We start from the raw sequence: 62,925 nt of genomic DNA on the forward strand, positions 1-62,925 counted from the left end.
TAGGAATAGACTGCAAATGTGCAACCGGTACAGATTGGTTTGGTTTACCCATCCGCTGGCAAACGTAACAGGATTTACTGTACGCCACAACATCCTGTTTCAGAACAGGCCAGAAAAGGTTACGCAAGATACGGTCATACATCTTGTTGACGCCAAGATGGCGGGCCATAATACCATCGTGAGCTAACCCCAGTATCTCTTGTCAAAATGTAACTGGAACGACAATTTGAGATACACTAGACCAATCGTCTTGCCTAGAAGTGGAGCGAGAACGCCATTTCCTCATCAGAACACCATCTCTGTCAAAGTAACCCAAACATACTTCATCAAACTCCTCCTCTGGATGCATCTCAGCAAAAAGAGGGGAGAGGGAAACATCTTTACTCTGTTCAGCAATAATCTGCTTCCTATACATCAAAGTGTCAACTGTATGAACCTTCTCTTCTGTCAGAGGTCCTACAAATTCACTCACAAGGAGAGGTCAACTCAGGAGGTTTACCGAAATCAGGACCACACAAAAATGTCTCAGACAGATCGAACATGGTGGAATCGCTGACATCATCCCCAACACTAGACTGTGTCTCGGCTATCTTCTTAGACATAGCACATGTAACCGCACATGCTGGGAACACTAGGCTGCTTTTCCGATAACCCATCAGGTTCCTCCACTCTGGGTTCCCTACAAACAACAGGATTTGGCACAACCATCCCGCCACTCAAATCGTTGCCCAAATGAATGAGACCCCATTTACCGGTAGGCTAGGCCTCACTCCTATGACAACAGAACCAGAAACCAGATCAGACTCAAGTTCCACATTAAACAAAGGAACTTCCATGCACCCCATCTCCACGCCTTGAACTAACACACTGTAACCAGTTGCTGAAATGTCAGACAAAGGCAAAACACCCTCCAAAATGAAGGACTGGGATGCCCCAGTGTCTCGCAATATCTTCACAGGCTGCTTAACAGCGTCACCACTCTGCAGCGCAACCTGGTTTGAGTGCATTTCGTATTATTCAGTACGGAAATTTGAGACACTCCATTTAGTATGATATGTTATGTTTCGTATGGTATGTATTAATTTGTGGATGTCCATCATCCATTTTGTATAATATGTTAAGAATTACAATTCGTACGAAATACCATGAATTTGCAAACATACAATATGATATGTTAGAATTTCCAATTTGTTGTAGCTAACGTTAGCTAGGTGGCTAATGCTAACGTTAGCTAGGCTAGGGGTTAGGGTTAAGTTTAGGAGCTAGGTTAAAGGGTTAAGGTTAGGGGAAGGGTTAGCTAAAAGGGTTATGGTTAAAGTCAGGGGAAGGGTAAGCTAACATGCTAAGTAGTTGCAAAGTAGCTAAAAAGTACTTTGTAGTAGAAAAGTTGCTAATTAGCTAAAATGCTAAAGTTGTCCATGATGAGATTCGAACACACAACCTAAATGTTCGCGTTATACGTCTACCACCCTACTTTTGTTTTGCCTTATGTAACCTTCTGTCTTAAATAACTATACCAAACGTAACATATCATACTAATTTGAGTGTCCAGAATTTACATGTACTATGTTATGTCTACTCTATGAGACCAGGCTGTGCAGAGACGGAAACCCTTTGAAACAAAGAGTTCATACACATCTGATCCAAAATCTTGTTTAGGAGATAAACTAATCCCAACCAGAGACTTAACGGGCTGGAGTGCTCCCACAAGAAGAAATGGCTTTCTCTCTCTATCTCTCTCATTTTTCTGTTTCAACTTAAAACGCTGAGAGACAATGTGTCCTTTCTCATGGCAGTAATGACGAACTGGGGGATACGAAGAACCAGTTTTCTGCCTATCCTTGTCTTTGGGCACTGGGGAAAAATACTGAAACCTTTTGGTAGGAGGTGACTTCTCTGGATTGCTTTTTGTATAGGGATAACTACCGGGTGCTTTATTTGTGAAGGTAGTGTCGTGGAAATTCTTACACAGTGACACTCGAAGTCAGTCTTAAATGAATCATTGTTTATTGTCAGCGTGCTGGAGAGGTTCCAACAAACTTAATGCACCATAGTCAACATCTGTCAGAAGCTCTGCTGGGGCAGTCCCTGCAGTTGTTTTATATACGGCTATACACAGACAAGTTATATTTGCATGATTTAGCGTAATTAATTCATAATTTCCGTTTTGTTTAATTAATGTGACCGACCAATACTGGTTCATAGCATGTGACAGACCAATACCTCACAAGTCTTCTTTTCTCTAAGCTGAGACCTTGAAACTTGTTCTCAAAACAAAGGTCTGGGCGTACTGCCAAATTGCAGATACTGATAAGTGAGGATTCGTCCGATCAGTCACTTGCATGAACACAGAAATTGGTTATTAGAACAGCACATGAATAGAACATAGAAATGTATAGAATAGAAAAGCACCAACATTACAATTTCCATCACAGTAGTTTTGTGTGTCAACACTAACTCATCTGCAAGGACTGCAGCTTTCTCGAGAGTGAGATCCTTGTGCTCATAAATGTAAGTAGCATCCCTTTCATGAAGGCAATTCTTGAACTGCTCGAGTAGTATGAGTGTCTTTAAATTTAAATCCTCAAGGTCATCTTGAGAACCACACCACCGATCAAAAAGACATCCTTGTTCCCTTGCAAATTCAACATGGCCTTGTGATTCTGTCATTTGTAATTTACGGAGCTGATGTCTGTATGCCTCTGGGACCAACTCGTAAGCTTGAAGGACAGCAGCTTTAACAGTGTCATAATCTGACCTCTGGTCAAGAGATAAAGCGGCGTACACTTTATGAGCTTTTCCCACAAGAACACTTTAGATGAGCTGTGGCCAGATATCTCGCAGCCATTTTAGGGATATAGTAATCCGCTCAAACAAGGTGAAATATACGTCCACCTCCTTTTCGTTGAAAGTCGGTACAAGCCAGCTGTTCCGACCAACTCTATTGAGGGTACAGGATGGCCTGACTTGATTCAAAGTGCTTCCAGCTCTATCTCTTTTAATCGAATGGCCTGTTTACGTTATTGTTCTCATTCTCTGGCTGCACATACAGTACTTCTTGTTCTATCTGTTTTAACCGAATGGCCTGCTCGAACTCTCATTTCTGTTGGTCCTATCTCTCCCCACGTTCTCTTTTCCTTTCCTTGTGCTTGAGTTCTAATTTCTGTTGCTCCCATTTTGCCTTTAGTTCTACCTCTCACAGTTGCACGTCTACAGGGTGTACTCTACCACCCGCAGCACCCTTTTCATCATCCTCCCTCTCCGGGAGGATTTCTTCCTCCACCAAAGCAGTATCAATTAACTCTTTGACTACTGCTTTTGAATCGGCATGTGCCACTTTGACCTCATAATGCTTTGCAATGATGAGCAGATTCGCCTTTGTACACTTATCCTGTATCTCCCAAGTAGGGTTCACCACAAATGCACCCAAATCAAAGTCCATGTTTTTTATTGGCCCTTTGAGTGTTTATGCAACTTTCCACTGATTTCAGCAATCTTATAACCCCTCTGAGTGGTTGTCAGTGACATAAACTCTACCACAGAAGTGTCTTTTGAACACATATCTGGGCAAAGTAGAGTTTAAGAGCAGGTGGTTAGAGCGACTACCATCCTTATGGGAAAGAATATCCTGGACGATATTGGTCCACACACACCAACTCAGTTGTGAAGAGGGCGCGACAGCACCTCGTCCCTCTCAGGAGGCTGAAAAGCATCACTGCTTGGTACGGCAACTGCAAGGGACCCGACTGCAAGGCGCTACAGAGGGTGGTGAATATGGCACAGTACATCACTGGGGCCGAGCTCCCTTCCATCCAGGACCTCTATACCAGGCGGTGTCAGAGGAAGGCCCAAATAATTGTCAAAGACTCCAGCCACCCAAGCCATAGACTGTTCTCTCTGCTACTGCATGGCATGCGGTACCAGTGCACCAAGTCTGGAACCAACAAGACCCTGAACAGCTTCTACCCCGAAGCCATAAGACTGCTAAACAAGGCTGCTAAATAGCTAATCAAACGGCTACCTGCACTGACCCTTTTTTGAACTAACTCTCTTGCACTGACTCTATGCACATACACTGGACTCTACCCACACATTCACACATACTTACACTGACATCCCAACACATACACCCACACATACATAATATGCGCACACATGCATACTGATGCCACACACTCACACACACACTTTCACATATGCTGCTGCTACAGCTCCACATACGCTGCTGCTACAGTTCAGTCTATTATCTATCCTGTTGCCTAGTCACTTTACCCCTTCCTAAACACTGTACAAAACATTACTTCCTAATAGTGAGTTGCACACCCTTTTGGCCTCAGAAAAGCCTCAATTTGTCTACAAGGTGCCGAAAGCGTGATGCTGGCTCATGTTGACTCTAATGCTTCCCACAGTTGTGTCAAGTTCGCTAGATGTCCTTTGGGTGGTGGACCATTCTTGATATACACTGGAAACTGTTGAGCATAAAAAACCAAGCATTGTTGCAGTTCTTAACACACTCAAAACGGTGCGCCTGGCATCTACTACCATACCCCGTTCAAAAGGCACTTAAATATGTTTTCTTGCCCATTCACCTTCTGAATGGCACACATACACAATCCATGTCTCAATTGTCGCAAGGCTTGAAAATCTTTATTTAACCTGTCTCCTCCCCTTCATCTACACTGATTGAAGTGGATTTAACAGGTGACATCAATAAGGGATCATAGCTTTCACCTGGTCCGTCTATGTCATGGAAAGAGCAGGTGTTCCTAAGGTTTTGTACACTCAGTGTATGTACATAGCTTCCTCAATTACCTTGTAGCCCTGCACATTGACTCGGTCCTGGTACTCCCTGTATAGACCCATGTTCTTTTTTAGTAGTTATTGTTATTTGTTATTTACTGTGTATTTATTCCTTGTGTCACTATTTCTATTTTTATTTTATCTTTATCTTTAACTCTGCATTGCTGGAAAATGACCCGTAAGTAAGCATCTCTCTGTTAGTCTACACCTGTTGTTTACGAAGCGTGTGACAAATACAATTTCATTTATTCTATAGGTGCTGATGTGGGACCCCTGAGAGATGCAGTGTATTTCTCCTGAGGATGAGACTGTCTCTAACAAGATGCTAGGAGAGTGAAGAGGGGAGGGGGCACTGGGCCCTGGTCGAAGGGGTGAATTTGGCCCTGGAGTGTGCCTGTGGAGGTGTGAGTGGAGGGGGGCGAGGGCTGACCTGACACCCCAACACCTCCCCAAATGAGGCCAGAGGTGTGAGGCGTGGTCAGGAGGGCCAGAGGCAAGGACACACTGTGGTTACACACATACACCAGGTTTTGGGTCATATCGATTTCAATTCAGACAATTCAGGAGATTTAAAATGGACAGTTATTTTCAGTGTGGACTTTTCAAAACATGAATTTAATTTGATTTAATGTGGACTTTTTAAATAATTTCTTGAATTTCAATGGAATTTCAATTCATGCCCTGAATTGAATGAATTCAAATAGAATTGACCTGGGCTGGAGGCATGGCGCATCAGGACCACGCATGGTGGTCCTCTGTAGCTCAATTGGTAGAGCACGGCGCTTGTAACGCCAGGGTAGTGGGTTCGATCCCCGGGACCACCCATACGTAAAAATGTATGCGCACATGACTGTAAGTCGCTTTGGATAAAAGCGTCTACTAAATGGCATATTATTTATTATTATCAAACGTCACTGATGTGCTCAAATATGCCGAGCTAGAGAAAGACACTTGGATATTTTCTGTCTACAATAATTTGGGTTCCACATTATATTATGTTGCCTAAAACGTGTCTAATTACACTGTAGTTACATGTACATGTAAAGTAATTACTTACAAGTTGCCTATGTAACTAACTACCATATTAGACCACTCCATAAAAGCAGACCAGTGTTGTTGGTGAGCATACTTCCCACATTACTCTCACTATACCTGAAGCAATAGAGCTCAAACTACCATGCCAAGCCCACCCATATACCAATACATCCCTTAACTAATTCTAGCCAAGGCTACAGGCCTACAAGGCCAACTTCACAGCAATCTGATTTTTATTTAGCCTGCCCGCCCCAAAGTCCCCAAAAGGGACCGAGAGGATTATGTAAGTATCCTAAGCTTTGTTTAGCTCAAAATGTTATCACCACCACCACACTTATTTTTTAGTTTGCCTAGATAAGGATCATATTGACCTTGTGAAAGAAACATATGTACATAAGGCAAAAGAGCAGTTGGTCGCCAATTACTGGCATTCCACACCATGGGGGAGAGAGAGGCTTTTGGGGAGGAGAAGGGAGGGGGCTCTCTGTGCCTCTACTATCTATCAGCAAATGTGAAAACAGTGGGACACACACACGCACACACACACACACACACACACACACACATAGATGAGCAAAATAAACAAGCTGTGCCATTCCTTGTTGTTGTAAGGCTCTATTTTAGAAATCAGACATTTGGATCTCTGGACAGCTTTTGTCTAAAAGCTAGTACTATTTGTAGAAGTCAGGCGACTTGGCCATAGCCTGTTCTGGTGATGACCTTCCAGCCTTCTAGAACACATTCTAATCTTCTTAGAATGGAAAGATCCAATAAATTATCCAGAATACTTCAGGATGACTGTTGGTTTTGTTTAACAGTGCTCTAGTACAAGTCAGTTGGCCATAGTCTGTCTTTTCTGGTCACAACCTTCTAATCATCCTCTAAGAATTTTCTTAGAATAGAATAGAAATATCCAATAAATTATACAGAATACTTTACGGTGTCTGTTGGATGAGTTTGTCTACAATTTGTTAAAGACAGCTATAGTCTCACTGTTCTGGTCAAGACCTTAGTCATCCTCTGAGAATCTTCATAGAATAGAAAGATCCAATAAATTATCCAGAATACTTTTGTGAGTCTTTTTCTTTGCTCTTGTATTCATCTGCTGACTGTTTGTTAGTGAGAAAAGACAATTTTTTCCCTTGTATTGGATATTACTAAATCAAGTCCAAATCATATCTTGTCACAATCTATTTGTAAACTATGGGCAAATGTGTTACCATGACAAGCATGCAATTATTATTTTCTGAAATGTCTACTGAAGTTTAATTTAGTTTCTCCCCTAGATTTAATTTAGTTTCTCCCCTATCTGGGGTCATTGGGATGTCCCTACCCCCCATTGAAGTTTAAATGTAAAATGGTTAAGGTTAGGTAATAGTTATGGTTAAGATTAGGGTAAGGTTAGGGTTAGGGTTTAGGGTAAGGAGGTCCCAAGGATTCCGGATAGCACTAACCCTACATTTACTCTACAGTTATTCAGAGATGTCAAAATTAGGTGTAAAAAACAAGTGTTTGTTCATGTTTATAGCCTAGATTTAGGACAGAATTAGCCTTTCATTTCGCAAGCATTGCCTGTAGGCCCATCATGTCACTGTTTTCTGCGTTTTTAACGTGAATTCGTATGTAATAATTATAATGTAATTTACGCAATCAATCCAACTATGTTTGTGCATGCTGCAAGTTAAATAGATAGGGCCCTCCTGATATTTATCGACTGATTACGCTGATAGCGCGTTTGAGTGTTCTGCGTAATGTATAACTCTGCATGTCCCTATCCATTTGTGCCGTTTGCGCCAGTTTGCCGTCTCGACGGGACGTCATATGGAGCTGCTGGGCTCGAGGTTTGCTTTTCCAAAGGAAGCCGCAGCAGCAGAGTCCATCACGCCGCAATTAGGACCATTAGAACGCAGTGGTGATGATTCTCACACCTGGCTAGGCTATGACGCGTGCGCTCAGGACAACACCATGGGGTTTGAATAGGGCTAGTGATCACTTTTACATTTACAGGGAAAATGTTTGGTAACGACAGAAAGGCCTTTATATACTATAGGCTCTGTCATACCAGACTCCATGTCACATTTGATAACTGCATGGTGTTGTTGACGTCCTTCAAGACAAGTCTTTTAAAATTATATAAACTGTAGATAATCCTGATAACAGATTAGTTGTAGGCTAAACACTGTTGACCATGATGGAATTATCTCCTTGGGATAGGACCCTGTCTAACCTTCTAGAAATATCCAAGTGCTTCACAATATATGATTTAGGCTACAGGGATTTAGCTAATATAGACTAAATTCAGTTTCAGATTAAAAGTAATAATACCAAAACCAAGACTACATAAGGATGCGTTATATGACTGCATTGGGAATTCAGACATTTCTCCCGCTCTGTCCATTGGTGTTAGATTTCTCTCTGCTAGGCGGGCCTATCCTTCTTTACCAAATTCGATGCTTGCTCAAACTCTGTTCTTCGTTAATTGGTAAATAATAGGATGACTCCCCCTTATTTGTCCCCCGCTGTCTTTCTCACAGATGGTGTCTCTCTTTTCTCCTCTGTGTTTTTCCAATAACCCTGCGGTACCAGATTTCTCACCCTCTCGCTGCGGTCCGCTGTTTGGACAACTGGAGAACTCTTCACAACAAATTGTCCCGACCCCCCAATCATTTGCCAGACAGGCTCGCACCCACTGAGGTATATCTCGCCCTCCTACCCCTGGTCATTTGGCAGGTCAACTCCTCCCACACCCCCTCCAGATCTAGAAGTCTTTATAAACCGCGGGCGTTGTGACCAGTTGGACACACACTCCTTCTATACTCCTCTGTGTAGCCGTTCCACGGGACAGAAGCGCACCAATAGTAGCTCGCCGCCGATTTAAGCCATAGCATAGCAGATATCGCTGCGTTTACCGCAAAGGGAATATCGTTATTCAGTCTAGTATTCAAGGGATACCAGCTACAGAAATGAGTACCGCATGTCTGATCGTCAAACAGACGCCCTTCGTTGTTGCTCCGCTCGGGGTAGGGATGGACACTCGTCCGCAGACAAATGACAGGTAAGCGCTCCGAAGAAGATCACAGAATATTCCAGGAATTATATATAGCGCTTTAGATGCTGATATAATGTAACAATAAATTATTTATATAATAAGCCTATATTGACTCGTAAAATGTGCTTTATTATGGCACCACCCAATTACCTTTTCAGTAATTTTCCAAAAGGAAAGTATTATTTTTGCATTGAATACTATTATTTTTAAGTGTAGACAATAATATTATCTAACTTAAGCTTGTACAGTAGGGTGAATTCATACCAGCATTCGCATTTAATTCTTCAGAGCACGTTTCCTTCCACATCCCTTAGAATGTTAATGATCTCTGTTTGATTGACACTATAACCATCCTGCACGGCCTTTCTCTCTGCAGTTATGCTTCACAATGGAGACCCTGGCTCGCAACAAAGAAGGATATGCAAAGGGAATGCCAGAGAAGCAGACAGTCATGTGTAAGTTTATATTAGCCCCAATAATAAGCTATTGTCTTTTCTGTTGTGTTGTAGTTCTTTATATTAGGTTCGTTCAATATGGGGACACTTAGGCCACCTCAAACATAGGTCACCAGTTTTATATACAGGAAAATATGAAAGTTGATAAAAGCAGTGAAAGTCTTGCATTTAATCTCACATAGAATGTAAGATAGTGCCTGTGTATTTGTGTATAATTTTGATTGAAGCAAGAGAGGAGCTGCAGAACAGCATTTAAGGCGGTGTCCAGGGCCAGGCAGGAGACAGTCAGACAGTCCTGTAGAGGGATAGAGGGAGGGAGAGAGGGAGGGAGGGCAGTATTACCATTAGCAGCATTGTGACAGAGCAGAAGGTGTGAGTGCCTATCTGTTTTCCTGTTACTGAGCCAATCAACTGAGGCTCAGAGGGTGAGAAGGCCTGTCTGTTGCACCCTGACAGACTGACTCGCAGCAGCATATGGACCTTTACTGTTTCATACTGACTGTTTCATACTGACTGTTTTGCAGCCCAAATGGCACCCTAATTCCCTATTTAGTGCATTTCCTTTGGGGTCCATAGGGCTCTGGTCAAAAGTAGTGCACTATATCGGAAATAGGGTGCCATTTGGCACGCACTCTGGCTCTATCCTGAGCTGAGCTGGCCCCACACCACACCTCACACCGACACCGAAGGCGACAACCAGAGAGTAATGCCCTCCAGATATCCTACTAGCTTGGCACTTTCCTGCTGTTCGCCTGAAAAACACTAAACTGGACACCTCAGGGAGGGTTGTCATGTTCGAGATAGAGGGAGAGAGGCTGAGAGAGTTTCCCACAGGTACTTCACACACAGCAAACACCTCTTGTGACTTCCCTGGTTTGGCACCCAACTCCAGCTGGCAGTACCTCATGTGTGGTGTGGTTGGCGTTGACGCTGGCGTTGGATTTGCTCGGACAGGTGGTCAGGTCAAGATAGGTGTTTGTGTATTTGTGTTTCTCTCTGGCAGTATGGTGAACTAATGCAGGACAGGAGGAGGTCCAGGTGGTGATTATGATAGCAGGGCATTTGGTATTTGTGTGTTGACAGGACAATGTGGTAGATTAACGCCTAATTCTCTCTCTCTCTCTCTGTGTATTAACAGCCTTACTCCAGACCTACAGATTCCACCCCCGCAGCTCCAGGTCTCTTCCCATTCAATGAGAAATCCCAGTCTTTCCAGCACCCTGTCAGGTCAGTACCAAGTCCCAATAGGCTACACTCCTCCTACTCCAAAACAGTTTTAATCTGTCGATACAGATAATATATCTGTATTACTTAGGGCCAAATTATAATTTGAGATATATATACGTTATTAATATCTCATTCTCATCACAGCATGATTTACTTGAAAGTCAAGAATTGCATTTGAGGATTTCAAGTTAGGATTTGGCCTTTTAGTGAGTGTCTGTTTTCAGTCTGAAGCTATTCCAAGGGGTTGGTGTGTTAACATGGCTTTATTTCTTCTACCACACACTTCTGTCTTAGTGTGTGTGTTTTAATTCTCAGTCTATTAGGAAAGGTATCCGTTTTGTTAACGTTTCGTTTTTCTTCCCACCACCACAGACTATTTTGGCCCAAGTCCAAGTCGTTTGACTACCTGTACAGCGACGGAGAGGCTCTGCTGAGGAACTTCCCTGTCCAGGCCACCATCAGCTTCTACGAGGAGTCAGACAGCGAGGATGACGAGGAGGACGAGGAGTGGGAAGAAGAAAAGGACAGTGAGGAAAAGGAGTACCTCAAGCTTCAGTCCCACTACACCAGCTACAACTGAAGTCTAGAGGAGTTCCAATTGGAACAGATGGAACATTAGATGGGGTGTTCCGGAACATCTCTTTTTGGTGCAACAGAAAATTATGTCTGCTGCCTTCCGCTCAGAGTCAACAGATGGGCTGTGCCACTGGTGAGACACCTGGAAGAACCAATAGAACTGGAACTGTCCTCAGAATCAGAATCCATTCTTATTCTATGAATGGAATAACCACTGTCAGTCAGAGTCATAGACTTGTCCTACAGGAGCACAGAACGATCTAACAAACCCTTTATGTCACATATTCAGTAGTACACAGCATGCCGAGCACAGAGAAGTGATTGTAATGTCTTATGTATTCTAGATTGTTTATCTTACCTCCATGAAAGCCAAGAAGCATAAGTTAAATGTGAATTGTGGAGCCTGTTTCAACTGGTATCTTGTATTGCTACTATGTTGGCATAGGCTCTGTCAAGCTAAGACTTAAATGTATTTCTGTAGCAATACATACTAATGGAAAGTTGTACAGTAACAGTAATGTATACAATCTTGCTCTAGTACCATCTATGAGTCTTCCTTGGGGGGCAGTGGAATGTCTGTTGGGGATTGTATAACTGCATACATTAAATCCCACATTGGGATCATTTATCACAGGGTCTGAACCTTGTTTGTGTATAAAAAATAATCTATATGCGTTTTATTTACATATCTAACTTATGATGTACAATTGTATATAGATACATACAGTATATGTTTATATATTTCCTATTTTGCAACTTTTTTGTATATTGTCGGTCGAAACACTGTCTAAACAACAGCTGTTAAAATAAAAACCTATTCTGGGAAAACCTGATTATTTTGTCTTGTTCTTTTCCTATTGATAACATGATCAGAGACTTGGAGAAAAACAATGTTTATGCTCCAAATTGCACCCTAATCCCTTTATAGTGTACTACTTTTGACCAGGGCTCACAGGGCTCTGGTCAAAAGTAGTCCACTATGGAATAGGGTACCATTTGGGGCGCACACTTGTTGTTGTGAGGGGAATCAGATTCCACTCTCTGTTTTCACCCTGCTATCTCTCCTCTCCTCCTTTGATCTGTCTATATCTGCTAGTTCTCTGCGGCTGGGAAGAGTGGAGGTTCACTACAGTCTTAGAAAAAAGGGTTCCAAAAGGGTTCTTCGGCTGCCCCCATAGGAGAACCCTTTTTGGTTCCAGATAGAACCCTTTGTAAAACCCTTTCCACAGAGGATTCCACATGGAACCCAAAATAGTTCTACCTGGAACCAAAAATGAGTCTACCTGGAACCAAAAAGGGTTCTCCTATGGGGACAGCTGAATAACACTTTTGGAACCCTTTTTTCTAAGTGTAGTGCACTATATAGGGAATAGGGTGTAATTTGGGACACATACTCCTCAGTGTCTCAGGCAGAGGTTGAACTGATGGAAGAGCGAGGGCTTCCAGGGCTGTGGTCAGAGATTAGGATCTCTGGGGCCACAGTTCACCGGACACCTCTGCTGTTGTCAGTTTTACGACTTAAGGCCTGACCTGTCACATGGCACTCCCTAGCCTCGTCGAAAACAACGTTTCCCTAACGTCACCCCAAAGGGGTGGAAACCAGTGAAGCCTCACAACACGTCAAACCAATCAAATGCCTTGCATGGGCAGAGCTCAAAAGGTGCTCACTACACTGAAAATTAAGCTTCTTAAATAGTTATTCCTCAATTCTTAAGTGTGATGTTCTTGACATGGCATCTACGGTTCTTCAGAATTCTAAAAGGTTCTTGAAATGTATGGAATCCTGAAGATGTGTCCCTTTCATAGCACACAGAAAATTGGCCAGTCTTAACTAGTGTTAATTTTACAGTATAACATTTCTAGTGTTGATTCAGAACGTAAATTAACACTGTAAAGAGTTAAATTAACAATGTGGTGTAAAATAATCCAAGTGTTGGTGTTAATGACCGGAGTTGAACCAAAACCACGCCCATCATTATCATATTTCTCAGCATGCTCTGTTGCAGGTTGATTTTTAGAATAGTTTATTTCAATATACAGTACCAGTCAAAGGTTTGGACACACCTACTCATTCAAGGGTTTTTCTTTATTTTTACTATTTTCATGTAGTCACCTGGAATGCATTTCAATTAACAGGTGTGCCTTCTTAAAAGTTAATTTGTGGAATTTATTTCCGTCTTAGGTATACAGAAGATAGCCCTATTTGGTAAAAGACCAAGTCCATATTATGGCAAGAACAGCTCAAATAAGCAAAGAGAAACGACAGTCCATCATTACTTTAAGACATGAAGGTCAGTCAATACGGAACATTTCAAGAACTTTGAAAGTTTCTTCAAGTGCAGTCGCAAAAACCATCAAGCGCTATGATGAAAATGGCTGTCATGAGGGCAAATAAATGCTTCACAGAGTTCAAGTAACAGACACATCTCAACATCAACTGTTCAGAGGGGACTGTGTGAGTCAGGCCTTCATGGTTGAATTGCTGCAAAATAAACCACTACTAAAGGACACCAATAATAAGAAGAGACCTGCTTGGGCCAAGAAACACGAGCAATGGTCTGGAGCCAAATTTGAGATTTTTGGTTCAAACCGCTGTGTCTTTGTGAGACGCGGTGTGGGTGAACGGATGATCTCTGCATGTGTAATTCCCACCATAAAGCATGGAGGGGGAGTGTTATGGTGTGGGGGTGCTTTGCTGGTGACACTGTCTGTGGGGCGGCAGGTATCTTAGTGGTTAAGAGTGTAGTGCCAGTAACCGAAAGGTCGCTGGTTCTAATCCCCGAGCCGACTAGGTGAAAAATCTTTCGATGTGCCATTGAGCAAGGCACTTAACCCTAATTCCTCCTGTAAATCGCTCTGGATAAGAGCGTCTGCTAAATGACTAAAATGTAAATTTATTTAGAATTAAAGGCACACTTAACCAGCATGGCTACCACAGCATTCTGCAGCGATACGCCATCCCATCTGGTTTGGGCTTAGTGTCTCCAGGCTGTGTAAGGCCTATTTTACCAAGAAGGAGAATGATGGAGTGCTGCATCAGATGACCTGCCCTCCACAATCCCCTGACCTCAATCCAAATGAGATGGTTTGGGATGAGTCGGACGGCAGAGTGAAGGAAAAGCAGCCAACAAGTGCTCAGCATATGTGGGAACTCCTTCAAGACTATTGGAAAAGCATTCCAGGTGAAGCTGGTTGAGAGAATGCCAAGAGTGTGCAAAGCTGTCATCAAGGCAAAGGGTGGCTATTTGAAGAATCTCAAATCTCAACTATATTTTGACTTGTTTAACACTTTTTTGGTCACTACATGTTTCCGTATGTGTTATTTCATAGTTTTGATGTCTTCATTATTATTCTACAATGTAAAACATTTTTACAATAAAGAAAAACCCTTGAATTAGTAGGTGTGTCCAAACTTTTGACTTGTACATTGTTTTTGCATGTACATTGATTGATAAATTAATCTTATGTGCTACTCAAATATAAATAACATACATTTTTCTAAACTATTCCAATCTGTTACTTGGACATATTGCACCCGTTACTGAAATGGTTGTTCCAGTTTAGATGTTTAGGTATTCTTATATCTTAGTCTTCCCAACCCTGGCAGTCATTCTGAATGCAGGTGGCAGGTGAATAAAAATTCCAAATGTTGGATATCCCCACTCCGGCTGGAGTGGTGATGTGGCCTGTAAACTATGATTTTCAGGCCACTGTATAAAACTAGGTCCTAAAAAATAAGGCCTTATAAAATATGTATTGTATTGTCTTAAATAATTTAATTTTAATGACAACATATTCACTTATGATCTAACTTGGTGAAGGCCACAGGACTGAAAATGAGTGAGTGAAACAACCATGTCTCTGTCACTAGCAAACACAGTCATGGGTGGTACTGGCAACTCTAAAATTCACTCAAAAGGCACCCTGGGAAATATGCAAATAAGGCTTAAAACCTTACAGCAGGCCTATTCAATTCTGGTCCTGGAGGGCTGAAACATTTCTGGTTATGGATTTTTGTATGCTTCTTCAAATAACCATCCCATTTATGGTTCTTCAGAGACCCTAAAATGGTTCCCCTATGGCATCGCTCTCAAGAACCTTATTTGGTTCCAATTTGCACCTTTACTTTTAAGAATGTAGATTAGTGCCGTAGGAGCAACAGTGTGTGAGGATGGCCGGGCATCCCTTTTACGGGCATGTGGGGGAGGGTTCTTGAAATGTAACATACAGTATTTAAAAATAAAATCAAGCCGCTGGAAGCCAGTGGGCCATTCTAGCTGTTTCGGCTAATACAAAATTCTACAGACCCTCAAAGGAGGCGTGAAAACAATGTGATTTGGAGGTATGGCTACGCAAGACTAGGTACTCCCTAGCACCCTACCCCTGTAGCACCCCCTAGCAACCCCGCCCGGTTCACACTCACACACACAGATTAGACACAGATGAGCACACACACATGCATTAAATTAACACACGTATGTTCACACACACACACACACACACAAACAATTAAATATTTCAGGGATTCAGTCTTCTGTATGTGTGCGGATCTGTGCCTGGGATCATCTGTTTGACTGTGAACAGGGCAGGGGATGTAACTACAGTGCATTCGCAAAGTATTCAGACCCTTTGACTTTTTACACATTTTGTTACGTTACAGCCCTATTCTTAAATGGATGAAATTGTTTTCTTCCCTCATCAATCTACACATAATACCCCATAATGACAAAGCAAAAACTGGTTTTTAGAAATGTTTGCAAATGTACTAAAAATATAAAACTGAAATATCACATTTACATAAGTATTCAGACCCTTTACTCAGTACTTTGTTGAAGCACCTTTGGCAGCAATTACAGCCTCGAGTCTTCTTGCGTATGACGCTACAAGCTTGGCACACCTGTATTTGGGGTGTTTCTCCCATTCTTCTCTGCAGATCCTCTCAAGCTCTGTCAGGTTGGAAGGGGAGCATCGCTGCACAGCTATTTTCAGGTCTCTCCAGAGATGTTAGATCGGGTTCAAGTCTTAGCCAACGACTTTAGCAGACTGAAGCACTTCACTGAGAGATTGTTGAGAAAGAGCAACTGTCCTGTAGAAATTGCATTTTAGTTTGGTCACGTTTATGAATGTACTAGCTATAGGCTAGCTACAAGCAGGCAGAACCCAACAGAGGGTGAGAGGGGAGATAGAGTTCAGGCCCCTTTTGCCCTGACATGTGGTAAGTCTAGAGCGTCTGTCTGTCGCACAAAGTTTCCCCTTACCAGGAGGTCAGTGCCAGTGAATGACACCAGCACAGCGGGCCTGGCCTGGCTGCCTGCGAGAGAGTCCACTCTGAGGCTTTACGACATGTTAAAGGAATGAGCATTCTGCATTGTGGTCCTCTGTAGCTCAGCTGGTAGAGCACAGCGCTTGTAACGCCAAGGTAGTGGGTTCGATCCCCGGGACCACCCATACACAAAAAAAAATGTATGCACGCATGACTGTAAGTCGCTTTGGATAAAAGCGTCTGCTAAATGGCATATTATTATTATTATTATTCCCAAGTGTTACAACACCAAGGAGTTTACATATCCTGTATCCAATGTGAGTGAACTTAGGCTTGCATGCAACCAGGCATGATAGCATTCAAAACATTGATACATTGCCTCCTGTGTGTTACTACCTAGGTGTATTGCAATTTCACAGGGCAGCAATACATACAGTGCCTTCTGAAAGTATTCAGACCCCTTGACTTTTTCCACATTGTTACGTTACAGCCTTATTCTAAAATTGATTAAATTGTATTTTTTCTTCATCAATCTACACACAATACCCCATAATGACAAAGCAAAAATAGGTTTATAGAAGAAATTCTCGCAAATGTATTACAAATAAAAAAACAGAAATATCACATTTACATAAGTACTCAAACCCTGACTCCAAAGTGGCGCAGCAGTCTAAGGCACTGCAGTGCTTGAGGCATCACTACAGATCCGGGTTCGATCCCGGGCTGTGTGGCAGCCGGCCGCGACCGGGAGACCCATGAGGCGATGGCCCAGCGTCGTCCGGGTTAGGGGAGGGTTTAGCCGGCCGGGATGTCCTTGTCCCATCGCGCTCTAGCGACTCCTGTGGCGGGCCGGGCCCATGCACGCTGATGCGGTCGCCAGTTGTACGGTGTTTCCTCTGACGCATTGATGCGGCTGGCTTCCGGGTTAAGTGAGCAGTGTGTCAAGAAGCAGTGCGGCTTGGCAGGGTGGTGTTTCGGAGGACGCATGGCTCTCGACCTTCACCTCTCCCGAGTCTGTACGGGAGTTGCAGAGATGGGACAAGACTAACTACCAATTGGATATTGTGAAAAGGGGTACATTTACATTTACGTCATTTAGCAGACGCTGTTATCCAGAGCGACTTACAAATTAAAAAGTAAAAAAAATATTCAGACCCTTTACTCAGTACTTTGTTGAAGCACCTTTGGCAGCGATTACAGCAGAGTCTTCATGGGTATGACGCTACAAGCTTGGCACACCTGTATTTGGGGAGTTTCTCCCATTCTTCTCAGCAGATCCTCTCAAGCTCTGTCAGGTTGGATGGGGAGCATTGCTACACAGCTATTTTCAGGTCTCTCCAGAGACGTTCGATCGGGTTCAAGTCCAGGCTCTGGCTGGGCCACTCAAGGACATTCAGAGACTTGTCCCGAAGCCACTCCTGAGTTGTCTTGCCTGTGCTTAGGGTCGTTGTCCTGTTGGAAGGTGAACCTTCACCCCAGTCTGAGGTCCTGAGCAATCTGGAGCAGGTTTTCATCAAGGATCTCTCTGTACTTTGCTCTGTTAATCTTTTCCTCGATCCTGACTAGTCTCCCAGTCCATGCCGCTGAAAAACATCCCCACAGCATGATGCTGCCACCACCATGCTTCACCATTGGGATTGTGCCAGGTTTCCTCCAGATGTGACTCTTGGCAATTAGGCCAAAGAGTTCAATCTTGGTTTCATCAGACCAGAGAATCTTGTTTCTCATGGTCTGAGAGTCATTAGGTGCCTTTTGGCAAACTCCAAGCGGGCTGTCATGTGCCTTTTACTGAGGAGTGGTTTCCATCTGGCCCCTCTACCACAAAGGCCTGATTGGTGGAGTGCTGCAGAGATGGTTGTCCTTCTGGAAGTTTCTCCCATCTCCACAGAGGAACTCTAGAGCTCTATCAGTGTGACCATCGGGTTCTTGGTTACCTCCCTGACCAAGGCCCTTCTCCCTCGATTGCTCAGTTTGGCCGGGCAGCCAGCTCTAGGAAGAGCCTGGGTGGTTCCAAACTTCTTCCATTTAAGAATGATGGAGGCCATTGTGTTCTTGGGGACCTTCAATGTTGCAGAAATGTTTTGGTACCCTTCCCCAGATCTGTGCCTCGACACAATCCTGTCTCGGAGCTCTAAGGACAATTCCTTCGACCTCATGGCTTGATTTTTGCTCTGGCATGCACTGTTAAGTGTGGGACCTTATATAGACAGGTGTGTGCCTTTCCAAATATTATCCAATCAATTGAATTTTCCACAGGTGGACTCCAATCAAGTGGTAGAAACATCTCAAGGATGATCAATGAAAACAGGATGCACCTGAGCTCAATTTCGAGTCTCATAGCAAAGGGTTTGAATACTTATGTAAATAAGGTATTTCAGTTTTTTATATTTAATAAATTTGCAAAAATGTCTAAAAACCTGTTTTTTATTTGTCATTATGGGGTATTGTGTGCAGATTGCTGAGGAAAATGTTTTATTTAATCAATTTTAGAATAAGGCTGTAATGTAACAAAATGTGGAGAAAGTCAAGGGGTCTGAATACTTTCCGAATGCACTATATTTAATGAAGGTAGGCTAATATTACTTTTTATGAACAACATTCATTTTCATTTTCTGCATTATGCAAGACTAATTATTTAATTTACCATAATAATGTATTATTCATTAAACAATTATCATCCTGTCTCCATCTCTTTTGAAGTCTACAGATGGGCTATAAAGGCCTTTAACTAGTGCTGCGTTAAGTACGTTTTTACGTTCTGGGCCATTCAATTGTACTGAACGACCAGATGAAAAACGGGGAGGGCTTGTGGATTGGGGAACGCTGTCAGCATGGCCACTATCCTTTAAAAACGTAATCGTTGCTTCAAGCATCCCCTTGCCACACCCACCAAACATGAGCAAACGTACCTCAAAGTTTGTTGAAGAACGTACAACAATGTTTTGGGGAAACCTGTCATTCAGTGCAAACCCTTCCGCAACATAGTAAACGTTCAATCGAACTGAACGCAGCTCAGCTCTCATCACGGGTCCCACAGCTCATTGACTTATAAAAAGCCAATTGCGTGGAGACCGAACGGTTGAATTCTGGGAGGTGAAGTATTTTGGTGTAAGGTGTGGCTTGGAGCAGACTCCGGTGCTTTCCGGAAGGCTTTCATAAATACCCTGAACAAGAGTGATAGCACGGATCAACAGCAAAACATTGATTGGTTAAAAACACACAACACACATCAACCCCCCCTCCCCTCCCTCCCTCCCTCACACACACACACACACACACACAAAACTAATTAGATGGAGTTGGGGACGCGTTTATTCAACAACTCCATCACCCGAATGTCTCCGTATTCATAGAGGGTTGTCTCCGATTTTCTAGGAGTCATTTCATTGGACAAGGCCGGGGATTCCTCTTCTGCTATTGCATGAACGTTATTTCGGTCACAGTGTGGTACTGTCTCGTGTGGTGGGGTACTCCCTTTTTATAAAGTAATGTGCTATTCGGGATCCTTGAGACGTCCACACCCTAAACCCTAACCCTAATCTTAACCCCCACCCTTACCCTAACCCTAAAATTAACCATAATCCTTACCTAACCCTAACCTTAACCATTTTAGATTTCAAATTCAAAGGGGTGACGTCAGAGTGGGACATCCCAAGGATCCCAAATAGCAAGGAAACGGATGGATATGAAAAGCTCTTTGCTGTATCGGTAGAGTGGAAGGTAGGGTTTCTTCTTCTGTTAATTTCTAAACTAGTTGTAGACGGACACTTATGGGGGAAAGCATTTAATTGGAGTAGGCTAGAGAAAAACATATATTTTATGATCAGAGATGTGTCGTATAATGGTAGAGAGAGAGAGTGAGAGTAAAGCGACAGCCGGACAGTCAGCAATGGTCTGCCTTTCCAGAAAAATGACTGTAACTCAACAAGGGTCTTTATAAATATTTCATTTTCTATTATTGCAGCAAGAGCAGAAGGATCCTTGGCTAAGGTCACTACAATCACACATTTTTAAATTGTTTTTTCTTCTTCAAATGTCATTCTTTAGATTACTAAAATTCTTGTTGAATATTGTATTGTCATATTTTTCCCTTTAAGTGTAATTTAAGGGCATACAATTATTCTTAGGCCTTTCTAAATGTATTCCCCCCACTCATTTTACATGGTAGCCTACTATTTGAGATTGTGGATGTGCAAACTGAGGCCGGGGTATGCTTGTAAGGGCTTGCCTTGCAAGCATTTGTGTTGTTGGTCTACAGGAGCCTGGAGAGAGTTGATGAATAGGGCTCGTTTATCGCGTGCTGCTCTGTATGGCAGATGGCCCGCGCGATCTACGGTGCGTGCTGCTTGCGCTCATATATCCCAATTTTCTACAACAGATAACATTTAAATATTCCATCTCCACACGCGCCTTCTCGTAATTATTCAATTTTGGTAGCATCCAGGATCGGGCACTGCTTACGTTGCCTCTCGCGGGACTCCTATTCCCCATCCCCGTTGCTACGCTACCCCCCCAGCCATCCGACCCCCTCCTCATGTCGGCATATTTATAGGTGGAATATATTTACCAAGGTTGGCCTAGGCTACAACATGGTGATACATTTATAAAAGCATATACATCCCTACTATAGAGAGCATGCTCCTCCACCATGCATTATTAAAACTCAGTGTCTTTGCCTGAAATACATGTAAGAGCCATTTTATGGTTAGGCTGCTGTATGACATCATGCCCAGCGCCCTGCTTTAAGTAGAAATACTGCTGGACCCATCATTGATTGAAGAGGAGGAGATGGAGGGGGAGGACATTCCTAAAAAGCAACTGTTGATAATCGCAAATATCAGACAGTCAAACATTTAATCATGAGTCATTTGCAACATTATATATGATATCTCAATACAATATTTTATACATTTGTAAGGCATTTAATATCAAGATCATAGTAGTAGCCTATTGTTATTTTATCATAAACATTGCCCTGGGAAAAAGGTTGAATTTTGGCACATATAAAACTTTGTGCTCCTCTCTCCTCTTCTCTCCTCCCCCAGGTCAGAACATCTTGGTCTGAGTAGCATGGCGGAAGGTAAGAACATAGCATGGCCTGCTTCTCTGGATCTCATATGACTGATCTGTTCATTGTAACAACTGTATTATAACCTGTATCATAAGCGTGTTAGTACTGTATTATAACTATATTAAAACACTATAGCATTATTGTATACGTGGTTGGTATATGTGTCAGTTGTTCTCTCTGTGTGCCTCCCAAATGGCACCCTATTCCCTGTATAGTGCACTACTTTTGGCCAGAGCCTCACAGGGAATAGGGTGCCATTTGGGACACAGACTCTGACCACTCCCCATTGGAAAGGGGACATTGTGTGTGTGTGTGTGTGTCTGTGTGTATTCAACAGAATGTGTGAATACATTAGAATAGATAACCAAGGTCAACCAGCCACAGGTCACCTCCATTGTGTCATGCTTCTCTTGGCGTGCTAGTCCATGTTCTCCTTGCTGTGTACAGTTGAAGTCGGAAGTTTACATACACTTAGGTTGGAGTCATTAAAACTCGTTTTTTTCAACCACTCCACAAATTTCTTGTTAACAAACTATATTTTTGGCAAGTCGGTTAGGACATCTACTTTGTGCATGACACAAGTACATTTTCCAACAATTGTTTACAGACAGATTATTTCAATTATAATTCACTGTATCACAATTCCAGTGGGTCAGAAGTTTACACTACACTAAATTGACTGTGCCTTTAAACAGCTTGGACAATTCCAGAAAATGATGTCATGGCTTTAGAAGCTTCTGATAGGCTAATTGACATCATTTGAGTCAATTGGAGGTGTACCTGTGGATGTATTTCAAGGCCTACCTTCAAACTCAGTGCCTCTTTGCTTGACATCATGGGAAAATCAAAATAAATCAGCCAAGACCTCAGAAAAAAGATTGTAGACCTCCACAAGTCTGGTTCATCCTTGTGAGAAATTTCCAAATGCCTGAAGGTACCACGTTCATCTGTACAAACAATAGTACGCAAGTATAAACACCATGGGACCACGCATCCATCTTACCCCTCAGGAAGGAGACGCGTTCTGTCTCCTAGAGATGAACGTACTTTGGTGCGAAAAGTACAAATCAATCACAGAACAACAGCAAAGGACCTTGCGAAGATGCTGGAGGAAACAGGTACAAAAGTATCTATATCCACAGTAAAACGAGTCCTATTTCGACATAACCTGAAAGGCCGCTGAGCAAGGAAGAAGCCATCGCTCCAAAACCACCATAAAAAAGCCAGACTACGGTTTGCAAATGTCCTCTGGTCTGATGAAACAAAAATAGAACTGTTTGGCCATAATGACCATCGTTATGTTTGGAGGAAAAAGGGGGTCGCTTGCAAGCCGAAGAACACCATCCCAACCGTGAAACATGGGGGTGGCAGCATCATGCTGTAGGGGTGCTTTGCTGCAGGAGGGACTGGTGCACTTCACAAAATAGATGGCATCATAAGGAAGGAAAATTATGTGGATATATTGAAGCAACATTTCAAGACATTAGTCAGGAAGTTAAAGCTTGGTCATAAATGGGTTTTCCAAATGGACAATGACCCCAAGTATACTTCCAAAGTTGTGGCAAAATGGCTTAAGGACAACAAAGTCAAGGTATTGGAGTGGCCATTACAAAGCCCTGACCTCAATCCAATAGAACATTTGTGGGCAGAACTGAAAATCGTGTGCGAGCAAGGAGGCCTACAAACCTGACTCAGTTACACCAGCTCTGTCATGAGGAATGGGCCAAAATTTACCCAACTTATTGTGGGAAGCTTGTGGAAGGCTACCCGAAACGTTTGACCCAAGTTAAACCATTTTTAAATTTTTCAGGCAATGCTACCAAAAACTAATTGAGTGTATGTAAACTTCTGACCCACTGGGAATGTGATGAAATAAATAAAAGCTGAAATAAATCATTTTCTCTAGTATTATTCAGACATTTCACATTCTTAAAATAAAGTGGTGATCTTAACTGACCTAAGACAGGGAATTTTTACTAGGATTAAATGTCAGGAATTGTGAAAAACTGAGTTTAAATGTATTTGGCTAAGGTGTATGTAAACTTCCGACTTCAACTGTATGTGTATGTGTGTGTGTTTGTGTCATGCTATTTCATGTTCTCCTCGCTGTGAGTCAGTTGCGTTCCTAGATGGGAAGGATGCTCACTCTCTCCTATATCTCTCTGTAGCGTTCCTAGATGGGAAGGATGCTCACTCTCTCCTATTTCTCTCTGTAGCGTTCCTAGATGGGAAGGATGCTCACTCTCTCCTATATCTCTCTGTAGCGTTCCTAGATGGGAAGGATGCTCACTCTCTCCTATATCTCTCTGTAGCGTTCCTAGATGGGAAGGATGCTCACTCTCTCCTATATCTCTCTGTAGCGTTCCTAGATGGGAAGGATGCTCACTCTCTCCTATATCTCTCTGTAGCGTTCCTAGATGGGAAGGATGCTCACTCTCTCCTATATCTCACTGTAGCGTTCCTAGATGGGAAGGATGCTCACTCTCTCCTATTTCTCTCTGTAGCGTTCCTAGATGGGAAGGATGCTCACTCTCTCCTATATCTCTCTGTAGCGTTCCTAGATGGGAAGGATGCTCACTCTCTCCTATATCTCTCTGTAGCGTTCCTAGATGGGAAGGATGCTCACTCTCTTCTCAAGCGCTTCCCCCGAGCCAACAGTTTCCTGGAGGAGTTCAGACAGGGTAACATCGAACGGGAGTGTGTGGAGGAGAGCTGCAGCTTCGAGGAGGCCAATGAAGTGTTTGAGAACAAAGAGCGAACAGTAAATTATATCACACTCCTCTTTAGATACACAGATGTATTGATTACTGGTCTGAATCATTGAGTTTTGGTTATTGAGTTCTGGTTATACATGTATGTGCCCATGTTATAACACACGTCTCTCCTCTTCTCCTCTCCCCCTTCTCTCCTCTACTCTCCTCTCCTCACTTCTCTCCTCTTCTGTCCTCTCCTCTTCTGTCCTCTCTACTCCTCTCCTCTCCTCTTCTCCTCTCTTCTCCTCCCCTCTCCTCTCCTCTTCTCTTCTCCTCTCTTCTCCTCCCCTCTCCTCGCAGGTTGACGTTTATTGTCATGAATCTTGCCCTGGAGGCAGAACTGAGTGATTTCCGCTACATTGCAAAGAAAAAAACACCCACAAATCTAGTTGTTTCAAATTATTATTATTACGTAACTGTTTCCTCAGCCTTTCTTTAGTTTACTCAACTTTTTGGTCCAACTGTTACCTGAACAAAAAAAAATTGTTTGCCCAAACTTAACTCCAATCTGAGAACTTTGGCAAAACTTCAGTCAATTTAAAATTATGTATTATTATTTGGGCATCTTAACTAAAAGATGCTGTGCAACTGGTTACACACAGTGCTTTTCACATTGAAGTTTGACACACATGATTACATTTTGCATGTTCATTTATGCTGTAATTGTTATTACTCACCTGGGATTTGAACTCACAACCCCTTCGTTCATGGCATGCCGATCTTCCTGCTACGCCACCATGTCTGTGTCAATTATCAGTTAAATCGGACTATTCCCTCATAGATTTTATTTACTTATTTAAGCAATTTTAGTTTTTTCTGTATAGTTGGTGGGGCATATTACTCTGTTTTAATGTTACTCCTTAATCACTATGATAAATAAAATAGTTTTTCTTGAGTGTACTTTTAACAAATCAAATGTTATTTGTCACATGCTTTGTAAACAACAGGTGTAGACTAACAGTGAAATGCTTACTTACAGGCTCTTCCCAGCAATGTAGAGAGAGACATAAAAAATAAAATAAAATAATAATAACACAAGGAATAAATACACAATGAGTAACGATAACTTGGCTATGGGGTATGAGGTCATTGAGGTAGATATGTACATATCATTTAGGTAGGGATAAAGTGACTAGTCAATGGGATAGATAATAAACAGTAACTGCAGCGTATGTGATGAGTCAAAAGAGACTAGTGCAAAAAGGGTCAATGTCGATATTCCGGGTAGTTATTGGTTAACTATTTTAACTAACAACCTATTGGTTCACAGCATTCCAATCTTCCTGCTACGCCATCATGTCTGTGTCAATAACTGATTTCACCTCTATAGCTCTATTCGCACGGGGACTAGTATTACTATAGAACGTCAGTTATGTAATTATTACCCCAGCATGTCAGTTCTTCCAGTGGACGATTCGTACGGGATTAGTTTGACCAAACTGCCCCTGTAATTCTTTTTTTTCCTCATTCAAAATTGATGGAAGCCTGGAGGCTCTTCTAGGAGTGAAGATATTTCAAAATGTCTAGGGATAGCCTGATATTGGCCTATTGGCCTTCAGTTCGGAGAAAGTAAAATAATAATGCATATCAATAAGAACCATGACCTGTAACCTATGCAGACATTTAATTCACTGACGTATTTGGCAATTTATCAATTCATTGGCATTTCATCTTTTAAAAGAGCATGTTCCCACGTTCTTACCCAATCTGGGTGCAGAACTTGTTCAACTCTGTAATATCCCTCAAAACACAGGGATGATGACTCACACAGGCTAAGTATTATCAGAGGACCTGGGAGTTTGCCGAAAAACTGTAGGTTTTTCAGCATGGCAGATTCGGACGGGGCAAAAATTACTGATGTGGTGATTTGTGCTTGTGCACATAATTACATTACCCTAGCTCCCCAGTAAAACTTATCCCGTCCGAGTAGGGCTTTAAGGCTATACTTTGCACTTAAAAGTACATCTCAGAGCTAAGGTATACTTTTAAGTGAAAAGTGTAGCCATACAGGTGAAATCAGTTATTGACACAGACATGGTGGTGTAGCAGGAAGATTGGAATGCTGTGAACCAATAGGTTGTGAGTTCAAATCCCAGGTGTAGACATTTTGAATATGAATTACTGTATAAATGAACATGTGCAATGTAATCATGTACTGTATGTGAACTGTGTAAGTTGAAAACATTGTATGTTAAAAGCACTGTGTGTTTGACTAGTTCCACAGCCTTTTTTTAGGTAAGATGTCCCAAAAATAGTTTCTAGTTGAATGAAGATATGAGACACTTTGAGCAAACACATCATTTTAAGTTGACAGAATATTTGCCAAAGTTTTGTCATGTTGGAGCTAAGTTTGGGCCAACCATTTTTTAAAAGTTCAGGAAACATTTTGACCCAAAAGTTGAGTAAACCAAAAAATGTCTGTGGAACCACTTACTTAATGATATTTAGTTGAAACAATTAGTTTTTTTTTTTTACAGTGTAGATGGGCCAGCTGCAAAGTCAAAATTGGCTATATTATCGTAAAAATCCATGAAAACAGAAATTCGCTTTTTGGTCTTAATAAATGCCAACCTGCCTCTCCTCTCCTCCAGATGGAATTCTGGAAGACTCGCAGTGTGTACACGGTGAGCAGCCACGAACAGAACAGGGACGGCCATTCAGAGGGTCACCTCTACATGGTGGTTCCCCTGCTGGGCGTGGCTCTCCTCCTCCTCATCGCCCTCTTCCTCATCTGGAGGTGCCAGCTGCAGAAGGCCACCCGCCGGCGGCCCGCCTACACCCAGAACCGCTACATGAACAACCGCAACACCCGCAGCCTGCCACGCATCCTGGTCCACCGGGACACGCCGTCCCACTCCGAGACCTCCTCCCACCCCAACCCACCCTTATCCAGGCCCACCGTGGTGGTGAGTGGGGTGGAGAGAATAGTAGGAGGAGGAAGTGGAGGAGGGTCGCTGGTTTACGCTGCAAGCGTTCCCCAAGAGCCCCATTCCCATCCACACCCCCCTCAGAACACTCGCTCCGCCCTGTACGTCCAGGATCCGTCTGTGTCAGTAGCGTCGCGTCTCTCCGGTGCCACACCTCCTCCTTCCTACGAGGAGGTGACAGGACAACTGGAGAGCAGCAGCGAAGAGGTGTCGGCGCCGTACAGCGACCCACCGCCCAAATACGAGGAGATCATCAAGGAGAAGTAAGCAGAGGGAGGGAGAAAGGGATGGAGGGAGGCTGGGCCGGGGGCCATACTGTCAGGTCCATCCCTCCCTCCATTGTCCCTGTCTCTGGTCTGAGGGGCTGGCAAACTGCTAGCTATCCGTGGGAAAGAATGCACTGTGGTATCTACTATCTTGGAGCACTTGTTGTATCTATCGCTGACTACAGTACAACGTTTGCACTTGGAACGACGACGATTTGTGCTATGTCTTCTTCTTGAGTTATCTATCTTGCCAATGCCTGGGGTCTGGCGGTCTGTTTTGGTTTTGCGTTGTTGTTATGCATCAGTGTTTCTCACTGTACTCTGAATGTGGTGGTCATGGTGTACTAGTGCGTATGACTCTGCAGTGAAGCGGTATATCAATAATAACTGTAAATTGCTGCCTGGATGGATCGCTGTGCACTTGGACCACCTTTCTCTCATCACACCAGCTGTATTTAGTCACTCTGCAAAAAACAATCCTCGCGTCTAAACACTGAAAAAACGACACCCCCTCACTGCCCTTTCCCTGACACCCTGAGGCACACCTTTAAATGTGCCAGGCAGCCAGCCACGGCCTTATCACGGTGAGAGACTGAGGTTGTGTCCCAAATGGTGCCCTATTCCCTACATAGTGCACTCACTACTTTTGACCAGTGCCATTTGGGACGTGGGTGTGTGAGGAATCGAATATTGCCAAGTCACCTCCCTCCCCTGAGAGGAAGAGAGGACTGTGTAGATGAAGAAAGTGAGGAAGTGTCCAAGCCCTCAGTATTACTTCTCCCTCTCGAGGGTTGTGCCGTGACTCATGATAAAGGAGAGTTGATTTGCCAAATGTGCACTGCTGATTACGTGTACTACCTTCTGAACACACTGGAAATGAAAGAAAATGAAAGAATGAAGGAAAAAGTAGATTCTTTCATTTAATGAAAAGTAGTGTGGTTTATCAAACAGAAACAGTAGCCAGTGTTTGTGGACTATGGGACTATAGGACTATCTTATCATGAAGAGGATGCAGCCAGACACAGCGGATGAGTTGGGATCTTCAGTGTTTCTGCTCTTTGTCTGAACCCAACGTATAGGCCTTCTTTCTCCAGATACATCCTCTGGTCATGGAAGGGCCTTGAATTAAGAGGAAATGTATGCACTCCAAGTGTATGAATGGAAGAACACGCATACTATCTCAAAATGTCAATCAGGCACAGAGACATTTGAGTTTTGGGCTAATTAGAAAATAAGTGAATGACCTGATAATTAATTTCAGTCCTTTATTAAGCTTACCAGTAAATATACTATCTTACACACACAAACACAGACACACAGATGCGCACACACACAGGTACGCACGCACACACACACACTCACACCCACACCCACACACACACACACACACACGAAGCACAATCAGTAGCTCTGACAACATTCCAGTCAACCCTCAGCCTATCCCTCTCAAAGCTGCAGAGTGGATTTTATAGTGCTGGCTTCAGTACCGCTGTGCTACAACTGCCACTAGACTAATCCCTAGACTAGTGAGCAATCCGTGGTCGGGTACAGTACATCACCATCATGACGTGCTAGCTTAATGGTGCAAATGCTCTTCTTCTCTTCAGTCTATTCTTGTTTTGTTATTTGCCTTTTGACTGCTTTTTCACTTGTGGCTCGTTTCACTGGTGTTCAGACCTTGTTCAACCAGCCATCCACCAACCAGGACATGCAACAGAAGCTGTGTTTCAGTATCGGCTCAGGTTGCCAGCAGTAACAGTCTCTATGTTATATACTAATCACTGCCAATGGCTGGACCAAATGGGATCACAAGATAACTTGGACTTGTACTGCAATACCTGGGGGTTTTTTACACAGGGGGGAGAGAGAAAAGGAACGGCCAAGGGCAGAGAGAGAGGGAGAGAGAGAGAGATAGGGAGCGGGAGATGCCCTCTGGCCTGTCTGGGGCCTTATCCTCAAGATTAGCAAGGTTAGCGTCTGGCCTGGCCTTAGTCTGGTCTGCAGTTTTCGATCCTGGTGGAAGGGAAGGAGGGATGACGAAACACTGCAATGGTCCCTCCCTTTCTAGAGGAGCCAGATGCTGGCTGCTTCTGATGATGCGAGCACTGTCTGTCTGCTTCTGATGATGCGAGCGCTGTCTCAAGCCTCTTTATACTGACATCTATTCTACAGTTTGTGCTGATTCATATCCATGGAATGAACAGTGTGCGTGTGTATGCGTGTATGTGTGTGTGCGCCTGTATTTGTGCCGAAACACTCCTCAAAAATTCACTTCACTAAAGAATGAATTACCCCACAAAAACGATTGTTTAAGTTCTTTACTATATCTATATATTCATGTATGTACATGTACATATACAGTGCCTTCAGAAACTATTCAGACCCCTTGACTTTTTCCACATGTTGTTACGTTACAGCCTTATTCTAAAATGGATTATAAACTTTTTCCCCCTCAGCAATCTACACACAATACCCCATAATGACATTTTGTATTTATTTTTTCCAAATGTATAAAAATAAAAATAAACTGAAATATCTTATTTACATAAGTATTCAGACCCTTTGCTATGAGACTCGAAATTGAGCTCAGGTGCATCCTGTTTCCATTGATCGTCCTTGAGATGTTTCTACAACTTGATTGGAGTCCACCTGTGGTAAATTCAATTGATTGGACATGATTTGGAAAGGCACACACCTGTCTATATAAGGTCCCACAGTTGACAGTGCATGTCAGAGCAAAACCCAAGCCATGAGGTCGAAGGAATTGTCCGTAGAGCTCCGAGACAGGATTGTGTTGAGGCACAGATCTGGGGAAGGGTACCAAAACATTTTTGCAGCATTGAAGGTCCCCGAGAACACAGTGGCCTCCATCATTCTTAAATGGAAGAAGTTTGGAACCACCAAGACTCTTACTAAAGCTGGCCGCCCAGCCAAACTGAGCAATTGGGGGAGAAGGGCCTTGGTCAGGGAGGTGACCAAGAACCTGATGGTCACTCTGACAGAGCTCTACAGTTCCTCTGTGGAGATGGGAGAAACTTCCAGAAGGACAACCATCTTTGCAGCACTCCAGCAATCAGGCCTTTATGGTAGAGCGGCCAGACGGAAGCCACTCCCAGGTAAAAGGCACATGACAGCCCACTTGGAGTTTGCCAAAAGCCACCTAAAGACTCTTAAGACCATGAGAAACAAGATTATCTGGTCTGATGTAACCAAGATTGAACTATTTGGCCTGAATGCCAAGTGTCACATCTAGAGGTAACCTGGCACCATCCCTACGGTGAAGCATGGTGATGGCAGCATCATGCTGTGGGGTTGTTTTTCAGCGGCAGGGACTGGGAGACTAGTCAGGATTGAGGCAAAGATGTACGGAGCAAAGCACAGAGAGATCCTTGATGAAAACCTGCTCAGGACCTCAGACTGGGGCGAAGGTTCACCTACCAACAGGACAAAGACCTTAAGCACACAGCCAAGACAACGCTGGAGTGGCTTCGGGACAAGTCTCTGAATGTCCTTGAATGGCCCAGTCAGAGCCCGGACTTGAACCCGATCTAACATCTCTGGAGAGACCTGAAAATAGCTGTGCAGCAACGCTCCCCATCCAACCTGACAGAGCTTGAGAGGAATGGGAGAAACTCCCAAAATATAGGTGTGCCATGCTTGTAGCGTCATACCCAAGAAGACTCAAGGCTGTGATCGTTGCCAAAGGTGCTTCAACAAAGTTCTGAGTAAAAGGTCTGAATAATTATGTACATTTGATATTTCAGTTTTTTTTATAGTATAGTTTATAATTCTTTATAAATGTGCAAACATTTCTAAAAACCTGTTTTTGCTTTGTCATTATGGGTTATTGTATGTAGATTGATGAGGGGAAAAAACTATTTAATCAATTTTAGAATAAGGCTGTAACGTAACAAAATGTGTAAAAAGTCAAGGGGTCTGAATACTTTCCGAATGCACTGTATATAAATGTATGACACACTCCAGTTGATGTTTTCTAATGGTTTTTAATGGATGCATGATTATCTGGTAATTTTTGTCTATTACTTGGGTTCAACACTATGGCTACATCCAAAATGGCACTCTATTCCCTATGAAGTACACTTCTTTTGACTAGAGGCCTATGTGCCATCTGGGACGAAGCCTATATCACTAGTCTAGAAGTGACTACGCTTGTGATGCTGTTCAATGTTTAGAAAGACAAACCTTGAAGCCTCACAAATAGGGGCCAGAAGTTTAACCTGTTTAGAAAAACCCTTGCCTCTATTCATGACCACGCCTCAAGAAAGAACTCTGAGCACAATGATATGGACTTATATGATTGGTTTACAGTGGTACTACATTAGCCTGAGTGCTGGTCTGTTGGAGCTATCTTGCCAACTCCTGTCACTCATTGTCATGCCTAACATTGACTTCAGAACGACAGCAATGGAGTTGGCAAGAGCACCATCAGATCTGGGACCAGACCAATGCTACAGGGAGTTCATTCCAAAGATTTATATAAAAAAAAACACTGCTTGCTGTTCTCCACTATTACATAAATCAGTCAACAACAGATCTAGGATCAGATTACCCCAATTCTAACCTTTACCACTAGGGGATGGAAAACATCTGACCCTGTATCAGTGTATAACAGCTTCTTCTACCTACTGTGCATAAATGAAGCTTACAAGTGAGAGTGGCTGAGATAGGTCTCCTAGACCAATGAACCCAGGCCTCATAAACATTCAGTTAGTTCAGAGACAGTAACATAAGCCATAGCCTGGCCTCTCACTCTGTTAAGATTTATTTCCCCCAGTTAATATGCAGAAACCACTGAAATGTTTAGAAATGAACAGATACTCATTCTCTTGTTACTATATGTCAAAAATATGTTTTCAGCCTGCCAATTTTCTTGCTATAAAGCTGAGGGATGGGCCCACTCCCTCTCTCCTTACTAAATCATGTCAAACATTTTATTAATACTCATGTGTCTTTGACCAAAGTTGCATTATCAATACCATACAGTGTGTCTCTGGGTCTCTGGCCCTATGCTCTGGTCCAGGGCATTACATATGGCATGCCTTCTTCAACAACAGAGCAACTCTGGTCTATGCTTCCTCCTGGTTCTGGTTCTGTCTGGTTGGTTGAGGATATACTGGGCTGGCTGGCTGCATCTCAAATGGCACCCTATTCCCTATATAGTGCACTTCTTTGGACCAGGGCCCATAGGGATCTGGTCAAAAGTAGTGGACTATGTAGGGAATAGGGTGCCATTTGGGACGCAGCCCCTGCATGTGGGTCAGTGTGAGAGTCGGAGGAGAGGGTGATGTGAAGGGGGATGAGTGTCTCTCATCTTATGACAGACCCAGTGGAGTTGGTGGTGCTCCTTATGGAATACAACAGAGTTAGAATAGGTTGTTGTTAACCCAATTTCAAACACAAACCATGTGGTTGTACTACTGCCTATTTTTCTCTATGCAACAAACATACATTCAGTCAGCTACTGTCATATTTTGGTATAGTGAAGTTGACGACAATGTATACAATATTACAATGTAAACAATATTACAATGTATACAATATTACATATCTTCAACTGTCTTTTCATCTTTCAATTCGGGTGAAACGTATGTAATATACATTGTGTACAAAACATTAGGAACACCTTCCTAATATTGAGTTGCACCCCCTTTTGCCCTCAGAACAACCTCAATTCGTCGGGGCAGGACTCTACAAGGTGTCAAAAGCGTTCCACATGGATGCCCTCCCATGTTGACTCCAATGCTTCCCACAGTTGTGTCAAGTTGGTTGGATGTCCTTTGGGTGGTGGACCATTCTTGACACACACTGGAAACTGTTGAGCGTGAAAAACCCAGCAGCATAGCAGTTCTTCACACACTCAAACTGGTGCCCCTCACACCTACTACCATACCCTGTTAAAAGGGACTTAAATATTTGTCTTGCCCATTCACCCTCTGAATGGCACACATACACAATCCATGTCTCAAGGCTTAAAAATCCATATTTAACCAGTCTCCTCCCCTTCATCTACACTGATTGGAGTGGATTTAACAAGTGACATCAATGAGGGATCATAGCTTTCACCTGGATTCACCTGTCTAGTCTACAATATGTCATGGAAAGAGCAGGTGTTTTTTACACTTAGTGTAAATATCATGCAATTGCAAAGTGAGGTCAGAGAAATATGTTTTTTAGACATCTTTTTAGTGACCAGAAAAGACCTCTAACAACAAAAATATGACATCTTTCCCAGATGTCTTCTTTACCTTGTTGTAATCAGGTTATCTTTATAACCAGAAAACCAGTTTACAATGCCACATTTTTCCCGCTGGATAAGTAGGCTAATGTATCTATGTCAGATTTTGGATGCTGGGGGGTGGTGGGGATCTGTCCCAAATAGGTCCCAAATGGGTGCCATGTGGCTCAGTTGGTAGAGTATGGCGCTTGAAACACCTTGGTTGTGGGTTTGTTTCCCATGGGAGACCAGTATGAAAATGTATGCACTCACTACTGTAAGTCACTCTGGATAAGCGCGTCTGCTAAATGACTAAAATGTAAATGTATTCCCATTAAAGTGCACTACTTTTGAAAAATATATTCTGGATGTGTTCCAAATGCCACCCTATGGGACCTGGTCAAATGTAGGCCTAGAGCACAAAATATGGAATAGGGTGCCGTTTGTGACACATCCAGCACCCTCTATCACTAAATCCTCTTTATCACAGTTGATGGATAACATCATCACTCGATAGTCACACAAACTATACCGTACTAAGTGCCAATTTCTCTCTTTCTCTTGTTTGTAAAGCACTGATGCTGAATTACTTTGTGAATATATTAAAGTGCATTTATCCATACTTGTTGTCTCTCTCTGTGCCTCTATTGTGTCTGTGATTTGTTTTGTATGAGTCAGATCATCAGAATAGGAGATGGCTTAGCACCGAGATAAAATGTGTCATCTACATGGCACATTGAAGGATATGTGGCTAGGTAGCCTGGTTAAACCTGACTGAAAGCTGCACTTATCATTGGGCGCAGCGTTCAGTCTGGTTAAAAAAGTATATGTGACCAAAGGGCCGGTGCTGGAAGGCTTTAACTGCAATTTGGCTCCATCGGGTGGTCAAACAGAGGAGTGGGTCACTACGATGGATCAAAAGAGTGAATGTACATTAAAAGGTAAAGAAGCTCGGGAAGCACGAGGAGGCTCAAGTCAAATCCCTTTTATTAAATATTCCTAAAAATCAAGGTGTTTATTTCATAAATTGTATTACAGGAAAACTTTAAGTAACTCCTTAAAGAGGCAATCCGCAGTTGAAACAATAACAAAGCGCCACTGTTTCTGTAAAAAGCTGAGGGATGGGGCTGGAGAAATGTAACTACTCTCAAATTCAAAGAAAGTGCTATAGATGTAAGGACTGACATTCCATGATATCAAAATGCTAGTTTTAACCATGTTTGAAGCTATAGAGTGTTTGTTTACATTTTACTTTGTTTACGAACATTATAGTCAAACAGACTTATACTTTGGGTTCTGACAGTTGAACGAAGCTAATGAGGCATTTATAAGTTATATTCTTCAAGAATCAATGGGTGCATGTCAAAAAATGTATGTAGCAACTGCAGATTAACCCTTTAAAGCGTTTACATACGTGTGTTTTAGTTCTGTACATTTCTTCAGCATTATTACAAGTTCTTAAAAACAGTTTTCATTAAAAACGGAAGGAATTTTTCTGTTACAATAAAAAACATTAATGTTATCAATAGCTGGAGATTTTAATGGGCTGCACTGTGCATCTGAGGCCACAGGTGAGATGGTACACGAGGATGTGTCTGAACGTCTGGTCTCTCAGGCCGTAGATCAGAGGACTCAGACACCTGGGCAGGATAATCAGGATGATAAACACAATGTACTCGATCTGTGTGGCTTTGTCCATTGCTTTGGATTTCAAGGCTGACACTATGGTAGGAACCAGGGTTGAAGAGAGACTCAGCCCCAGCTGGATCAGGTGCAGTAGAACCGTGTTACGAGCCTTGGTGTTCAAGTCCTTGTCTGAGGAGGCGGACTTGGCTACCATCATCATAGCGATGTAGGAGTATATGATGATAAAACTAACGGTTATGAAGACGATGCTGATGAACACGTTGTCTACCTGGTTGTGAATCTTCAGGTGGAAAAGTTGGCTGGTAGAGCAGAATTCCTGCATTAACTGGTCCAGAGGCATGGACTCTAGAACCAGCAGCATGATAAGCTTAATGATAGTGTTTAGGGAACACAGGATCCACACTACAGCAATGACCACGCCCGTAGTCCCGGGGGTGACAATGGAGGCATGCCTCAGAGGATAACAGATAGCCACGTACCTGGAAAGGATCATTTTTATTGAGTCCCAAATATAGGCCCTGGTCAAAAGTAGTACACTATTTAACCTTTATTTAACCCTTGAGGTTAGAAACCTCTTTTGTCAGGGGGACTAAACGGGGAAAAGGGTATAAACAACAATTGTTTACTAGAAAGAAAGATGGCCTACATACCTCTCTAGCGACATCACAGACAGGTTGAGAGGGGAAACAGCGCTGGTGAAAATGGCCACCAACACAATCACAACACATATGTATCGGATCACAAACAACCCAGCCACGGCTAATATGTACAGCAGTTGGCTGGTCACCAGTAGGATGGTGTCGGCGAAGAGGAGGTTACCTACCGGAAATGAACATGTTAAACATTAGTTGGAAATACAATAATTACACAATAACAAATTGTATTTTAACACAACTTGAATTGTGACACATTCTACCCTCTTTGCTTTCACAAACACATGAAAAGCTAGTTTGGAGTGCATTTAGAGCTCCTAAAGACATATCAAATGTATTGGAAACAGGTTATCATGTAACAAGCCACATGCCACGGAATATTTCAAATGGAATGTATGCCCTGACTGGGCTAGCGGTATTGTTGAAGCCTCTGCACACTTCTACAGTGGTGGCATAGGTTCAGATCTGGCCCCTTGACACAACCTCTCTTTATTTTTCCGCACTGTCATCCTCTCTCACTATCTGTTCAATACATCTGAAAACCCTTAGAAAATATATTTTTTTAAGAATTGCAAACTAAATGTGTTAATCTTGTGTAAAACTTCCGGTAGCCAGGGTTACCAAACAAGATGTAGCGTGAGGTCTCTCTGAACATGGGCTTGCTCTTCAGACTGTACAGCATGACAGTGTTGATATAGAGGAAGAGGAGACATGGAGACACAGACAGAAAGCCCATGAACGTCCTTATGGGCACTGCCAACCTCTGATTGGTCAACGAAACGTTGTTGGACAGGAGCTGGAATGGGGGTGTTGTATTGGACATGTTTCAGGCGCATCTGTAGAGACAAAAAGACTCACATATACAGTGAGGTTGTTTTGGCTCTGTACTCCAGCACTTTGGTATTGTAATCCATATTGGGCAAACCATTCAGAAATTACAACACTTTTTGTACATAGTCTCCCCCCTTTTAAGGAACCAAAAGTACTGGGACAAATTCACTTATATGTGTATTAAAATCGTCAAAAGTTTAGTATTTGGTCCCATATTCCAAGCACGCAATGGCTACATCAAGCTTGTGACTCTACACACTTGTTGGATGCATTTGCAGTTTGTTTTGGTTGTGTTTCAGATTATTTTATGCCCAATAGAAATGAATGGCAAATAATGTATTGTGTCATATTCGGAGTCACTTTTACTGTAAATATGAATAGAATATGTTTCTGAACAATTCTACATTATGAATATGAATTAAAATACTCTCAAATTAAGCTGACAGTCTGCACTTATAGTCATTGTATCATTTCAAAGTGCTGGAGTACAGAGCCAAAACAAAAACAAAATGGTCACGGTCCAAGTACTTTTGGACCTCACTGCATCTGTAATACAGTATATTGCTTATACAGGTGTTGTAGTATTGGACATGTCTCAGTCGCATCATTCTGTAGAGACAAAAATACATCCATTATTATAATAAATCTGTAATATATTTCCTTCAGCCCTGGACAGATTTGGAATGGTGGTGTTGTATTGGACATGTCTCAGTCACATACGTTAGGACAAACATACATTCATTATACCTCTATGAGAAACATTATTAGGCTGGTCCCAGATCTCTTTGTGCTGTATAGCCAACTCCTAAGGTTGTTGTCAATGCCAAACAACAGCTCTGGGACCAGACTAGCATATTGCCTGCCCTGTACAGACCCCCATAGGATGAAATCAAACATGCAATCTGATAACAATCAAATAAAATCTCAAATGCAAACTGCTATAAATGCAATGCCTATTACTGTAATTGAATAGCAAAAACAATTGAATACTGAAAAGACAATAAAATATAAATATTAGAAAATCCCAGAACTGTTTTCTTCTGTAGCTTTTCAGTCACTATTCAGTTCACATTGAAAGCAGAGGAATCACCAGGGAGATCTCCTGAAGTAATTTCGAAGCAGAAATACTCACTGTCAGTTCAGTTACAGGCTGAGGCTCTGTAGGGCTCTGCCCAAGGTGTGTGGGGTTCAGCTCTCGTCCACCTCTTATAAGACATATATCGACAACTCACTCTACGTCACACCATGCCAGTCCTCTAGCCAATAACAGAGAAGCATGAGGTGATCAAGCCCTTGAGGGCAGATGTCGGTCTAATGTCTTTGTTAAATGTGGACTCTAAAATAGTTGCTAAATTATTGGTGAATCATCAAGAAACGGTTGCATGCTGTAGTCTGGTCCAGTGGTAGTGCTGCCAGTCCTGTAGCCAATCAGGATCCAGAGAGAAACACAAACTGGTAGCATACTGTAGTGAGTGGCCCTTGAGTGCCGGTATGGATCATATCGGCCAATGTCTTTATTAATCGTGGACTCAAATAATTGGTGAAGTGTCTAGAAAGGGTTGTAGGCTAATGATTAAACATTATTCACATCAAGAAAAGTATAATGAGATATTCTTCACAGCTTTATTTTAAACTATCAGGATTGTTTTGTGGCCCTATGATCATCTTCAGCACTAGAGTTTGGGCTAAGCAATTAATGACCTTAACTTCTGCATAGATGTCATTATTAGTGACTATCTAAACCGAGACCACAAGATCAACTACAAGATACAGCTGCTTGCTTTGAGATGGATAGTTAAGGAGAACAAAGAATGTGTTGTGACTGAGGTCACACTCAAGTTGACTCAACTGATGTACAACTCATTTGGCACAATGGTTGTTATACAGCAAAGAGTTGTCTGCACAAAAATTATTACACAAGTGTTGTGGAGACACCACACATTATTTTGCAGACAAACTATCTATTGTATCACTAAAATATCATTTGTATACCCCCAGTACGGTTCTCCCAACTGGGTACTGTAGCAGCATACGAGAAACTGTCTTTCCGACTAAATATTATTTGAAATGGGGTAAATATCTTGATCATATCAGTGGTTCATGAGACCTCAGTGAAAATGAAGTGTTACATTTAAGCCATAAGCATAACCCGCTTCATGTGTTTCATAATCTTGGTTGATGTATTTATCTTATTCTCTCTGCCAGTGTGATGTGATTAACTAGTGATTTTAGTTTAATGTAGTCGTTTTTTATTTGTTGGGTCTTATTACTTTGTATTTGTTGTATTCTGTTGTTTCTGTATACAACATTGAAAATGTCAATAAAAATAAACAATCATTTGTAAAACAACCATTTTGTCAAATGCATTGTGCATCAATTGTATGACCTCAGTGTGTACAGGACCTTAGTGACAGAGGCCTATCTGCCTGTCTCTCTGAGCAGACATCAGCATCATTCAGGCCCTTAATTCTCCCTATAGTGAAACCCTGACCCCACCAGTAAACACAACAACCACAGCAGACACTCATTATGTCCATGTTAACGACGACACAAACAAAATAGATGTTTATTTATCATATTAAATATTAATATGACTTCATTAAGGAGGGTTGCCAGGGGATTGAAGCAGCATCCCCGTCCCTATATGCCCTCATCCCTCCATCTTGCTATCCCTCAATCCCTCGTGAAACAGACAGTCCCTTGTCCCTTTTTTAACCGTTAGATTATTTTTAAAATGATGATTAAACTTCTAATAATCCTTTGTGCCATCATTAATGCTACCAGACAGTAAATATTGACATCATTAATGCCTGTTGTTGTGGTTTTTGTGTTGAGTGTCTGGGAGTCAGGGTTTCTCTATGGAGGGGAGCTGCTTGCATTTGATACATTTCAAAGGCCTTTGTGATTGTCATTGCTTAGGTAATTTGTGTCCAGCCTCTCTACTACTGATGTTTTTGACATGCAGATGGCTAAATGTTCTCATCATAAAGGTTGAAACTTTGTTATATGTCATAGTTAGATTTCAATATGCATATGTCTATTCATTTTCAGTAGTTAAGAAGTGTGATTGTTTCGGATTGCTATGGATGTGTTATGGATAACACAGATTTTGCTGTATTGTCATGTACAGTGGGGAAAAAAAGTATTTAGTCAGCCACCAATTGTGCAAGTTCTCCCACTTAAAAAGATGAGAGAGGCCTGTAATTTTCATCATAGGTACACGTCAACTATGACAGACAAATTGAGAAAAAAAATCCAGAAAATCACATTGTAGGAATTTTAATGAATTTATTTGCAAATTATGGTGGAAAATAAGTATTTGGTCACCTACAAACAAGCAAGATTTCTGGCTCTCACAGACCTGTAACTTCTTCTTTAAGAGGCTCCTCTGTCCTCCACTCGTTACCTGTATTAATGGCACCTGTTTGAACTTGTTATCAGTATAAAAGACACCTGTCCACAACCTCAAACAGTCACACTCCAAACTTCTATGGCCAAGACCAAAGAGCTGTCAAAGGACACCAGAAACAAAATTGTAGACCTGCACCAGGCTGGGAAGACTGAATCTGCAATAGGTAAGCAGCTTGGTTTGAAGAAATCAACTGTGGGAGCAATTATTAGGAAATGGAAGACATACAAGACCACTGATAATCTCCCTCGATCTGGGGCTCCACGCAAGATCTCACCCCATGGGGTCAAAATGATCACAAGAACGGTGAGCAAAAATCCCAGAACCACACGGGGGGACCTAGTGAATGACCTGCAGAGAGCTGGGACCAAAGTAACAAAGCCTACCATCAGTAACACACTACGCCGCCAGGGACTCAAATCCTGCAGTGCCAGACTTGTCCCCCTGCTTAAGCCAGTACATGTCCAGGCCCGTCTGAAGTTTGCTAGAGTGCATTTGGATGATCCAGAAGAGGATTGGGAGAATGTCATATGGTCAGATGAAACCAAAATAGAACTTTTTGGTCAAAACTCAACTCGTCGTGTTTGGAGGACAAAGAATGCTGAGTTGCATCCAAAGAACACCATACCTACTGTGAAGCATGGGGGTGGAAACATCATGCTTTGGGGCTGTTTTTCTGCAAAGGGACCAGGACGACTGATCCGTGTAAAGGAAAGAATGAATGGGGCCATGTATCGTGAGATTTTGAGTGAAAACCTCCTTCCATCAGCAAAGGCATTGAAGATGAAACGTGGCTGGGTCTTTCAGCATGACAATGATCCCAAACACACCGCCCGGGCAACGAAGGAGTGGCTTCGCACGAAGCATTTCAAGGTCCTGGAGTGGCCTAGCCAGTCTCCAGATCTCAACCCCATAGAAAATCTTTGGAGGGAGTTGAAAGTCTGTGTTGCCCAGCGACAGCCCCAAAACATCACTGCTCTAGAGGAGATCTGCATGGAGGAATGGGCCAAAATACCAGCAACAGTGTGTGAAAACCTTGTGAAGACTTACAGAAAACGTTTGACCTGTGTCATTGCCAACAAAGGGTATATAACAAAGTATTGAGAAACTTTTGTTATTGACCAAATACTTATTTTCCACCATAATTTGCAAATAAATTCATTAAAAATCCTACAACGTGATTTTCTGGATTATTTTTTTTTTCTCTCATTTTGTCTGTCATAGTTGACGTGTACCTATGATGAAAATTACAGGCCTCTCTCATCTTTTTAAGTGGGAGAACTTGCACAATTGGTGGCTGACTAAATACTTTTTTCCCCAGTATATCTTATGATAAACTGTAGACCACACTATTTACCAAGAGAGTTTTTATCTATATTTTTCATAGCTGTCTATTTACCACCACAAACCAATGCTGTCATTAAGAATGCACTGAATGAGCTGTATAAGGCCATAAGTGAACAGGAAAACGCTCATCCAGAGGCAGCGCTCCTAGTGGCCGGGGACTTTAATGCAGGGAAACTTAAATCCGTTCTACCTCATTTCTACCAGCATGTTAAATGTGCAACCAGAGGAAAAAAAACTCTAGACCACCTTTACTCCACACACAGAGATGCATACAAAGCTCTCCCTCGCCCTCCATTAGGCAAATCTGACCATAACTCTATCCTCCTGATTCCTGCTTATAAGCAAAAACTAAAGCAGGAAGCACCAGTGACTCGGTTAATAAAAAAGTGGTCAGATGACGCAGATGGTAAGCTACAGGACTGTTTTGCTAGCACAGACTGGAACATGTTCCGGGACTCTTCAGATAGCATTGAGGAGTACACCACATCAGTCACTGGCTTCATCAATAAGTGCATCGATGATGTCATCCCCACAGTGACCGTACGTACATACCCCAACCAGAAGCCATGGATTACAGGAAACATCCACACTGAGCTAAAGGGTAGAGCTGCCGCTTTCAAGGAGCGGGACTCTAACTCGGACGCTTATAAGAAATCCCGCTATGCCCTCCGACGAACCATCAAACAGGCAAAGAGTCAATACAGGACTAAGATTGAATCGTACCTCACCGGCTCTGATGCTCGTCGGATGTGGCAGGGCTTGAAAACTATTACAGACTACAAAGGGAAGCACAGCCGTGAGCTGCCCAGTGACACAAGACTTCCAGACTAGCTAAACCACTTCTATGCTCGCTTCGAGGCAAGCAACACTGAAGCATGCATTAGAGCACCAGCTGTTCCAGATGACTATGTGATCACGCTCTCCGTAGCCGATGTGAGTAAGACTTTTAAGCAGGTCGACATTCACAAGGCCGCAGGGCCAGACGGATTACCAGGACGTGTACTCCGAGCATGTGCTGACCAACTGGCAAGTGTCTTCACTGACATTTTCAACATGTCCCTGACTGAGTCTGTAATACCAACATGTTTCAAGCAGACCACCATAGTCCCCGTGCCCAAGGACACTAAGATAACCTGCCTAAATGACTACCGACCCGTAGCACTGACGTCATGGCTCACATCAACACCATTATCCCAGAAACCCTAGACCCACTCCAATTTGCATACCGCCCCAACAGATCCACAGATGATGCAATCTCTATTGCACTCCACACTGCCCTTTCCCACCCGGACAAGAGGAACACCTACGTGTGAATGCTATTCATTGACTACAGCTCAGCATTCAACACCATAGTGCCCTCAAAGCTCATCACAAAGCTAAGGATCCTGGGACTAAACACCTCCCTCTGGAACTGGATCCTGGACTTCCTGACGGGCCGCCCCCAGGTGGTAAGGCTAGGTAACAATATATTTGCCACACTGATCCGCAACACGGGGGCCCCTCAGGGGTGCGTGCTCAGTCCCCTCCTGTACTCCCTGTTCACCCATGACTGCATGGCCAGGCACGACACAACAGTGGTAGGCCTGATCACCGACAACGATGAGACAGCCTATAGGGAGGAGGTCAGAGACCTGGCCGTGTGGTGCCAGGATAACAACCTCTCCCTCAACGTGACCAAGACAAAGGAGATGATTGTGGACTACAGGAAAAAAAAGAGGACTGAGCACGCACCCATTCTAATCGATGGGACTGTAGTGGAACAGGTTGAGAGCTTCAAGTTCCTTGGTGTCCACATCACCAACGAACTATCATGGTCCAAACACACCAAGACAGTCGTGAAGAGGGCACGACAAAGCCTATTCCCCCTCAGGAGACTGAAAAGATTTGGCATGGGTCCTCAGATCCTCAAAAAATTATACAGCTGCACCATTGAGAGCATCCTGACTGGTTGCATCACCGCCTGGTATGGCAACTGCTTGGCCTCCGACCGCAAGGCACTACAGAGGGTAGTGCGTACGGCCCAGTACATCACTGGGGCCAAGCTTCCTGCCATCCAGGACCTCTATACCAGGCGGTGTCAGAGGAAGGCCCTCAAAATTGTCAAAGACTCCAGCCACCCTAGTCATAGACTGTTCTCTCTGCTACCGCACGGCAAGCGGTACCTGAGTGCCAAGTCTAGGTCCAAAAGACTTCTCAACAGCTTCTACCCCCAAGCCATAAGACTCCTGAACAGCTAATCATGGCTACCCAGACTATTTGCACTGCCCCCTACCCCCACCCCCACCCCATCTTTTTACTCTGCTGCTACTCTGTTAATTATTTATGCATAGTCACTTTAACTCTACCCACATGTACATATTACTTCAACTACCTCAACTAGCCAGTGCCCCCACAAATTGACTCTGCACCGGTACCCCCCTGTATATATAGCCTCCCTACTGTTATTTTATTTTACTTCTGCTCTTTTTTTCTCAACACTTTTTTGATGTTGTTTTATTTTACTTTTTTATTTAAAATAAATGCACTGTTGGTTAAGGGCTGTAAGTAAGCATTTCACTGTAATGTCTGCACCTGTTGTATTCGGCGCATGTGGCCAATAACATTTTATTTCATTTTATTTGGGACTCGAAAGAGGAAGAGACAGTGCAAGAGAGGCAAACAAGACTCTGTTGGCGAGTAAATAAACTGCCCCTACCCTCCGTTCTATTGGCGAACGTACAATCACAAGAGAACAAACTGGAAGAGCTCCGTTCGAGACTATCGTATCAATGAGACCTAAATAACTGTAATATCCTATGAGTTGTGGCTGAACAAGGACATGGATAATATACATCTAGCTGGTTTTTCAATGCATCATGAAGACCGAACGGCAGCTTCGGGTAAGGTTAAGGGGGAGGTGTGTGTCTCTTGGTTAACAACAACTGGTGCACGATCTATAATGTTAAAGAAGTCTCGAGGTTACAATACCTCATGATAAGCTGCAGACCATACTATTTACCAAGAGAGTTTTCATCTATATTTGTGACCGACTGGCTCGATTCGGTAGCAACATTTTCAATTGTGTTTTTTACATTCGATAAAAGTAGAGACTCAGAGCTAGAAAATGTTATATTATACATTACAGTTGAGGAACAATGGGAAAGTAATTCTGCTTTAAAGTTGATTAACTTGCAACCCCTCTTTTGAGAAAATGGCCCTTGAATGTTTTGCTACACCTACTGGAGAGCTCTTCTTTGTCTACACTCATTTAGCATGGTTCATACCCTCTTAAGCCTTAGCCCCACCCATCTCTTTAAGGATTCACATGTGAGGCCATGTGCTAAACAGAGTGAGTACAGTAGTGTACTAAACAACCAAAGATTTCAAGACTAAAAGCAGGTTTATACTACGTCTATTGACGTGTCTTTAGACATTTGTAGCAGTGACATCATTCATTCTATTGTCATCCGACATCAAACTTGTCGTTGTCGTTATGAAAAGTATAAACACAAAAACAACAGGCTGCATGACATCAGCAGCCTGCTGGTCCAAAATTGCATAACTGGTGGATTTTTTAATTTATTTAACCTTGATATTATTATTTTATTTTAACACCAATAAATCCATCTGTTTAAAAATGAATTTTGTATAAGTCAATCTAGCAAACCAGGCAACTAAAATTAACTTTCTAAACAATGTTTTGGTTCATTTCTCGCTTGTTAGCTAGCTAGCTAATGTTAAGTTAGCTGGCTAGCCAGTTTCAACACCTACTCATTCAAGGGTGTTTCTATGAAATAACACATATGGATCATGTAGTAACTAAAAAAGTGTTAATCAAATAAAAAATATAGTTTATATTTGAGATTCTTCAAATAGCCACCCTTTGCCTTGATGACAGCTTTGCACACTCTTGGCATTCTCTCAACCAGCTTCACCTGGAATGCTTTTCCAACAGTCTTGAAGGAGTTCCCACATATGCTGAGCACTTGTTGGCTGCTTTTCCTTCACTCTGCAGTCCGACTCATCCAAACCATCTCAATTGGATGGAGGTCAGGGGATTGTGGAGGTCAGGTCATCTGATGCAGCACTTCATCGCTCTCCTTCTTGGTAAAATAGTCCTTACACAGCCTGGAGGTGTGTTGGGTCATTGTCCTGTTGTAAAACAAATGGTAGTCCCACTAAGCGAAAACCAGATGGGATGGCGTATCACTGCAGAATGCTGTGGTAGCCATGCTAGTTAAGTGTGCCTTGAATTCTAAATGAATCACAGACAGTGTCACCAGCAAAGCACCCCCACACCATAACACCTCCTCCTCCATGCTTTACGTTGGGAAATACATATGCGGAGATAATCCGTTCACCCACACCGTGTCTCACAAAGACACGGCGGTTGGAACCAAAAATCTCCAATTTGGACTCCAGACCAAAGGACACATTTCCACCGGTCTAATGTCCATTGCTCGTGTTTCTTCGCCCAAGCAGGTCTCTTCTTATTGTTGGTGTCCTTTAGTAGTGGTTTCTTTGCAGCAATTCGACCATGAAGACCTGATTCACACAGTCCCCTCTGAACAGTTGATGTTGAGATGTGTCTGTGACTTGAACTCTGTGAAGTATTTACTTGGGCTGCAATTTCTGAGGCTGGTAACTCTAATGCACTTATCCTCTGCAGCAGAGGTAACTCTGGGTCTTCCATTCCTGTGGCGGTCCTCATGAGAGCCAGTTTCATCATAGAGCTTGATGGATTTTGCGACTGCACTTGAAGAAAAGTTCAAAGTTCTTGACATTTTTTGTATTGACTGACCTTCATGTCTTAAAGTAATGATGGACTGTCGTTTCTCTTTGCATATTTGAGCTGTTCTTGCCATAATACGGACTTTGTCTTTTACCAAATAGGGCTATCTTCTGTATACCCCCCCTACCTTGCCTCAACACAACTGATTGTCTCAAACGCATTAAGAAGGAAAGAAATTCCACAAATTAACTTTTAAAATGGTACACCTGTTAATTGAAATGCATTCCAGGTGACTACCTCATGAAGCTGGTTGAGAGAATGCCAAGAGTGTGCAAAGCTGTCATCAAGGCAAAGGGTGGCTATTTGAAGAATCTCAAATATAAAATAGTTTTTGGTTACTATGTGATTCTATATGTGTTATTTCATAGTTTTGATGTCTTCACTATTATTCTACAATGTAGAAAATATTTAAAATAAAGAAAAACCCTTGAATGAGTAGGTGTGTCCAAACTTTGGACCGGTAGTGTACGTACTAAACATATCTATTCATCTTTATTAAACCACTTTGAAATTTGGATCCCAATGTTTCAATTTGGCCCCCTGATTTTTGAAATGACCCTTATACTTTACTAAGTTGAGATAAACTGCCAAAACAGGTGAGTGACATTTCAAATGCTGTTCTCTTGTCTTTCTACATTCATTTTCAGATGTTCTGTCTGAGCCAGTCTTCGCTATCTGCTGCGCCAGTGTGATTGGATGTTCAGCATGTGTGAACCAACTGCATACAACATCCACCGTGTGCCCTAAGTGTCGAGAGGAACACTCTAGTGTAAATGAGAGGATTACTGGCTGGATGATATTGTTGGCTTCATGAGAGAATATCTGTTTGAGTGGAAGGGTGTTTATGCAGGAGTACTGGGGAGCATTCCATTGTATTGATATTTGTTAAGCAAGATGTTGTTTTTTGCCGGGGGACAAGACAGCAACCCCTGAGGTCTACGAATTAGTAGGAAATAAACAACTTTCTTTAAGATGTTAATATATTTAATATAAATCTGTCCTTAATCCTATTATTTTCTCCAAATGTTTCAATTTTTTTTAAAGCAACTGTTAAAAGAAATATGAGGGAGATGTTTTATACTAAAGTTGTTAAATACTGTCAAGAGTATAACTACTGTTATAGTTAGATTTATCTTAAATACTTGAAATATTGACCAGTTGTGGGTTCTTAATTGTTCAATTATTTCTTAAATACATGGCCTTTGCATATAATTTCAGTGTTTCTGAAAATGATTGTATAGTAATGTTCTTACATGAGCCACTAGTCCAACAACACGCCTTGGTAACAATAAAGTACAGGTCAATGTAATTGATCATATGTCTATGACTAGAATGAAATGGGCAGTTGTAGTGGGTGCAGTATTAACATGGTTTGCTGTACACATTGTACAGCGGCAGGTAGCCTAGCGGTGAAGTGCTTTGGGCCAGTAACCGAAAGGTCGCTGCTTTGAATTCCAAAGACGTCTAGTAGAGAAATCTGGCAATGTGCCCATGAGCAAGGCACTTAACCCTAATTGCTAATGTAATTCACTGTGGATAAGAGCGTCTCCTAAATAATCTTTATGTACATTGGGCACACCGGCAGCCTGGTGGAAATTCTTTGAACCTGGTAATACCTATATTATGATTGGACAGTGGTGTGAGGGGGGTTGTTGGTGATACGAAGGGCCTTGCTGTGACAACAACAGTTAGGTTCTCTTAGGTGTTAACTGTGCCAGTTGCTCCATGGGTGGTCTTACCTGTAGCTACATAATATTTTCTGTATAACGTACAATGTAGTGGACAGAGAAACCTGGAGCCTGTAGTAATTACAGATTCATCTGAATGCCACCATCCATCTACAGCTGGAACAAAGACAGTTTGACATGGCAAATATGAGGGAAAAATAGCATTTTGCTAGCTATTGTTGTGTTGCTCCGTGGAGTTGATTAGCCGTCTCCTGTTAGCTTTACCACAGTTGGCTAACAGTAGCTAGCTACAGCTAGATCAATGACCCTGTTCCTTTGTTTCCAACTCCTTGTTGCTTGGAGGTGTGGAAAGAAGGACACAGCATCCAGCTTTTGTCAAATTAAAGTCAAAAGTTGAATGTTTTTTCATTTTTGCTAACCCTAAACCTTTTCCTAACCTTAACCTAAAGAACAGTGTTACGTGCCTGGGCCATACATTAAGTCAAAATTGACGCTCAACCTGTGCAAACAATAGAGCTCTCATCTGATTGGCCAGTAAGCCATCAATCAACAAAGTAACAGTAGGCGGGATGTGTACTCATAACGATTCTGTCACTCCAAGTAGGCCTACTTATAAAGTTGTGGTATTTATTTAGAAGAGTGAACAAAAACTAGCATTGAGTTTAGTGAGCCAGGCAACAATTACACCAGGCTAAGATTCTGTCACTGTCAATTTGTAAGTATAGCGCTTGCTATTTGGCGTGTTAAGTTGTTTATCCTTTGGACGTCCCTACCCTAAAACCTAACCCTAAAGTCTACCCTTAGCCTAACTTTAACCATAACCCGTACCTAACCCCTTACAGTCTATGCCTATGCCTAACCCTAACCCTAACCATTTTACATTTCAACTTCAATGGGAGTATGGACCTCCCAAGGATACTGAATAGCACAGACTGTTTAAAAACGTCCGGAAGTTGCCTTGAAAGTTACCAATGAAGAAGAGCTTGCGAGTCGGGATGGCGGGAACACAGCTTCCACTCTCACTAGCTAGTACAGTCTAGTCAGTTAGCTAAGCACATCAGGGAAAAAATGTATCATATATTTGAGTAAACTTATCTCTTGCGGTGGATCCATGTCTACATGGTACAAGTGGAAATATGACTTCATCTACTCTCGCACCTTATTATGATGTCATCGCACAAATGAAACAAAATGGGAAAAAACATATAAGGAAATATCAGCGTCACTGGTATCAATGGGTTTGCCGAGAGGTGGTTCTGCAGCCAAGATAAAATTGGGGACGAAAGGACTTGTAGATGACTCTCAGTTGGATTTGTCATAAGCTGAAGCCATTCAAGGGGTTAGGTTTCTGTTGAATCACCTATTGTCAGATCGCGGAGCCGTGGTTAGTGTGGTCGGGGTAGGGTGAACCAGAATCTGGCCTTACAGGAGACGTTGAATGGCGATTGTCATTTAAGCCAAGAAAAAAAAAATCTCGTCATGAAAGAAGTTAAAGTATTGTTTTTGACCAAGTGCTCATGCGCATCTGGAGGTGCAAATAGGTGGATTTGGTGCATGCAAACTTGGTCAAAAACAATACAGATTATTTCCAGGCAAGACATTTTGTCACTTGTTTGTGAATTTTTATTTAGAGCTTTTTTGGAAGTACATACTGGCCGTGATGGCAGTAAATTACGATAGTTGCTCAATGAAACTCCATATTTGGTGAATAACGACCATATTTTGACATCCTAACGCTTGAAAAGCTGGTGAATGGCAAGTTGAATGGCTGCTTCCTGAGCTTAAAGGAGAATCGCCATTCAGCATGTCCTGTAAAGCCAGATTCTAATTTCTGGTTCAGGGTACCTACCAAACGTCAACCCCATAAAAGTATTGTAAGCATAGCCCTACAAGACAGTTATACATTCATGAGAATTATACCCAGGTAAAATGGCTGCCACATTTGTCTAAGTCTTCATGTGTGTGGGAAAAGTCTTAATTGAAAAATAGTTTCCTTTTCATAACATCACCAGAAAGATCTAATGGAAAGTGTAATTTTAATTACAGTGAAGTTTCCCTGGTTTTTACTGTAGCCGACCTCTATGCCAGTGTATGCTCCAAATAAGACCACCCATTTGTTTTTGCTGAACTCTGTTGATTTAATTGATCGAAAATATGATAATAAATTCCATTGGCTATTTTTGGTAGGCTATTTTTGGAATCAGTGAGCAGTTAGACTAAGTCATGAGTGTACTCTAGTCTGTGATATTTTTTAAAGAAAATGTTACTTTGCAGGATAGATTTGAAGTGGACATTAGTAACTGTATAACAATAGCCTAGACAGCTGCTATTGGGCGCTAGTACCTCAAGAAAAGATGCAATAGCACCCACTAGTGGCTGTTTAGGCTAGTATAACAAAGGCATGACACTATCTTAATTTGCATTTGTAATTTGTTAGTAATATCTATTTTTCAACTGAAACAACTTTGTTGATGGCTTCTACAGATGGGGCCAATTTATGGCTGTAAATGATGACCGGCTACTTAGCCACCAAAGGCATAAATGCATCTGAGCGTAGAGTGATGGAGGTGCTACGAACTGTCGAACCAGCATATCAAGAAACGTGTCGCCAGGTTGTAATTGCGCTAAGGTTGTTATGCATTTTGTTTAATTAGCCTACATACAGCCTGTCTTTCTGGCAAGGGTAGAATCTGCCCCCCCAAAAAATACAAAATCTAATCCAGATATTTTACGTCATTAAGATCTTCAATTGAGTCCTCTGTAGCTCAATTGGTAGAGCATGGCGCTTGTAACACCAGGGTAGTGGGTTCGATCCCCGGGACCACCCATACGTAAAAATGTATGCACACATGACTGTAAGTCGCTTTGGATAAAAGTGTCTGCTAAATGGCTTATTATTAGTACATAAACACAACAATGCAACAATTAAACAAATTAAATAATATCGTTGTTCTATAGAATTGGTCTCAGCTCAGCATGGCCTCTGCATTTTGATCTTGTGTCATGACATTGTGTATTTGGACATTAATAAACACAATATGATATTTCTATTTATCCCCAGGCGGCCCGGAACCTGAACCCTGTACCGTACTATGCAGCATATGTGGTCCATAAAATTCACATCACCCAAAATGAAAAGATGGCCATGTTCGGTGTCACACGTCATAGCCATTGATGGCTTCAGTGGAAAAATCATTGGCAAATCAACCATGCCTATCAAAAACAACCTCATAATCTATGAGGAGGTGTACTGGTAAGAAGTCATTATAGAACTAGAGAAGGTACATTTCCTGCAGAAAATGTGTTATTTCTCCAGCAAGGAAGGTTGGAAAGTTGAAAGGTTTGATAAGTGAAGATGCAATACTTTTATCAAGCACATAATAAAATGGAAGAATGCTATATAATGAAAAGGATATAAAAATACTGTATGGATTACAATTATCATCCTGAATATTAAGGCTATACTCACTACATCTTACACACATAGACACTCAACCATGCAAATTGGCTGGGTTATTATTTATTTGGACATCACACATTCTAGTCTTACTCTTATCCAGACATCATATACACTCTCACTAAATCACATCCAATATCATACATATCAACCTACTCAGATTTACTACACACATAATATCTTGACTCAATTTTCTAACATATGTGGCATTGGCTAACAGGCAAACAGGCAAGGGAATAAAAACATTGCTAGAACCTGTTTCTTGAATTCTGAATATCAGACATTTGAAATCATACATTTTGACCGTCATAATACCTCTTATGGAAGTAACTTTACAAGCACTAATTATGGCCAATTTAGACTGAGGATAATATCTAGTTATGGTAAGGGGTGAAATAAGTATAGCCAGTTATAATTGTAAGGGTTTAGTAGATTATAAAAAAAGAAGATCAGTCTTTACGTGGCTAAAATAAAAGGAATATAACATATACTGTTTACAGGAATCTCACTCTACATCCTTAGATGAAGTTGTGTGGGAAAAGGAATGGGGTGGTGAAATAATGTTCTGTGATGGATAAAGGAACACAAAAGTTGTGATGATATTAATGAACAAAAATGTCGATCTGAATATGCAAATAGTCAGGAATGATTCGCAAGGAAGGTGGATCTTTTTGAATATGAAAGTGGATGAAAAACAGATTTGGCTCATTAATCTATATGGTCCAAATCAGGATGATCCATACTTCTTCGAAAAACGTACAGGCAACAAACGATCAAATCATTATGGTGGGAGACTATAACATAGTGTTAAGTACCTCAATGGACCGTAAAGGAAATCATTCTACAAACTATCATCCCCGTGCCCTTAAGGAAATCACAAGTATTGTGGACACATTAGAAATAGTGGATATTTGGAGACTAAAACACCCTGACCTAGTGAGATATACATGGAGGAGACTTAATCAAGCTAGTCGTCTTGACTACTTTCTTGACTCTTTCTCATTGCATCAAAGGTTAAAAAAGTATTAATAGGAGACAGAATGTGATCGGATCATCATCTCATTGGCCTTCACATAACTGTTAAAGAATTTCCACGTGGACGGGGATATTGGAAATGTAATGAAAGTTTACTGGAGGATAATTTATTTTTAACTAAGACAAAATAATTTACTGCATTTTTCCAGTGCAATATAGGTTCAGCAAATCCCCTTATTGTTTGGGATACCTTTAAATGTACCTTCAGAGGTCATTCAATTCAATATTCATCAATAATAAAAAAGTAGTTTCTGTCTAAAGAGACAAGACTAACAAGGGAAATACATTAATCAATAGTACAGGTAGATAGCAATAAAAACTGTACTACAGAGATACAAAATAAGTTAGAGGAAAAATAAAAAGAACTGGAGGAACTTATTCAAGAACGATCTAATGTACAGTACCAGTCAAAGTTTGGACACACCTACTCATTCGTGGTTTTTTCTTTATTTTTTTACAATTTTTTACATTGTAGAATAATAGTGAAGACATCAAAACTATGAAATAACATATATGGAATCATGTAGTAACCAAAAAATGTTAAACAAATCAAAATATATTTTACATTTGAGATTCTTCAAATAGCAACCCTTTGCCTTGATGACAGCTTTGCACACTCTTGGCATTTATGCATAATATGTTTGAAAAGGGTATTTTGTTTTTAAATGATATTGTAAATTGGAATGGTATGTATTTCATGGAGTTATCAGAATTGTATGGGGAAAAAGAGAAAGACAAATGAATTGTGAGTAATGATGAGTGAGAAAGTTACAGAGGCACAAAGATCATAGCCCAAAGACATGCTAAACGCTCACCCTTTATTTATATTTATTTTACCTTTATTTAACTAGGCAAGTCAGCTAAGAAGAAATTCTTATTTACAATGACGGCCTACACCGTCCAATTGTGCGCCGCCCTATGGGACTCCCAATCACGGCCGGTTGTGATACAGCCTGGAATCGAACCAGGGGGTCTGTAGTGCCTTTAGAGCATTTTTGGGTGGTATGATATTTATGCCTCTGTAATTTTCTCACTCATCATTATTCACAATTCATTCAGGATTATTCGTAATCATGGTAGCATCCACATTAATGTAAAAGTGTTTAGAAACATATTCTATTCTTCTTTACAATAAAAGTGACTCCAAAATGACACAATACATTGTTTACCATTAATTTATATTCGGTACTAAATAATCTGAAACACCAACAAACAAAACTGCGAATGCATCCAATAAATTTGTAGAGTCACTAGCTAGATGTAATCATTGCGTGCTATGAATTTGCGACCAAATAGTACACTTTTGACAACCTTCATACATATATGATTGAATTTGTCCAAATACATTTGGTTCCCTAAAATGGGGGGACTATGTACAGCAAATTCTGTATTTTATAAGCGGTTCACCCGATATAGATGAAAATATGCTCAAATGAAAGCTGACAGTCTGCACTTTAACCTCATAGTCATTGTATCATTTCAAATCCAAAGTGCCGGAGTACAGAGCCAAAACAACAAAACATGAGACATTGTAAAAATACTTTTGGTCCTCGCTGTATGTTTATATATGTTTATATGTATTATGGAGTTAAGTTTGTCTTGTGTGTTTTTAATTTTAATTTTACTTCATTCGACAGGCAAGCAGTTGTTAGCTGTGGAATATGGGATCAAATGAGGGTTGACAAATGGAAAGAGTTTTGCTTGTGTCTCTTTGTGGAAGACCAACTGTCGGGCTACAGGCACAACCAGGACAGGCCACCTTTCCTGTAGACCCAATCAACAAGGGTAGGTTCTTGTATTCAGTTCAACTCACAATATAGAAGTCTCAATTTGCATCCAGTGCATCACTGATCAGTACACCATTCATTTCCTAGAGATGTTTTATGTGTCTCATAGCTCCATTCACATTACATTGTGAAACCTAAGAATTCACCCTTTGCACAAATTCTACACTGAACGCTGACTAGCCAATCCTAACTTGGCAACCGCAAATAACCACCATGACCTCGGGCACTGAACATTCTACTACATAGACTCCTATGTGCAGTATGTTTCTATGCGCTAGACTAGTGTTTGTCCCTTGACCACAACTAATTGTCCAGAGAGGTAGTTGATTAAATGGCATATTTTAATCAATCTTAATTTGTTTCCTTAATGTCAACAGAACCACCGTGTTGAGAGGGTGTGGCCTGAAGTCAACCAAAGAGTGAATTACACACCTAATGAAGGCAGCTTTGGTGGATCTACTGGACCAAGAAATTATAGACATAGAGGACAACGCCGTGAAATTCTGTTTCAAATCTGACTTGTCATGTTGCCCGAATTGGAGTGAGCGGACTTGTGGAGTCATGGAATGCTCATAGAATTTAAGGTGTTTAGGGACTTAGACAGACTGAAATATTTCTGATTGTTTTGGCTCTGTACAACAGTAGACTGGTGTTGAGGCCCAAGGCACTGATTTATCAACTTTGCGTATAAAGTATTTTAAAGAGTTCTAAATGGTTTCTTAAGAAATGTAGAATGTTCCTACGCACAATAACATTGGCATTCATTCTTGTTCCACATTGTTTATTACAGCACTTCTGTACAGTATAACTCAGAAGTAGAGGCTTTGAGTCTTGACTACTAAGATGTGTCAATTAACTACAATATCTTTAGTTGTGGATGATTAACCACAGACATCTCTCTTTCCAGGCAAAGGAATACCAAACGTTTTGAGAACGGCTGCATAAAGAACACACCAGAGTGTCTACTGCCCAGTGTCTCTCAAGCTGCGGAAGTGTACGAGGCAGAGAATGTTTCATCTTTGACCAGGGTGTCGATCTTTGGAAGAGACCTCTTCCAAAATGAAGAAGAGCGGACCCCTTCCAAAATGAAGAAGAGCGAGTCCAAGCAGAAAGGCGCTTTGCTTATTCCTATCCAGATTTAGCAGTGCTCTTCGAAAATTCCATAAATTACAACCCACAGACTTTCCAGGATGCGCTGCTACATCAGATCCGTTGTTCATCTTAACTCATACTCCAGTACAAGAAGGCACTTGTAGGTGTGAGTGTAGAAGTGTGAAGTTCGAGAGTTGTTTCAAAGGAAAGTGAAAGTGGATTTTCACGGTTGTTTTACTGTTGTCTCTCAGTGGGATACGTTTTCCCTGGTCTCAAACTGGTTCTATTTCTCAAGCACATGTGCCCCTCGCAACTATGTAAAGACTTTGAGTCTGACACTGCAGTTGAAATCCGTAATGGTGCCCGAACATCTCACAGCCATATCGCACCATATTTAACACCATAGAAAACCTATTGGTTATGTGATTATTGCATGTATCTTGTTATTATAGATCTATGTGTTTACATGTTCTTGGTGGAGTCTATTCTAGTGCCTGCTACATGTCACTGTTTATGAATAGGTCCAGTGAGGAGTGAGTGAAGAAGTTCCCTCTATTGTTTAAAGCCTTTCAGGCTGCTAATTGTTTATTAGCAGTGGTGGATGAACCAAGTACATATATGTAGGCAGTAGACATGATATTGTTTTAGAATGCTTAGATGCACAGCACTGCAGCATTGAGAAGAGACACAATCTCTGAAGTGTCATGAAGATCGTTCCCTTTGAACAAGGTAGGCCGTTAGTGGTACTGCACCAATAAAGGAAGTATTGAACTCATCAATGGCATAGTCTACTGTAAAAATGTGTAGATTAGGGACAGTTCAGTTTAGAACTAGTTCTTAAGCAAAATAGAGTATCTTAAACCTCTAGTCCCATTGTATTGTATTGTTGTTGTTTAAGAAAAAACTCTAGTCCCATTAGCGACAACTGCTTCAGCAATTTAACTTTCAGATATTTTGGGCTAGCAGAAATGGATTATGGTTTTTGAATTGAAAACTAATTCACTTTGCTTTTATTTGTTGATATTGTGCAAATGTTTGAAGTAATTACATTTGAAGATCCAAGTTCTATCAATGTAGGCTAGCCTAATTTGTACATTTCTCATATACAAGCATAGTCTAAGCCTTGCATAAATTACATTATTTTAGAGGATTCTGATAATAATACTACTATGATAATAAAAACAGCCTAATATTGCCTGAGGGAAGGGAGCAACATAGAAATAAGAATGAATAGAAAGAGTGTCTCCATTCAAATCAATGATGGCATAATCGGTGGACTGGCAGCCATTTTGAGTGTACCCATGCCAGGAAGTGTACCCTTCAATCTGTGCTGTGATTTGTGGAGTCAACTCAACTGACATTTCAAAAAATACATTCCATTGCATGAGCGACATCAGTTAGTATCATTTGAATGAACATTCTACATTACAGTGGCAATCCAGCATCAGTTGATTAAACATTACAAAATACCATGGAAATTATTGCATCACAATACCAGGCAGCCGTTGCGAGTGTACCTATGAGTTTACCAGTCTATTGCCAGGGTTAGAGCTTCCAAGCCCGTGCTATTCATTCGTATTTCTGACTGTGTTTTAGATTAAGACGTTTCGTATGTTTTGGACTGTTGAACAAGATACATTTTAAGAAATGCCAGAGCGTCTGTTCCAACGAAAAGTCCCACACATTTTATTACAAATAGGAAAGATTCTCTTTTTCATTGTCCAAACATATATCCTAATCCTTTGGTTTCACTGACTTTTGGCACAACTCAAACTCAACAAACTAACACTCAACTCTTATTTTAAGGCTGGACAGGATATGCATATGGCCAATGAGACAGGACTACAGATTTAGCTCCACCCAAATCACCAGCAATGAGAAATAGAACCAATTCCGTTATTTTCTCTCATCATTATATTCTTCAGTGCTTTTTTGTTTTCTGCAATTTGACATCTTCCAACTTTAAAAGAACACAACTTTTTTTTTTAAGACATGAAAAGGAAAATAAATGAATTCTTACTTGGAAATAGAGCAATCACTTGTTTTTATATTTTGTCTGCTACCGTCATCACATTTAGAAATAAATGGAAAAGTGGGAAATAAAAGCATTTGCCATTTTAACATTTTTGGCTTTAAAATTGGCAAAAGGGAAAATAGGATTTTTTTATAATTCTCGTTTTGAACTTGAAAAATTATGCAATTATTAATTTCCTCTTGTTTGGTCTTGCCGAGATGAAAATAAATATAAATTATCCATAAGCACACGGACCATCAGGCTCTAATCTATGGATTTCACATGACTGGGAATACAGATATGCATCTGTTGGTCACAGATACCTTTAAAAAAAAGTAGGGGCGTGGATCAGAAAACCAGTCAGTATCTGATGTGACCACCATTTGCCTCATGCTGCGTGACACATCTCCTTCGCATAGAGTTGATCAGGCTGTTGATCGTGGCCTGTGGAATTGTGGCCTCTTCAATGGCTGTGTGAAGTTGCTGGATATTGGCGGGAACAGGAACACGCTGTCGTACACGTCAACCCAGAGCATCGCAAACTTGCTCAATGGGTGACATGTCTGGTGAGTATGTAGGCCATGAAAGAACTGGGACATTTTCAGCTTTCAGGAATTGTGTACAGATCCTACCGACATGGGGCTGTGCATTATCATGCTGAAACATGAGGTGATGGCGGTGGATGAATGGCACGACAATGGGCCTCAGGATCTCGTCACGGTATCTCTGTGCATTCAAATTGCCATAGATAAAATTCAATTGTGTTCATTGTCCATAGCTTATGCCTGCCTCCCTGCCCATACCATAACCCCACCGCCACCATGAGGCACTCTGTTCACAACGTTGACATCAGCAAACCGCTCGCCCACACGACGCCATACACACTGTCTGCCATCTGCCCAGTATAGTTGAAACCGGGATTCATCTGTGAAGAACACACTTCTCCAACGTGCCAGTGGCCATCGAACGTGATCATTTGCCCACTGAAGTCGGTTACGATGTCGAACTGCAGTCAGATCAAAACCCTGGTGAGGATGACGAGCACGCAGATGAGCTTCCCTGAGACGGTTTCTGACAGTTTGTGCAGAAATTCTTCAGTTGTGCAAACCTACTTTCATCAGCTGTCCATGTGGCTGGTCTCAGACGATACCGCAGGTGAAGAAGCCGGATGTGGAGGTCCTGGGCTGGCGTGGTTACACGTGGTTTGCAGTTGTGAGGCCGGTTGGACGTATTGCCAAATTCTTTAAAATGACGTTGGAAGCGGCTTAGGGTAGAGAAATAAACATTAAATTCACTGGCAACAGTTCTGGTGGACATTCCTGCAGTCAGCATGCCAATTGCGTGCTCCCTCAAAACTTGAGACATCTGTGGCATTGTGTTGTGTGAAAAAACGGCACATTTTAGAGTGGCCTTTATTGTCCCCAGCACACGGTGCACCTGTGTAATGATGGATTATCTTGGCAAAGGAGAAATGCTCACTAACAGGGATGTAAACAAATTTGTGCACATAATTTGAGAGAAATAAGCTTTTTGTGCATATGGAAAATTTCTGAGATCTTTTATTTCAGCTCATGAAACATGGGACCAACACTTGTACAATACATGTTGCGTTTATATTTTTGTTCAGTATTTTTTTTAAAGGTTCTGCCTAAAGGGTCTGTCATGCCAAATAATGTCCCCCGGCCAAATAGCGTCCCCCTCTGCGTCACAATGGGATTCAATGAACTATTAGCGTCCGTTGCTATATCAACGGTGTGACGACCTAATGATTAGAATTTTGGAGATCATTACAGCCTAAATTACGTTATTTTCATCATCGCTATGCAAACAAGGCTGATTTCCGCGACAATTTTGCTGTGTAAACAAGTTTTGTTTAGCTAATAAAATGAAAACATTAATTCGAACTTCTTTTGGGTCCCTTGTTAACATTACAACATGAAATCCATGTCTTAAACACTGCAACGTTTCGGACATGGCAAAGAAAACGTGTAGTCTGCTTGACACATTATAGTTACTTACCTTCCAGATCACGAAGTCAGCTAATTTCCACTCCATTCATATGCAAATATGTTTGATTCATACACTACTTGTCTGGCTGTCGTGTTTTTATTTTAACCTGCCCTTCCCTTATCTACACTGAAATAATATAATTTCAGTAGCCCTCTATAGTGATAAAAAAAATTATATCTCACATAGTTCATTAGTACACCCTTGTGGTTGAATATATATGTATCTATTGTAGGTCCTAGACAATGAATAATGTGGAACAAATAAATACCATCAAAGGATACCTTACAACTTACAATAATAAACACCTGTGAAAACCAACCTGGCAATATTTAAGATTTTATTTTCACAGATTTTTTGTACACTCACATGGCAATCAGACTAAAATAAACAATTTTCATGTGTGGAATATTGAGGCGGCGGTTGCTGTGTGGGTGGGAGGTTCTGCCTGTCACTTGTTCTCAACAGGCAGCCAGTCTCGGAAGAGGGACTTGAAGAAGGAGACTGCAAAGTCCAGGCACTACTGCTCTCTTTGTTCTGAGTGTTTGCAGTGCTAGTGTTTTTAGTTAATCTGTGTATCTCACATATTATGTGCCCAGTATGATAGAGCAAGAAAACTTTCTTATGACAACATGACAATAACAGTAGCTGTAGATTATGTAATGAAAAGTTGGAGGGTGGTTGGTTGGTAATGGAGGACATCACGTGGATCCACATCTGGGTGTTGGGTAGAACCCCTTGGTCCTGGAGAACAGGAGCAGAGTTAAAGGGAACAGGGTAGGAGACAGAGACGTAAACAAGCAAACACACAGGTTGAACTTTACTGTGAGAAACTTTGATGGATTAATGCAGGGTTATAAATGGGAGATATGTACTTTTCAACACGTTTGGAAGGTATAGCCTACCTCAAGCTGGTCCCCCTGGATGCTGTTGTGTGCAAAGAGAATTACCTTCAGGTTGCTCTCCCACCCTTCCTGGTACAAATCAAGGGACTTGCCCATGGCAGTCTTGAGGGTCTGGTTGGTCCATTCACTAAACCTGGAGGAGGGGGTAGGAAAGCGATATCTATTGACAATGGAAGATATTGAAATATGTCTGATTATGTACCATGGAAAAACAAAAACAAATTGTAAAAAATAAATAAAACAAACCATTGGTGACAGAATATAACCTATAACATCCGTACCTTGTTCCAGCGTTCATGACCTCGGTCACTCAAGATGACCTCAGGAGAACCGTAGGTGTAGAAGATGTCCATCATCGCCTTGGAGGTGGTCTCGCCAGTCTTGTCCTTGATGGGTATCATACAAAATGAAAATCTATTTTTGCTTCCAAGCACCCTTTTTAATGGGTTACAGAGGGAATTTAGAGTTAAGCATGTTCTCTTCCTTTACTGACCTTAATGGGTATCGCCTCCACCCACTTGGTAAAGTGATCGGTCGCCGTCAGACACCAGCTGTTGCCATTCCTGGATTCGTGAAGGGTCCGATGAGGTCCACCCCTAACATTTTAAGTGTTAGAGAGAAGATTACTTTATTCTTACCCATATCTGTGTATGCAGATTTTCATATTTTTAAGGATACTGACACACACACACACACACACACACACACACACACACACACACACACACACACACACACAGTATACACTGCTCACAAAAATAAAGGGAACACTAAAATAACACATCCTAGATCTGAATGAATGAAATAATCTTATTAAATACTTTTTTCTTTACATAGTTGAATGTGCTGACAACAAAATCACACAAAAATGATCAATGGAAATCAAATTTATCAACCCATGGAGGTCTGGATTTGGAGTCACCCTCAAAATTAAAGTGGAAAACCACACTACAGGCTGATCCAACTTTGATGTAATGTCCTTAAAACAAGTCAAAATGAGGCTCAGTAGTGTGTGTGGCCTCCACGTGCCTGTATGACCTCCCTACAATGCCTGGGCATGCTCCTGATGAGGTGGCGGATGGTCTCCTGAGGGATCTCCTCCCAGACCTGGACTAAAGCATCCGCCAACTCCTGGACAGTCTGTGGTGCAACGTGGCGTTGGTGGATGGAGCGAGACATGATGTCCCAGATGTGCTCAATTGGATTCAGGTCTGGGGAACGGGCGGGCCAGTCCATAGCATCAATGCCTTCCTCTTGCAGGAACTGCTGACACACTCCAGCCACATGAGGTCTAGCATTGTCTTGCATTAGGAGGAACACAGGGCCAACCGCACCAGCATATGGTCTCACAAGGGGTCTGAGGATCTCATCTCGGTACCTAATGGCAGTCAGGCTACCTCTGGCAAGCACATGGAGGGCTGTGCGGCCCCCCAAAGAAATGCCACCCCACACCATGACTGACCCACCGCCAAACCGGTCATGCTGGAGGATGTTGCAGGCAGCAGAACGTTCTCCACGGCATCTCCAGACTCTGTCACGTCTGTCACGTGCTCAGTGTGAACCTGCTTTCATCTGTGAAGAGCACAGGGCGCCAGTGGCGAATTTGCCAATCTTGGTGTTCTCTGGCAAATGCCAAACGTCCTGCACGGTGTTGGGCTGTAAGCACAACCCCCCACCTGTGGACGTCGGGCCCTCATACCACCCTCATGGAGTCTGTTTCTGACCGTTTGAGCAGACACATGCACATTTGTGGCCTGCTGGAGGTCATTTTGCAGGGCTCTGGCAGTGTTCCTCCTGCTCCTCCTTGCACAAAGGCGGAGGTAGCAGTCCTGCTGCTGGGTTGTTGCCCTCCTACGGCCTCCTCCACGTCTCCTGATGTACTGGCCTGTCTCCTGGTAGCGCCTCCATGCTCTGGACACTACGCTGACAGACACAGTAAACCTTCTTGCCACAGCTCGCATTGATGTGCCATCCTGGATGAGCTGCACTACCTGAGCCACTTGTGTGGGTTGTAGACTCCGTCTCATGCTACCACTAGAGTGAAAGCACCGCCAGCATTCAAAAGTGACCAAAACATCAGCCAGGAAGCATAGGAACTGAGAAGTGGTCTGTGGTCACCACCTGCAAAACATGTCCTTTATTGGGGGTGTCTTGCTAATTGCCTATAATTTCCACCTGTTGTCTATTACATTTGCACAACAGCATGTGACATTTATTGTCAATCAGTGTTGCTTCCTAAGTGGACAGTTTGATTTCACAGAAGTGTGATTGACTTGGAGTTACATTGTGTTGTTTAAGTGTTCCCTTAATTTTTTTTAGCAGTGTATAATATTGAACTGTGGTCAAATAAAGCAACCATTACAAAACAACTTATCAGGGCAACATTTGGATTGGGACACCGATCATGTTCCATGGTGAAACAACTTTGATGGGCTTCAACTCCGGCGCCACAGTCTTTGCCCTCTCAAACTTCTGGCAGGCTAGACAGGGTACTGACCTTCAAGCTAAAAGTGACACATTGAAACATTGTGTGCTCTCTGATATGACATTCATTGAAATCCTAATAATTTCGGATATAATAGAATGTGATTGATAAACAAAAGGTTATTTCAATTGCCCAGCTGT

At 42.0% G+C, this 62,925-nt stretch overlaps 3 protein-coding genes across 5 annotated transcripts; 2 read left to right on the forward strand and 1 right to left on the reverse strand.

Moving 5' to 3' along the window:
- The first annotated feature begins 8,521 nt into the window (after nt 1–8,521).
- Nucleotides 8,522–11,961, forward strand: ripply1 (ripply transcriptional repressor 1). The gene is made up of 4 exons (XM_041895337.2): nt 8,522–8,890; nt 9,261–9,339; nt 10,478–10,566; nt 10,939–11,961. The coding sequence occupies exons 1-4, from the start codon at nt 8,799–8,801 to the stop codon at nt 11,144–11,146; spliced, it is 468 nt and encodes a 155-aa protein (XP_041751271.1). The 5' UTR covers nt 8,522–8,798; the 3' UTR covers nt 11,147–11,961.
- An 8,028-nt stretch (nt 11,962–19,989) lies between these two features.
- Nucleotides 19,990–29,826, forward strand: LOC121579733 (transmembrane gamma-carboxyglutamic acid protein 3). Of its 3 annotated transcripts, XM_041894577.2 has the most exons (6): nt 19,994–20,125; nt 20,370–20,395; nt 20,664–20,740; nt 21,451–21,485; nt 24,077–24,237; nt 26,821–29,826. In XM_041894577.2, exons 3-6 carry the CDS (start codon nt 20,715–20,717, stop codon nt 27,421–27,423), a joined length of 825 nt encoding a protein of 274 aa, XP_041750511.1. In that variant the 5' UTR covers nt 19,994–20,125; nt 20,370–20,395; nt 20,664–20,714; the 3' UTR covers nt 27,424–29,826. The 3 variants fall into 3 exon arrangements, with proteins under 3 accessions (XP_041750514.1, XP_041750511.1, XP_041750513.1); XM_041894580.2 differs by lacking the exon at nt 20,664–20,740 and having other exon boundaries at nt 19,990–20,125; XM_041894579.2 differs by lacking the exons at nt 20,370–20,395; nt 20,664–20,740 and having other exon boundaries at nt 19,996–20,125.
- A 4,850-nt stretch (nt 29,827–34,676) lies between these two features.
- Nucleotides 34,677–37,959, reverse strand: LOC121580280 (odorant receptor 131-2-like). The gene is made up of 4 exons (XM_041895338.1): nt 37,921–37,959; nt 36,579–36,793; nt 35,955–36,123; nt 34,677–35,783 (listed from the first exon to the last, which is right to left on the reverse strand). The coding sequence occupies exons 2-4, from the start codon at nt 36,778–36,780 to the stop codon at nt 35,180–35,182; spliced, it is 975 nt and encodes a 324-aa protein (XP_041751272.1). The 5' UTR covers nt 36,781–36,793; nt 37,921–37,959; the 3' UTR covers nt 34,677–35,179.
- Nucleotides 37,960–62,925: the final 24,966 nt, after the last annotated feature.

This window comes from Coregonus clupeaformis, chromosome 13 (assembly GCF_020615455.1).
Source record: "Coregonus clupeaformis isolate EN_2021a chromosome 13, ASM2061545v1, whole genome shotgun sequence".
NCBI lineage: Eukaryota > Metazoa > Chordata > Actinopteri > Salmoniformes > Salmonidae > Coregonus > Coregonus clupeaformis.

Coding starts and splice junctions, on each gene's coding strand:
- ripply1 (XM_041895337.2), top strand. CDS start 8,799: ATGAGTACCGCATGTCTGATCGTCAAACAGACGCCCTTCGTTGTTGCT. Junction 9,340..10,477: donor AGAGAAGCAGACAGTCATGT/GTAAGTTTATAT, acceptor GTGTATTAACAG/CCTTACTCCAGACCTACAGA. Junction 10,567..10,938: donor TCTTTCCAGCACCCTGTCAG/GTCAGTACCAAG, acceptor CCACCACCACAG/ACTATTTTGGCCCAAGTCCA.
- LOC121579733 (XM_041894577.2), top strand. CDS start 20,715: ATGGCAGATGGCCCGCGCGATCTACG. Junction 21,486..24,076: donor TCTGAGTAGCATGGCGGAAG/GTAAGAACATAG, acceptor ATCTCTCTGTAG/CGTTCCTAGATGGGAAGGAT. Junction 24,238..26,820: donor TTGAGAACAAAGAGCGAACA/GTAAATTATATC, acceptor CCTCTCCTCCAG/ATGGAATTCTGGAAGACTCG.
- LOC121580280 (XM_041895338.1), bottom strand. CDS start 36,780: ATGTCCAATACAACACCCCCATTCCAGCTCCTGTCCAACAACGTTTCG. Junction 36,124..36,578: donor CTCACGCTACATCTTGTTTG/GTAACCCTGGCT, acceptor CATTTCCGGTAG/GTAACCTCCTCTTCGCCGAC. Junction 35,784..35,954: donor TCTGTGATGTCGCTAGAGAG/GTATGTAGGCCA, acceptor GATCCTTTCCAG/GTACGTGGCTATCTGTTATC.